We start from the raw sequence: 72,089 nt of genomic DNA on the forward strand, positions 1-72,089 counted from the left end.
CAAAAAACTCCTATACTCTCAATACAGTGTATGGGTGTTTTTTCTCAACTTTGACATGACCTATTGGGCAGAAAGTGTTGATAAAGAGGTTGTAAATGGGAGGAGCTGGAGAGTAAAGGCAAATTGGGAGCATGAATAAGGAGGCCTGGGCCAGATTCCAAGGCAAGGGTTTTAATCTGTCATAGAACATATGAAGTGTACTGGAGTAAGGGAACAAGAGCAATGTAGAGAGGAACAGGGAGCGAGGGAGAGCTGTCATGGGAGGATAAGAGAAGGGTGTGCAGAAAGAGATCTCAAGACTGAATTTTGTATGGAGTGAGTTCTGCTTGCTCTCCTTCTAGAGATTAAAACAGCTACCATTTCACTCTGCCAAATCAAATTTTACTTTTTTTGAACTCAAGCCACAAGCATCTGCTCATCCATTTACTCAACAAATATTTGTTGAGTGCTTACTATATGTCAGGTAATGTTCCATTGTGCTGGGCATATAGCAGTAAACCAAACAGGCAAAGTTCCCTGCCCCTCTGAGGCCTCCATTCCTATGATACGTCATGGCTCTGGGCTACCCATCACAGACAAATAAGCATCTAACTTCATTCTTCGGCTCATGACTACTGCTCTATTAAAAGCCAAAATTCTGAACAAACAAGACAATTCCTTCTCTGAAGAAGCTCATAGTCCAATAAAGTGATTTATGCATGCACAATTAGTGATAAAAGGACAACATAGAACCTGGGAGAAGATTTGAAAGAATGAGAATCACTCCCTCCTAATTTTGACCCCCTACTTTGAGCTCTTGCCCTTAAACCATATAATTATATAATGCCTGACAGATCACAAACTGCATTTGACATTTATTATCTGACTGCATTCCATGAACAATTACTTATCTTAGATAAAACAGGCATTATTGTTTGCAAATTTGAGGATATGAATGCTCAAATGTGAATGGTACTTTCAAAAAAAGGCAGAATTCTGTATTTCCCATTCCGTTTCATGTCAGACCACATGCCCTGACTTTCCTAACCTCTCCTCGATATTGGGAGCCTAAAGTATTGAGTGTAAGAGGCTGGGTAAGCCAGTGGCAGTGAGGTGGCTCTGAGATGTTACTAATCATGGCTAACCAAGTGAGTGCAAAGGGAAGTATAGTGTGGTGGGTGCTGGAGTGGCATTTTGTGCTGTAATTGGCCATGCATGCCCAATTTATGTGTAATACAATGTGGGGGAGGAGTGTTATAAGATATTAAACATTTCTAGTGAACATTTTTTCCCCTCCACCTACGGACAACCTTTAATGTGCACAGATGTATGACTTTTTCCTGTCAAGCAGATCCTACCAAAGGAAGGCTGAACAGTGAGAATGGAAGGCAGCCAGAAAGAAAGAGGGCAGGTTTCTTTGCAGTCCTCTTTTGGGAAGTTCTTTCTCCCTTTCCCAAAATGCAGAGGCAGGGGGACTAGTTCTCCTTGGATGCTCTCAGGACAGATGCAAGAAATCACTGCAGTCCAAAATCAGGAATCCTGCTGAACAAAGACAGGATTTCCCCAGCAACATGCATTTAGAAGTTTGGCAGTTCCTTTTATCCTTACCATCATCCTGAGAGTCAGGGATAGGGTGAAGTACTATTAGACCCACTTTATAGACAAGAAAACTGAAACCGAGATCTAAAAGAGTCTGTACAGATTACAAATGAGTTACAAGTAAAGTGGAGATCTGAATTCAACTGTCTGACATTTAAGCCACAGGTTTCTTTTTTTATGCTACAGTTTTCCCCCCATGAATAAAAAGTGAGGAGGCATTGGTGGTTAAATTAAACTTGGTAACTAGTTATATACATTTGTAAATGTAATTATTTGGAAGCTTCTCAACTAATTGTAGCTCTCAAAGTCTTAGGGTAATGGTTTTCAACCTTGCTGCACATTTGGAACTTCTCGAAAACATGGATATGTATATATGTATGTCTATGTACATGTGCATGTGCTTTTGTGTGTGTGTGTGTGTGTGTATGTATGTAGGAGGTTGCAATAGGTAACAAGGTTTGGAAACTACTATTAGGTTTGGTGCTTAAGCAGAGTTTAACTTTGATGTGTGGCTTGACCAGGTCTCCCCAAATGGTGTCCAAACAGTGATCTGGCTCTTAGCTTACCAAGGCCCATATTTGATTGGCATACATAGAAGAACCCACCTCTAGCAGGCAGAATTTTGTAATGACTCTCAATGACCCATGTCCTGTGTATTCCTCTCCCCTTTAATGTGGGTTAGATCTGTGAATATGATGGTGATATAATCTCTTGATTGGGTTACATGAATAACAAAGATCAGTGAATTTTGCAGATTCGACTAAAGCCTCCAATCAGTTGACTTCAATTTAATCAAAAGGAAAATCACTGTGAGTGGGTCTGACCTAGCTAAATGAGCCATTTAAAAGAGGATCTACAAGTCAGAGTCAGAAGAAGCAACAGAGATGTTGGCCTGTTAGCTGTGAATAAACAAACTACTATGTTGTGGATAGAGTCACACGGTTAGGAAGGGCAGCTGGCCTCTAGGAGCTAAGTCTTCAGTCCGACAACCTCAATAAATAGAACTTTACAGAATCAGTGAACTTGGAAAAAGACTCTGAGACCCAGATGAGAACAGATGACATCTTGATTTCAGCCTGTGAGACACTGAGCAGAGAACCCAAATAGCCAGTGCCTGGACTCCTGACCCATGGGAACTGTAAGATAATAAAGTTGTGTTTTTTCAGGTCTCGAAGTTTGTGATAATTTGTTACACAGCAGTTTAAGAAAACCCAAATACATTACCAAAATCAAAATAAAAATTTTCTAGAACAATGGCTAATAAACTGCAAACATCTTGGAACTATTTCAGTGCTTTTTAAAACAACTTCAAAATTCTAGGCAAAAAAGAACCACACGGTTAAAAAAGTCTCAAGGTTAGGCATACTTGCATTCAAATCTCCACTCACTTCTAACCCGTGTGTGTGTGTGTGTGTGTGTGTGTGTGTGTGTGTGTGTGTGTATGTAATATGGATAATCTAAATTTTATTAAAAAACAGATGTAATTTACATATCACTAAATTCATTCTTTTAAAGTGCACAGTCCACTAATTTTTAGTATATTCACAAGGCTGTGCACCTATCATCACTATCTAGTTCCAGAATATTTTAATTCCCCCAAAGGAATCTCTCAACCCCTTAGCAATCATTCTCCATTTCTCCTTCTTCCTAACCCTTGCAACCACTTATCTACTTTCTATCTCTATGATTTGCCTATTCTGGATAGTTAATATAAATGGAATCATAGAATATGTGGCTTTTCTTTGGTCTGCTTCTTTAATTTGGCCTAATGTTTTCAAGTTTCATTTACTATACAATAAACAAAATATGTTATATCTATTCTGCGAGTATTATTTAGCCATAAAAAGGAACGAAGTACGTTTTGCTTTATGGATTTTATCTTTTGGTTGTTAGGTACATATATGTTTATAATTATTATATCATCTTGATAGAATGACACTTTTATTATTCTAAAATGTCCTTTGTCTATAGTAACAACTTCTAACTTAAAGTCAATTTTGACTGATATTGGTATAAGCCACTCCAGCCCTCTTCTGTTTACTATTTGCATATTGTATTTTTTCCATGGTTTTACTTTCAATCTGTCTTCATCTTTGAATCTAAATACATCACTTCTAGACAGCATATAGTTGTCATTATAGTACTTTTGTTAAGATATGTATCAGCCTAGTGTACTGACAGAGAAGCCTGGCTCTCCTCAATATTTGTGCTTCTAGGGTATAGTGTTGTCGAAAGGGAGTTATTTTTCAGCATAGACTGTATCTTCAGCTTCATATCTCTTATATCTAAGGGATCATCTAATTGGTTTTCACCAATGTATTATAAACACTAAGTTGATGCTGAGTCAAAGAGGTTAAGAAATAAGTGTTCTTCTCCTTCTTCGTTTCTCAGTTTGATGCAAAAGAGCACATTGATTTTGGGAACCACGTGTTTAAAGATAGTGAAGGTACAAGATGGAAGGAGTCTGAGAACCTGGATGATACTTGGAAGAACATCTACTTTGGTGTTTTTGAGTGAGAAGTAGACATTTGTTGTATTTTATCTATTAAGACATTTTGTTAGAGCAGATAGGATTACCCTAATACAAAAGATGGTCTGATGACAGCGCTGGTATTACAGGATAAGACTAACATCTGCTCAATGCACGATCCTTTATGTAGTAGTGACACTTTTAGTAAAATTATTTCCCTGAATCATGTGTATTTGAGGATCTCAGAGTGAGGATCTCTACTGTACAGTCAACCAATCTGGGCATACATGGACCTGTCTATCTGGGCTGGTACAATATCTGGTAAAACTCTTTTTGGATGGGGGGAGAATTCAAGCTGTCAGGTTGGGGCTGATGACTTTTTCCCCGAGGAGAAGACCCTCCCAAGAACAAATGGCTAGTCTTTAACTTCCTAGCTAATACGTTAGACTGAGGAACAATGGATTCCTTTTATGTAGGTCCAGGAAAGCTTCTCTAGGCCAAGGTCAGACTCTTAAAAGAGACTATGTCAGGATGGAAATATCTGGCTAGAGGATTGATGTCAGTTTTCACATCTGGAGAGTCATTCTGGGAGTCAGGAATGTCAGAGAAAGTTGAGAAAATGCTATGAGGTGGGAGCAGAGGACACTTGCAGTGATTTGGGACACATGTGAGACACACCAGGGACCCCTTGAATCAGAGAGATATGGGCTAGGGATTCTCGAGATTTTTCCAGTGAGGGTTACATAAGGGGCACCTCTCTGTTGCTTTATTGTGACATACATTTCTGATTGAACTGTCAGGCTTTTGAAACCTGAGGAAATGTGGCCTATACATATGCTATGATGAGCTGGGTTATGCAGCTTATAATGGAGGCAGAAAAAGATGCTGTGATTCGCGTCTATTCTTTGCTCATTCTCTTTCATTGTCTGAAGTCCACTTTTTCCCTAATCGTATGACCACTGGGACTAGAGACCCCATGGATGGAGTTCTGAGTGATCCAGAGGAACACTGTAATAAGAAGCTGCTTCCTATTGATCTCCCCCTCCCAGTAAGCTCTGTATTTGGATTGCTTTGGATGTGGGGGGAGTGGGGTGAGGGCAAACATCCAGGAACTTACATTTCCAAGAGCTTTGTGGCTTATACTCAGAAACTCAGTGAACTGATAATGATGGCAAGCAGAGGTTAAATCCCCATCTCATCATCAAACTGGGAAGAATAAAGGATTTGTATTCAGTCACACAATGTGGAATGAGGGCAGCTCTTAAAATGATTGCTTAGGGTGCTTTTTTCTCATCGCCTCTATCTGTATGTGATAAAATCTGCTCAAAAAGAAAATTTTGACTAGATATATAATAAATGAGAAATGCCCTTGGGAAAAGGGAAACACCTGTTTTTCCCCACTCTGTTCAATTCCTACCAGTTAATTCCTCAGGAATATTTAGGTGGCAGACATCAACAGTACAGCACCCTGCCTCCCCTATCCCCTCCCCAACACAAGTCCCTCTGGCATTTCATATTAAGAGTTATTTTTTCTTCTTTGGCAGACCAGTTTGCCTTTATACTGCCTCCATGGGGCCATGGGAGTACCCTGTCCCTGAATGTACACAAACCCGTTTGAAAAACCTGATGTGGAAATGATCCATAGAAACAAGAGAATGCCTTTGCTTTTGACCATACATGGATCTTGGCACTGTGTGTGGGGAATTCTCCTGGGCTGTTACACAGCCTCTGCCCTGTGCCCTTGGTGGGGAGGCGGCTGTGCTTTCTTTAGCATGGGTGCTTTTAGAGGGTGACCGCTCAAAAACCTCAGATACTTTCCCCTCCCAACAGAAGGGCCCTGCCCCGGGATTTTAGCCAGAGCAGAAACAACCCAAAGGGAGAAGTTTCTGAACATTCTCTTACTTGAAATCCATTTCTATTCCTCACCATAGCTTTGCAAGAACTTCTTTTATGACAGCCTCCCGCAGAAGTTTAAAAAATTTTCTCTTCCACTTAATTTACTTTCCAATGTCTTACTCATACTTGGCCTCTGTCTTTATTTTACTTCTGTGAGAGTTGAAGGTAATAATATTATTTAACAGCCGTATATACACCTTCCCACACAGGGGCTACATCCTTGTTATATTACAAGCCCGCAGCTCCTCATTTTATTCCTCGAAATCAAGAGGAAAACCCCCAACAGAACGTGCTAGATAATTAGCTTGGCTACCGTTTGCTGCAGAACACATTTTTGGTTGGCTTTGGCCTTCAGGCCCCAGCGGAGGGGGCAGTCAGAATGACGGCAGCCTGCTGCAGCCAGATCCCAGCTACCTCACCACAGCCCGTAATTGTTTATGAATTAAGCTTTTGCCAAACAAATCTACACGTTGTCTAAACCTTCCATCCCCAGGGTGCATTCCAGCCCACCCACGAAAGTGCAGCGTGGGGCTGCACTTTGAAAAGTCTTATTCCATCCTTGGCAGAGTTGGTTGGGATTCAGACTTTTTGGTTTTTATCTTTATTGGCAGCATCAGCTAAATCTGGGATTGTTTCTGATCCCCTTTAAATGGTGGCACAGGTGGCACATGTCAAAACTGAGTTCACATCTCTTTACCCCATAACCTATCCCCTGAGAATGGTGTCCCTTTCTGCTCCACAGCTAGTCCCCAGCCCTGCAAGACGGGAAAGCCCTAGTGGAAAGTCCTCCCACACACACAGTGGATAGAGTAATCCAGCAGCTATAAGCCAACAGTTGCTGCTCGGTATTTGAACATCATTTAATGAGTGCCTAGAATTCATCTGTAAATGCACATTGTTAATTTAGGGCTTGCTATTCATTAATTAGGGGTTTAGTGGCAAGTGCCATTGAGCTATCTGCAATGTTTAAGGTTACATCAAGCCCTAGTAAACGGCTTGCTGATAACAAGATGCATCCATCTTCATTACTCGGCCACTCCTGTCTGACTTTGCTCAGCATCTTCGAAGGGCTATGCCTCTTGGAACTGAAGAATTAAACTTTTATCCAAACCAGATTCTGCTCTTTCACCTCTTCTGATTCCCTGAGTACTTCCCATTTATTCTGCCAAATGACATCTGATTACCTAACATGGAGTGGAGCAGGGTCTTAACCTAAAGCAGTCTGCAGATCTCAGTTCTCAGTTGGAAAGTTCCAGTGGGTTAACGCTAAGGAAGCCCTCACATTTCCATTTCATCTGATACTGGGCTCAGTGTAAAAGAAATAGTTTCAAATTTTTCTTCTCATAAGGTTGCAGTTCCAGTACAATTTTTTCTTAAGCCAGAGAAATACAGGAAATTAATTTTAAACCTGAAGAATAAATGTCCCTATTGGTTCAAGTTTACTTTTGCTGTGTTTCTCTCTCTGAAAAAATGTATTATTTGAGGCAATCATGGTGCCAAATGAAATAATTCCAACCACCTAAAGAGCCTTACATGTTGAGTCTCAGCTGTACAAACGTAGTCATGTTGGAGGTGCATGCTCAGTCACCAGAGGGGCTCCAAACCTGGACTCCTTTTCCATTTCTAGGCCCGCAGTTGAAGCAGGCAGTGAGAGCGAATATTTAGAGGGAACTGCTCTTAAAGAAAATTATATAATTGCAAGTTTGTTTATCCTTCAAATGCTGGGTTAGAGGACTTGCATAAAAACTAACTTCCATTGACAAAGGATCTCTGTAAGTAGTTGATTCCAAGAAAGGAGACAGCTACCTGGCATGACTGTTTAACACATTAGGGTGCTTGCAGGGAGAGCCTACTGCTCCCCTGAACCATGGTTCAATTTTAAGCATCACTGACCAGGATGGGTTATTGTAACTATGTTGAGAACTGAGCTTGGAGAGCCTGATGCTCAGTGTGTGTGAGGGAGAGGGGAGGAGGAGGAGGAGGAGCTGCCTACTGGAATAATAGCCCAAGGGAGGGTATTTGAAAACCTTTGCACCACTGGGCTGGCACACTTATCACAGGGTGACAGTCTATACCGGGGGCCTGCAGTGCGTTGCTGTTTGTGGTGCATGCTGCCAACTGGCTTAGAAAATTCAGATTCCCTTCTCAGATAGAGAGAGTAGGAGGCAAAATGTCAGCTGACTGACATTCTCAACAACAGGTCTTTCTCTGCTCAGGATGCTGGAGTGTGGATCTGTGGATCCCAGCCTGGTCTGCCGGGTTGGAGTAGGAGGTAGCTCTTCCCAGAGAAGGCTCCCCTCTCTATTGTTACCATGAGCCCACCGGGGGCTAGCATTCAGCTGGCGGGCCTCCTTCACTTCTCACAGACTAGCAGCAATGCCATCTTGTTTTCTCTCCTTTCAGTTTTTGTAATTAAATTCCACAAACACTAAGGTTAAAAAAAAAAAAAAAAGATGAGTTGTATCTGCAGATCTTCTTCCTGTTCTACATCTTACTAAACACAAAATAGAAAATGCCTCAGAGACTATGGTGAGAAAAAAAACAAAGCAAACAAAAGGCTTGGTTTATAATATTTAGTCATGAAGTTACCTACATTATATGTGATTGAAAGAGACAATCTTAAGCTGAGGATTTCTTAATTTACCAGAATGATGCACTGGACACTTGAAGTAAGAGCCCTTTGAAGCTGACGTGCTGCAGGATAAAACACACTCTTTCTCTGGAAAAGAGAAAGCCAAGATACTGTGGGAGCACAAGGAACAATGAAGCCAATGAAACGGAGGTCAGAGCTGAAGGTTTCTGCTAGAAGCAAGCTATATACAGGTATTTTAATTTTTTTCATTCAGCCAGAAATTCTGCTCTAGGACCCAGAGCACTGCATGCAGACTGAGAGTCAGAAAAGCGCTCAATTGTTCAATCTTTATCATTCAATATTATATTAAAAATTTTTAGGCTCTTCGGGTCAAGGCGACTTTTAAAAGGTTAAAAGCTATTCAAAAGGGTTACCATATCCATAAAAGCAAATGAGATTAAGCCTAAAGACTGATGGAGGAAAAACAATAATTTAGATAAACTGCCACCGCCTCAAAAATGTTTTGACTTTTACCAGGGAAAGAGAATTCAAAGATTCTTAGATTGGTTGTCATATCAAAGAAAGATTCATTAAATGTGAAGCAATTATTTTAGTGCTTTTTATTGTTTGGTGTGTTTTAGACTGGGTTCCACCTTTTTTCTGTTACATTCTTTATAATGGTTTGGGAGGTGTAATTGCATGGCTTCAATGTCCATCTGTCAACTATTGACCTCACTGGTTGTGCATCTGTAACATCAGACACTGTTGTCATGGAAAGAATTAAGATGTTTCAATCCAATGTATTGCAAAGTTAGCAAACCCATAACATGGTCTGGATCATATGGAAGGGTTTAGAAAATCTGTTTCAGAGGCCTCAGAGAAAAAGTGAATAGGATATTCCCATTAACACTTATCTCCACTACTTACCATTAATTGAGAAAGTTATTGCATGAAAACGGAAGACCTTAATTTGAACCTTGAACTCTTCTGAAGAGAGTACTCCAAACCAAAATGTTGGGGTTCAGTAACTGAGACAAAAACCATTACATGCTTTCAATATGAAGTTATATTCGTATCATTGGTTGACTTGGTGGCAACTATGGAGTTTCTGTCCTTATGGGGCCTCTTTAATTTTTGCTCAAAGTACTTAAAAGTGTGCTTTAGTCTGGCTTTTGTCCTGATCTCAAAAAACTGAACCTGCTAGAAAGCAGGTCTCTTAGAGCTGGTAAACCTGCCAGAGGGGATTACAGCAATCAGAGCTAGGTGTTATTTGCTCAAAAGTCTATGGATATAGAATAGCAAATTTTCTTGACATGAAAGTAAAAAGTTGATATAAAAATTTAATTTCATCTGCTGAGGAAAGTTGGTCTGGCCTGATAAAATTAAATCGATGGAAATAATATTTTGGACACCTAAATTTTATTTTCATTGTCTTGTGAGTGAACAAATAAGTACTCCAGGTAAGAAGAAGGGCTACAATTCCCATTTCATGAGAAATATTCTCTAACAAAGAGTTTTTGGGCTACATATTTTTCACTTTCATAAATTCTGAAAGGAGAATGGTTGATGTGGACATTAAAAGAATTGGCTTTCTTGGATCACAAAATGACAAAGCAAAGCTGATATATCCGAGAAGAGTTTAAAAAGCAATGTGGTTGGCCCTGCCTGAAGAAAATCTACTATGTGAAACCAAAAATTTACAGATGAATAAACGAAGGGATGATTACTCATATTGTAAAAGAGTCTTTAAAGAATTCCCCTAGGATTCTTTTAAAGGCTGAGCTCCACTAGTTCATGAAAGTGTTTGTATGCAGATCATTAACTATTTGACAGGCAGGCTGGAAGGGGCAGAGGAATAACTGACACCTGAGGATCATCAAATCTCTAAATAAACATTGATAAAACAATCGTGAAAATCAAAGCAAAAAAATAGGATATTTACTTATAAGACATGCTTTATATACTAGAGCTGTTGGAGGCACACTATTTGGGTTCAAATGCTAGCACTGCCACCTGTTTAGCTGTGTGACCTTGGATAGGTTATACAACCTCTCTGGATACCAACCTTCTAGGTATAAGGATTACATGAGTCAATATATATAAAGCATTTAAACAGTGGTCTGCCACATAGTAATTGCTACACACTTTTCTAAGGTGAATCTGGACGAGCTATTACAAAATATCCGTTCTTTACCAAAGCAGAGCTTATTAGCACAATCATGAGACTGGATATAATTTCACAAAAGCAAAATACTTTCTTGCCCCCAAAAGAAAAAACAAACGAAAAGCACTGAGAAATAAATTCTACTTTCTCATTGAGTTTCTAAGGAAGTCAATCTGAAGTTTAACTTTCTTTAAAATTATTGTTCTAACTTTAGTTTTCTAGGAGTTTAACAGAAGTTTTAAGTTTGAGAAATACATACAGGCAGTCAGCAATCTAGTATCTGTTGACTTTTCTATGTTAAAAGGCTTTGATTCACCTATTATTACATTTGTCATCTTAAGAACAATAGTGCATAGGTTGAAATAAAACATTCTTATTTGTGGGAAAGAAAATCTTTTGCTTGGTTAATTTCACTTGGTTCATACAAGAATGGTCGCCTTCTGTGTATTCTACTCACTGTCTCTACTTATATAAAGCTTTCAGCTTGAAATGGACATTAATTGATGTTTTCGAAAGGAACAACCAGTTACAAGGTGTCTACATTTGCTCTCTTAGTCTGATGAAATGGTTGTGTAAAACAGGTTGCCAAACCAAAAATATCAAAAATGGGCATGAAGGTCATGGCACTAGAAAGCTGAGTTGGGTGAACAGGGGGAGGCTCACAGGCTCGCTGTGGCTGAGGGAGCCTGCTCTGGGATCCTGCAGTCCACAGTTGGCTATATCATGTCAGTCCTGACATGGCACACGAGAAGGCCCAGACTGTTGTAAGGGCCAGAAATGACACTTTTTAAAGATTATAAACGGTCTCCTAATTATTCAATGGATTCTTCCTTTGTGTTCCCTGAAACTCCTCTTCCACTCAGAATAGGTTTCCTTATCTGACCAGCCCTCATCTTGTGTCATAAGACTCTCAACTATGGCACACGCTAGCCCGTATCTTGGTTGGATACAGGTTAAATGAAAATATGCTTTCTGCTTCTCACACTTAGTTTATGTGAGTGAAAACTGATGGAAATGCGTAAGTAAATAGTTTTTAAGTGCAGGAGATCAAATTACCTCCTTCACAACTTGAAGTTCTTGACAGCTTTGGAAATACTATGCTTTTTTTCAAATGTTAAAGTGGGATGATCTTTACCTACTCTCACAGCAGATTGCCAAATTGTCAGCTTTCAGTGTATTATTTTTTGAAAAAAGTTAAGTGATTTGATTCATTTTGGGGGAACATTTCTCAAGTTCAGAAAACTTAAAACCATGACATTCTATAAATGTTTTTATTTCTGACTTGAGTTATATAGAATAAGGGACAGAACTTAGTTTAAGTGGGAGCTAATTTAGTTGCCTTTAGTTAAACAACTGTCTCTTACTGCAGTGGTCCCCAACCCCAGGCCATGGACGGGTACCTATCAGAAACCAGGCTGCACAGCAGGAGATGAGTGGCGGGCAAGCCAGCGAAGCTTCATTTGTGGTTACAGCCACTGCCCATCACTCACATTACTGCCTGAGCATGAGCACCGCCTCCTGTCAGACCAGCCACAGCATTACATTCTCATAGGAGCACAAACCCTATTGTGAACTGCACAGGTAAGGGATCTAGCTTGTGTGCTCCTTATGAGAATCTAATGCCTGATGATCTGTCATTGTCTCCCATCACCCTCAGAAGGGACTGTTTAGTTGCAGGAAAACAAGCTCAGGGCTCCCACTGATTCTACTTTATGATGAGTTGTATAATCATTTCATTATATATTACAATGTAATAATAATAGAAATAAAGTGCACAATAAATGTAATGTGCTTAAATCATCTGAAAACCATCCTCCACTTGCAGTGAGCTGAGATCCAGCCACTGTACTCCAGCCCGGGCGACAGAGTGAGACTCCGTCTCAAAAAAAAAAAAAGAAAACCATCCTCCCTGCCCCTGGGTCTGAGGAAAAATTGTCTTCCATGAAACCGGTCCCTGGTGTCAAAAAGGACAGGGACCACTTTCTTACTGTGTATTCCCTTTTTGTCCAATTGCTGTTATATGTTAGTACCAAGAAATCAAATTTTGTTACACTTGCATACAAATCTCCCAAAGCAAACTCCCAGGCTTATGTTCCTGTTATATTTTCTCATTATACATTTAACCTTTGCAACACTTGACACAAGTATAACTGAACAATTTATTTGTGTAATTATTTGTTTAACGTCTGTCTTTATGGATCGACATTAAGCTCTCTCATGATAGGAGCATGTCTGTCTGATTCAGTATAGACCAAGGATCATACAAATAGCAGGTGCTCAGAAAATTTCTTTAATAAAAAACAGACACTAGTAAATATTTTGTGCTTATTCCACTTCATGGTAATTGAGTATCTATATCATACAAGTCCCACTGAAATCCTTTTTTATTTAAAAATTTTAACTTTTTTTCAATTTTATTTTGTATTGCTACATATTATACATATATATTTTTAGAGTGCATGTCATAACTTGATCCATTCAAAAATCAAATTAGGGTAACTGGGATACCCATCACCTTAAACATTTATCTTTTCTTTAAGCTAGGTACATTCAAATTATTTGTTTCTAGCTATTTTGGAATGTACAATTGATTAAGTCAACTGTAGTCACACTACCAATTTATTGAACACTAGGTCTTATTTCTTTTATCTAAATGTATATTTATACCCATTAATCAACCTCTCTTCATCCCCCTCTGTCCCCTACCGTTCCCAGTCTCTAACCAACATATATTGGTTAAAATATTCAAACTTGTATAGAAGGGGAATGAATGAAAAGTAAAATTTGTCTTTACTACCTCCTACTGATCTGTAAAGATTTCCAAAGACAATGATTTTAACTGCTTCTTTCTTGTAGCATTCTGACATTTCCCATTTTATCTCTAAATCATATATTATTTTCTTGATTTTCTTAAGACTTGAGATCATATCTATTGATTTCCAAACGAAAGATTAAGTTTTATGTACTTATACTCTTTCCCTTCTTCTTATTTCCCTTCCAAGTTCTGATATTTTTGTTGGTTATTTTCGGAGGTAGTGTGTTAGTTTTTATATTGGCTCTCTTTATCACTTAGTATTATCCTTAACCTATGTTTTTCAGTCACCAGTTTTAGACTGCCTCTATTTTCCCCATACTAGGTGAGATGAGAAAATCAGCTCACCAACTTTCTTTCTTTTTTTCTTTCCCCCTGCTGACTTTTGTCAGTGGAATCGTTACATTTTACATGTTTTAAAGTTTAAAGCAACTTACATGTAAACAGATTTATAATAATTTACACTTACATGTTGATATTTTTATATTTGTGTCACTTATAGTTTGGTTTTGAAAGTATAAAAAGTCTTTTACATATTGTCTATAGTTTGATTTAAAAACATAAAAATCTGAAATATATAAAAATTATAATGATACAAATATTACTCTCTGTAAAACCATGTCATATGATTAGGCACACAGAGAAAGCAGTATAATTTCATATCATTCCAAACACCAACTAAAAAGGATTTTTTATATATATATGTTTACATAATATGCTATCTGTATATGTATGTATATATACATCAACAATTGCTCAAAATGTCTTTTTTTACTTTCCTTTATATTTCACCGTGAATTCATCTTACATCCATTTTCTCATGTACATTACCATTCTCAATATCCTTAACTCACCTCCAATTAATATAAAATTATTTTTTTATAAAGTCCTCTAATTTCCTTCTAATGATGTACTGTTCATTCTGACATTTCTTTCATTGTACCTCTGGGTCAGGTTACACTGTCCTTGTATTCCTTTTCTTCTTCTTGGTTATTTTTTCATATTGCTGGAGTACATCTTCAAAATATTTTCTTTAGAAAAGGGATGAGAAGTAAACTTTCTAAGTTCTTTCATGTCTACAAATGCCTTTATTTTTTCACTTAAATTTTGTCTACAACTGCACTTCATCTATAATTATATGTTTAACATTGCTTTATAGTCTTTTAGTATGTTGTGTTGTGTATACTAAAAGGACATTTGTGTTAATCTGATGCTCATTTCTTTTTGGTTAATCACTTTTTTTCCCCTCTCTGAAACGTGTTTTTTTGTTTGTTTGTTTGTTTGTTTTTTGAGATGCAGTCTTGCTTTTTCGCCCAGGCTGGAGTGCAGTGGTGCAATCTCGGCTCACTGCAAGCTCTGCCTCCTGGGTTCACGCCATTCTCCTGCCTCAGCCTCCTGAGTAGCTGGGACTACAGGTGACTGCCACCATGCCTAGCTAATTTTTTTGTATTTTTAGAAGAGATGGAGTTTCACCATGTTAGCTAGGATGGTCTCAATCTCCTAATCTCATGATCGGCCCACCTCAGCCTCCCAAAGTGCTGGGATTACAGGTGTGAGCCATTGCACCCAACCCCCCTCTGAAAGTTTTTACAATTTTTCTCTTCATGCATGCTGTTCTGAAATTTTACAATGATGTATTTAGTGCAAATATTTTCCACTGAACATTTGATGGGATTTGTCAGTGACTGAATTTATATTTTTTCTGGCTGATGGAAATTTTAATTTATTTTCTTTTGTTATTTCTTTGATTATTTCAACTCCTTTATTGTTTATATTGTCTCCTTCTAAAACACCTCTACAGATAGGTATAGGATATTCTGGATCGGTGCTCTAGATCATTGCTTTTCAAATTTTAATGTATTAAAAAATAGAAACTTATCTCTTATTTCTAAGAACTCATAGCAGCCTCTTTTTAAATTATAAATACAATATATTCTTGAATTTCTGAGGATACTAACTAGGATTTTTAATGTTTTATTTTATTCCTTGCATTATTACTGATTCTTCTGGGGTCAGTTTTTCTATTTATTCACTTTTGTCTTTCTTTTTCTTCTACTTGATTCCCCTTAAACATCTGGTCTTGGCTGACTACTAATTTTTGTGCATAAAGGACTATATTCATCAATGTAGAGAGCTGGCATGGGTAATTTTTGAAGTTAAACAGACCCTTTCACCCAAAAGGCCACTGTCCTGAATGGGAGGACTGCCAAGCCCTGTGTCAAAGGGTGAACCTTATTGTTAAGTGGCTATTTTATTTTGTTTATTTATTTTGAGACAGAGTCTCACCCTGTCGCCCAGGCTGGAGTGCAGTGGCGTGATCTCGGTTCACTGCAAGCTCCACCTTCCAGGTTCATGCCATTCTCCTGCCTCAGCCTCCCAAGTAGCTGGGACTACAGGTGCCTGCCACCACGCTCAGCTATTTTTTTTTTTTTTTTTTTGTATTTTTAGTAGAGACAAGGTTTCACCATGTTAGCCAGGATGGTCTTGACCTCCTGACCTCATGATCCACCTGCCTTGGCCTCCCAAAGTGCAGGGATTATAGGCATGAGCCATTGCGCCTGGCCAATAAGTGGCTTTTTTATTTTTAGTATATGAACAGGCCTGGGGCACCACAAGTGTCAAATAAGTCAAATGCTTCATATATGAAGGAAAAAGATGAGCTACCTAAGTCCAGATTTCTGAGGATGATCTTCCAGTTATAAACCCTTATGGCTGCCCCTTAGCCACTTCTGTCTGTATGTGGTTGGAGACTCATCAGAGATCTTTTAAGGAAAATGATTCCCAATTCCACTATATCTTTTTTGGGTTGTAATTTACTCTACTAGAGTTTATTTAGCAATATAATCCAATCTGTCTCCTGCCTTCCAAGACTTCATCAAACTTTCTGGCCTGCTAATGTCACCTTCTTTCCCCTCCCTTTTTTTGGGTTTGTTTCAAGTCCTGCTAAGGATTTATTTATTTATTTTTATATAGATATTGTCATTTTGATGAGTATTTAGAATGAAGAAGAGGCAACTGCAGGTCTGTCCACCATCTCAAACTAGGAAACTATATAGCTATCTTAGAATTGCTCTACATGGTTATCCGAACTTGGCTAAAACTCTTCTGGCTGCTCACAAATAGACCTAACTGTAAATAGGTAAATTCCCATACAGTTTCCCCCAGACCATGATAATTATTCTTCACGGATCAAGTAGGATTTAATAGTGTTAAGGGCTTTAGATAATTCTAAATTGTTCCCTGAGCCTCTTGGCAGTTTCATATGTGTATAGAAGAGTGGGATAACAAAACAAAGTAACTATAGAGATGTACGTAAATGAAGAAGGCTAAAACAAAAACTAAAGTTAAAGCAGAATTTGAACCAACTTGGAATTTACTTTGGGGTGTTACATATTTTTATGCTAGTTGGGCTTGACCAACTCTATCTTGGATTTGCCAAGAAAATAATTGATGTGGTCATGGAGCCAAGAATGATAACATGTGAAGATCTGTGGAGGATTGGCAGGACCCCAGATCACTGGGAAAAAGCCAAAGGAGTACCTATTTTTAAAAGGCAATAAAAAGTTGTTTGAGAATAAATGACCTTTTACATAGACAAAAAGCAGTGCATACTGATTAACTCAAATAAGTTTTAGACAGTCTTACAGAGTAACGGCCATTACGAGTAGAGGAACAATGTGTTCATATATTGTATCAACATAACGTTAAATATCCAAAACTTAATACAAGTTTTTAAATGAAAAAATATTTATTTATTATCACCATTTTATTAGGATTTTAATCTGTATCTTGTTAAGCATCTGGATAATTTAAGACATCTGGATTTTGGCCACATTTCTTGATTTTTGTTCAAATTGTATGTTGTCATTTAGATGCTTCTAATAACACAGAAATATGATGTTAAATTGAAAATCTTGAGTCATTGTTGAGATGCCAATTTCTTTCTTGATATGTATGCAGGATATATGTTAAAAATTTGCATATATGACTGAAACCTGGTGGTGGCTGTCTTACACTAGAATTTAAAATTAAATTTAAAATAAATTCAATAGACTAAGTAATTGTCCTAAAATCAAATCAAATAAAATGGAACACATGCTGATATAAGATGTTTTAATTAAGAAGGAAAAAAGTATGTCCATAAATTGGAAGTTGGGAAGAACTATTAGGTAATCAGAAGTCCCTTAGAGTCCCCAAGTATTATTATCCACTGACTTTATAATTTGATAGGATCTTTCACACCTCTGATCTTTATATATAGCTTTCACTTCTGGGATCTACTTTTTTTTTTTTTTGAAGTGGAGTCTTCCTTTGTCGTCCAGGCTAGAGTGCAGTGGTGTAATCTCGGCTCACTGCAGCCTCTGCCTCCCAGATTCAACAGATTCTCCTGCCTCAGCCTCCCAAGTAGCTGGGATTACAGGTGTCTGCCACCACGCTGAGCTAATTTTTGGATTTTTAGTAGAGATGGGGTTTCACCATCTTGGCCAGGCTGGTCTCGAACTCCTGACATTGTGATCCACCTATCTCGGCCTCCCAAAGTGCTGGTATTACAGGCATGAGCCACCATGCCCGGTCAGGATCTACCTTTTCCTTCCTTATCTTGAAAATCATCTACTCATCCTTCAAGTCTGAACCCTGTGAAGACTTCCGTGCCTCATATTTTGAGTTAATTTCTCTGTGTTCTTGTTCCTTTGGTATTTTGTACACTCAGATGCAACCCACATTTGTTGTATGCCTGTTACTTACCAGATACTACACCATGAAATAACTATATCGTAGGGGCACAACCTCACTGTGATGACCCTTATTTAACCAGTTGAGGAAGCCCAAGTCCCAAGAAGGTAAATGAATTGCCCAAAGTTACACAACTAGCAAGTAGCAAATACAGATACAGATTTACATTGCATAATTATTTATAGTTCTTTCTCCATCACTGGTCTTTAAACTCTCCAAAGACAGAAAAATATCTCATTCATCCCTTGGTCCTAGTAGCTGCACAGTGCCTGGCACATGGTCAAAACATATTTGCTGAACAAATAAATTAATGAATAAACAATGTAGTGAACTTGCATTAAAGGCAAGCTGCACTCCAGTAAAGTGTAAATAATTTACTTGTCTCATTTCTTAAAAAGCTGGCATTCAGTAGATATTCATTAACATTCCCATTTCTATGCTTTACCAGATTTTGATTTAGGTAGAAGCATAATGAGTGGTTATGAAAATATGGACTATAAAAACAGTTAAAACAACTAAGTATGCTTAAGGTAGAAGCACCATGCTGATGGTTTGGTTCAAGACCCAGACAATGCTGAAGAAAAATCAGTTCACTTTTTATTAGAGATGTATTTATATTTAATGTGTATAAGGCACTTCATCAGTCATCATGGGAGTAGTAAAGTGTATAGACACAGCCCCTACGTCAAGTTCCTAACTTCTGCATAAGACAGCATGTAAGAGATATATGTTCATAATGACAAGATAAGGTACACTGTTTTACGACTCCTTTGCAACTGGAAACTGAGGAAAGATTCTATAAAGTGTTTAGACATAAGATAAGCCTTAGACAGAGCCTATTAAGTAGTAGGTGCATAATGTTTGTTAAATGTTGAATGGCATTTTGAATGTTGAAACTTAGGGAATGCTGTGGTTTGAAAGTTTCCCAAATTTTATGTGCTGGAAATTTAATCCTCAAATTCATGTGTTGTTGGCATTTGGAAGTGGGGTCTTTCGGAGATATTTAAGATTAGATAAGGTCATCAGGATGGGGTCCCTGTAGTGAGACTAGTGACTTTGTAAGAAGAGGATGAGAGACCTGAGCTGGTACACTCTTGCTCTCGCCAAATGATGTCTTCTACTATGTTATAGTTCAGCAAGAAGGCTGTCAGCAGATACCAATGCTGTGGTCTTGGACTTCTCAGCCTCCAGAACCATGGGTGAAATAAACTTCTATTTTTTATAGATTACCTAGTCTCAGGTATTCTTAGATAGCAACAGAAAATAGACTAAAATAGTAAATTGGTACTAAGAGGTAGGTCTGTGGATAATAATGAATATATGAGCTTTAGAACTGGATAATGGATAGAAACTGGAACAGGTTTGTTGAATGCTAGAAAAAAAAGCCTTTATTGCCATAAATGGAGAATTAATGGCAATTCCTATGGAGGGCTTAGAAGAAGACTGAGGAAAAGTGTGGAGCTTTTCAGAGATTACCTAAGTGGTCATGACCAGTAGCTTAATAGAAATATAAATAGTAAAGGCCATTCTGATGATGTCTCAAATGGAACTGAGGCACAAGATACCAGAAAATGAAATAAAGACCACCTTTGTTGTAAAGTTGCAAAACATTGCTACATTGTGTCCATGCCCTAGAATTTTGTGGAATGCAGAATTTAAGAGCAATGAACTAGAATATCTGCTGGAAAAAATTTCTAAGTAGCAAAGCATTCAGGTTTCTGCATGGCTGCTTCTCACTGTTTACAGTGAAATAAGAGAGCAAAGAGATGACTGAAAGATAGAATATATAATTAAAAGGGAAACAAAGTGGAAAGACTTGGAAAATTATCAGCCTGGCTCTGTGGCAGAGAATGAAAGGGCATTTTCACAACAGGAAACCAAAGGTGTGCTCCAGTGACCATTTGCTAAGGAGATTAGATAGAAAGGATAATCAAGACAATGGGAGAAAAACACTGATGGTATTTCAGAGATCTTTGAGACTGCCCCTTCCATCACAGGCCCAGAGCCCTAGGAAGGGAGAATGATTTTGGAGAACAGGCTGCTTCCCAGGGCCACATCAGGCCTATGCTCCCCACACACATTTGGGCACAGTACTTTTAGCTGCCCCGGTTGTGGCTCAATGGCTCTAGGTGTGGCTCAACCTGCTGCTCCAGGAGATACAAGCCATAAGCCTTGGTGGCACCCATATGGTGCCAATTCTGTAGGTTCACAGAAAATAAGAGCTGTGGAGACATGGCAACCTTCACCTAGTTTTCAAAGGATGTATCAGACAGCCTGAAGGCCCAAGTAGAACTTTGTCATAGGGATGGAGCCAGTGCTGAGAGTCCCTATTAGGGCAATGTCAAAGAAAATATGAGATTGAAGCTGCCACAGAAAGTCCCCACCAGGGCAAGGCCTATTCAAGCCATGGGAATAGGACCACCACTGAGACCCCAGAGCTGTAGAGCTACCAACATGCAACACCAGCCTGGAAGAACTGAAGCATAGGCTAAACCCAGCAAAGCTATACAGGCAAGGCTGCCTGAAGACTTGTGGCCCCACTGCCAACAGCAGTGTGCCCAGGAGGTAAAAGATTACTCTGCAGTCTTAAGATTTAATGTCTTCTCTATTGGGTTTTGGACTTGCTTGGGGACATGTTTTTGCTTACTTCCTGCCTATTTCTCCCTTTTTGGAATGAGAAGGTCTGTCTTATGCCTGTCCCAGCATTGTATTTTGGAAGTAGATGACTTGTTGATTTTATCGACTTACACCTGGAAGGAATTTGCCTCAGGATGAAGCATGCCTTGAATCTCTTTTTTTTTTTTTTTTTTTTTTTTTTTTTGAGACAGAGTCTTGCTCTGTCCCCCATGCTGGAGTGCAGTGGCACTATCTCGGCTCACTGCAAGCTCCGCCTCTCAGGTTCACACCATTCTCCTGCCTCAGCCTCCTGAGTAGCTGGGACTACAGGCTCCCGCCACCACGCCTGGTTAATTTTTTTGTATTTTTAGTAGAGATGGGGTTTCACCATGTTAGCTAGGATGGTCTCGATCTCCTGACCTCATGATCCACCTGTCTCGGCCTCCCAAAGTGCTGGGATTACAAGCATAAGCCACCATGCCCGGCCAAATCTCATTCTTAACTAATTTAGATAAGAATATGCTGGAATGAGTTAAACTTTCAGGGCTGTTGGGATGGATTAAATGTATTTTGCATGTGAGAAGGACATGAATTTTGGGGGTCAGGGATAGAATGCTACCATTTGAATGTTTCCCCTAATTTCATGTGTTGGAATATTAATCATCAAATTCATATATCGATGGCATTTGGAGGTGGAACTTTTGGGAAGTAATTAGGATTAGATAAGATCATCAGGATGGGGCCCTTATGAGAGGACTGGTGGCTTTATAAGAAGAGGAAGAGAAACCTGAGCTTGCGTGCTCTTGCACTCTTGCCAGGTGATGTCCTTCACCATGTTATGATGCAGTAAAAATGCCCTTACCGGATGTGGCCCCTCAACTTTGGACTTCTCAAACTCCAATTATAAAAAATAAATGTTTTAATTGTTTTTAAAATAAATTAGCCAACCTCAGGTATTTTGTTATAATATTCCCACTGCTACTTCCCAGCCTCTGGTAGCCATCATTTTATTCTCTTACTGCATGAGTTCAATTGTTTTAATTTTTAGCCCCCACTAATAAGTGAGAACATGCAAAGTTTGTCTTTCTGTTCCTGGCTTATTTCACTTAATGCCATGTCCTCCAGTTTCATCCAAGTTTTTGCAAATAACAGGATCTCATTATATTTTTATGTCTGAATAGTACTCTACTGTATACATATATCACATTTTCTTTATCCATTTGTCTGTTGATGGTTGTTTAAGTTGCTTCTAAATCTTGGCTATTGTGAATAATAATGCAATAAACATGGGAGTGCAGATATCTCTTTGATATATTGATTTTCTTTCTTTGGGGTATATAACTAGCAGTGGCATTGCTGAATCACATGGTAGCTCTATTTTCAGTTTTTTGAGGAACTTCCAAACTGCTCTTTATAGTGGTTGTAAATTAGTACAACCACTAATGTACTTATTTACATTCCCACCAATGGCATGCAAGGGTTCCCTTTTCTCCACATTCTCACCAGCATTTCTTATTCCCTGTCTTTTTGATAAAAGCAATTTTACTGGGGTGAGATGATATTTCATTGTGGTTTTGATTTGCATTTTCTGATTATCACTGATGTTTAGCACTTTTTCATATACCTGTTTGCCACTTGTATATCTTCTTTTAAGAAATATCTATTCAGATCTTCTGCTCAGTTTTTAATCAGATGAGTAGAATTTTTTTTCCTATTGCTTCAGCTACTTATATATTCTGATTATTAATCCCCTGTCAGATGGATAGTTTACAAATATTTTCTCCCAGTCTATGGGTTGTCTCTTCATTTTGTTGATTTTTTCTGTTGCTGTGCAGAAGCTATTTAACTTGATATGATCCTGTTTGTCCATTTTTGCTTTGGTTATCTGTGCTTGTAGGGTATTACCTGAGAGATCTCTGCCCAGACCAATGTCCTGGAGAGTTTCCCTAAAGTTTTCTTTCAGTGGTTTCATAGCTTCAGGTGTTAGATTTAAGTTTTTAATCCATTTGTTTTCATTTTTGCATGTAGTGAGAGATAGGGATCTAGTTTTATTCTTTTGCATATGGTTATCCAGTGTTTTCCAGTACCATTTATTGAAGAAACTGTCCTTTCCCCAATGTATGTTCTTGACACCTTTGTCAAAAATAAGTTCACTGTAGATGTATGGATTTGTTTCTGGGTTCTCTATCCTGTTCCATTGGTCTATGTGTCTGTCTTTATGTCAGGCCCATGCTGTTTCAGTTACTATAGCTCTGTAGTATACCTGAAGTCAGGTAATGTGATTTCTCCAGTTTTGTTCTTTTTGTTCAGGATAGTTTTGGTTATTCTGGATCTTTTGTGGTTCTGTATACACCTTAGGATTTTTTTTTTTCTTCATATTTTTGTGAAGAATGTCATCGGTATTTTGATAGGGAATGCACTGAATCTGTAGATTGTTTTGGGTAGTATGGACTGTTTAACAATATTGATTCTTTCAACCCATGAACATGAAATAACTTTCCATTTTTTATGCCCTCTTCAGTTTCTTTCGTCAATGTTTTATAGCTTCCATTGTAGAGATCTTTAATTTCTTTGATTAATTCCCATGTATTCTATTTTATTCGTAGCTATTGTAAATAGAATTACTTTCTTGATTTCTTTTTCAAATTGTTCACTGTTGGCATATAGAAATATTACTGATTTTTGCATGTTGATTTTGTACCCTGAACCTTTACTGAATTTGTTTATAATTTCTAATAGTTTTTTTTTTTTTGGTGGAGTCTTTAGGTTTTTCTAAATATAAGATCATATCATCTGCAAACAAAGATAATTTGACTTATGCCTTTCCAATTTTGGTGCCATTTATTTCTTTCTCTTGTCTAATTGCTCTAGCTAGGACTTCGAGTGCTATATTGAATTAAAAGTGGTGAAAGTGGGCATCCCTCTCTTGTTCCACATTTTAGAGGAAAGTTTTCAGTTATTTCCCATCCAGTACAATACTAATCATGTGTCTGTCATATATGGCTTTTATTGTGTTGAAGTATATTCCTTCTATATGGTTTTTTGAGTGTGTTTTAATCATGAAAGGATGTTGAATTTTATCAAATGCATTTTCAGTCTCAGTTGAAATGTTCATATGGTTTTTGTCCTTCATTCTATTGATATGCTGTATCACATTGATGGATTTGCGTATGTTGAACCATCCTTGCATTCTTGGGATAAATCCCACTTGGCCATGATGAATGATCTTTCTAATATATTGCTGAATTTGGTTTGCTAGTATTTTGTTAAGGATGTTTATATCAATATTCTTCAGAGATATTGGCCTGTAGTTTTCTTTTTTTGATGTGTCTTTTTTTGGTTTAGTATCAGGGTAATGGCCTTACAGAATGAGTTTGGAAGTATTCTCTCCTCTATTTGTTGAAGTAGTTTGAGTGGGATTGGTATTAGTTCTTCAAATGTTTGGTCAAATTCAGCATTGAAACCATCAGGTCCTGGGTTTTCTTTGCTGGGAGATTTTTTTATTACTGCTTCAATCTCATTACTTGTTATTAGTCTGTTCAGATTTTGGAGTTCTTCAGGTTTCAATCTTGGGAGGTTGTATGTGTCTAGCAATTGATCCATTTCTTTTAGGTTTTCTAATTTATTGGCACATAGTTACTCATAGTAGCCACTAATGATCCTTTGAATTTCTGTGATATCAGTTGTAATGTCTCCTTTTTTATGTCTGATATTATGTATTTGGGTCTTCTCTCTTTTTTTCTTAGTCTGGCTAAAGGTTTGTCAATTTTGTTTATCTTTTCAAAAAGAAAACACCCTTTCATTTCCTTGATCTTTTGCATTTTTAAAATTTCAATTTCATTTATTTCTGCTCTGATCTTCATACTTTTCTTCTACTAATTTTGGGTTTGGTTGGCTCTTGCTTTTCTAGTTCACTAAGATTCATTGTCAGGTTATTTGATTTTTTTGTACTTTTTTGTTATAGGCCATTGTAGCTAAAAACTTTCCTTTTATTACTGCTTTTGCTGTATCCCATAGGTCTTGGTATGTTGTGTTTCCAGTATCATTTGTTTCAAGAAAATTTTCAATTTCCTTCTTAATTTCTTCATTGACCCACTGGTCGTTCAAGAGCATATTGCTTAATTCTCATGTATTTGTATGGTTTCCAAAATTCCTCATGTTATCAATTTCTAGTTTTATTCCATTGTGGTGAGAGAAGATATTTGATACAATTTCAATTTTATTGAATTTTTTAGGACTTGTTTTGTGGCCTAATGTAGGGTCTATCCTTGAGAATGATCCATGTGCTGAGAAAAATATGTATTCTGCAGCCATTGGATAAAATGTTCTGTAAATACCTATTAGGTCCATTTGATCTATAGTTCAGACAAAGGCCAGTGTTTCTTTGTTGGTTTTCTGTCTGGATGATCTTTCCAATGCTGAAAGTGGGGTGTTGAAGTATACAGTTATTACTGCATTGGGCTCAGTCTTTCTCTTCTGCTCTAATAGTATTTACTTTTTGTATCTGAGTGCTTCCATGTTGGGCGCATATATATTTACAATCATTATAGCCTCTTGCTGAATTGACACCTTTTTCATTATGTAATGACCTTCTTCATCTGTTTTCATAGTTTTTGTCTTAAAATCTACTTTGTCTGTTGTAAGTACAGCTACTCTTGCTCTTTTTGGTTTCCATTTGCATGGAATATTTTTCCATGCTGTTATTTTCAGTCAATGTGTGTCTTTAGAGGTAAAGTGGTATTTCTTGTAGGCAATAGATCATTGAGTCTTGTTTTTTTTTTTTTTTAATCTATTTAGCCATTCCATCTTTTAATTGGTGAGTTTAATCCACCACTTACATTCAATGTTATTATTGTAAGTAAGGACTTACTCCTGCCATTTTGTTATTTGTTTTCTGGTTGTTTTGCAGTCTTCTCTTCCTTCTTTCCTTCCTTTCTGTCTTCCTTTTAGTGAAGATTATTTTTTTTCTGGTGGCATGTTTTAATTTCTTGCTTTTTACTTTTTGTGTATCTCTTGTATTTTTTTTATTTGAGATGAACAAGAGGCTTTCAAATAATATCTTATAGCCCATTATTTTAAACTGATGACAATTTAACACTGATTGCATAAACAAACAAATAAACAATGAGAAACCTAACAGAAACTTTACACTTTAACTTTGTCCCCCTGCTTTTTTACTTTTTGTTTTTTTCTGTTTATATCTTATTGTACTATGTCTTGAAAAGTAGTTGTTGTTATTTTTGATTGACTCATCATTTAGTCTTTCTACTTAGAATAAGAATAGTTTACACACCACAGTTATAACACTATAATATTCTGTGTTTTTCTGTGTAGTTACTCTTACCAGTAACCTTTGTACTTTCAGATGATTTTTATTGCTCATTAATCTCCTTTTCTTTCAGATTGAAGAAATGCCTTTACTATTTTCTTGTAAAACAGGTCTGGTGTTGATGAAATCCCTCAACTTTTGTTTGTCTGGGAAAGTCTTTATTTCTCCTCTGTTTGATGGGTATTTTCACTGGATATACTAATCTAGGTTAAAAGTTTTTTCCCTTCAGTACCTTAAATATGTTATGCCACTCTTTCCTTGCCTGTAAGGTTTCCACGGAGATGTCTGCTGCCAGACATATTGGAGCCTCTTTGTATATTATTTGTTTCTTTTCTCTTGCTGTTTTTAGAATTCTTTCTTGGCCGGGCGTGGTGGCTCATGCCTGTAATCCCAGCACTTTGGGAGGCTGAGGCGGGCGGATCACAAAGTCAGGAGATTGAGACCATCCTGGCTAACACGGTGAAACCCCGTCTCTACTAAAAATACAAAAAATTAGCCGGTTGTGGTGGCGGGCACCTGTGGTCCCAGCTACTCGGGAGGCTGAGGCAGGAGAATGGCATGGGCCCAGGAGGTGGAGCTTGAGTGAGCCGAGATCATGCCACTGCACTCCAGCCTGGGCGACAGAGCGAGACTCCGTCTCAAAAAAAAAAAAAAGAATTCTTTCTTTATCCTTTATCTGTGGGAGTTTGATTACTGAATATCTTGAGGTGGTCTTATTTGGGTTAAATCTCCTTGGCATTTAATAACCTTCTTGTATTTGAATATTTATATCTTTCTCTAGGCTTGGGAAGTTCTCTGTTATTATCCCTTTGAATAAACTTTCTACCCTGAGCTCTCTCTACTTCCTCTTTAAGGACAATAAATCTTAGGTTTGCCCTTTGGAGGCTGTTTTCTAGGTCTTGAAGGCAGGCTTCATTCTTTTTTTATTCTTTTTTCCTTTGTCTCCTCTGTCTGCATATTTTCAAATACCCTGTCTTCAAGCTCACAAAGTCTTTCTTCTGCATGATCAATTCTGCTCTTAAAAGACTCTGATGCATTCTTCAGTATGTCAATTGCATTTTTCAACTCCAGAATTTCTGCTTGATTCCTTTTAATTATTTCAGCATCCTTGTTAGATTTATCTGATAGGATTCTGAATTTCTTTTCTTGAATTTTGTTATCTTGAATTTTGTTGAGTTTCCCCCAAACAGCTATTTTGAATTCTTTGTCTGAAGAGTCACATGTCTCTGTCTCTCCAGGATTGGTCCCTGGTGTCTTATTTATTTCATTTGGTGAAGTTATGTTTTCCTGGATGGTCTTGATGCTTGTGGATGTTCTTTGGTGTCTGAGAATTGAAGAGTTAGGTATTTATTATAGTCTTCATTGTTTGGGCTTGTGTGTACCTGTTCTTGGGAAGGCTTTCCAGATATTCAAAAGGACTTGGGTGTTGTGATCTAAGTTTTTAGTCACTGCCGCTGTATCTGCATTAGGGGGCACTCCAAGCCCAGTAATGCTGTGGCTCTTGTAGATTTGTAGAGGTATCATCTTGGTGGTCTTAGATAAGATTTGGAAGAGTTATCTGGGTTGCCAGGCAGAGAGTCTTGTTCTTTTCCCTTTCTCCCAGGCAAATGGAGTGTCTCTCTCTCTCTGTGCTGAGTTGCCTGGAGCTGGGGGAGGGGTGACACAGGCACCCCTGTGGCCACTACCACTGAGGCTATGCTGGGTCAGACTTGAAGTCAGCACAGCACTGGGTCTTTCCCAAGGCCTGTAGTAATCACTGTCTAGCTACTGTCTAACTTTGCTCAAGGGCCTAACACTCTACAATCATCAGGTGGTAAAGCCAGCCAGGCTTTGTCCTTCCCTTTAGGGAGGTAGGTTACCCCCACTCCTGGGAAGGTCCAGGGATGCCATCTGGGAGCTGGAGCCTATAGTTGAAAATCTTAGGATTCCATCTGGTGCTCTATTCTACTGTGGCAGAGCTGGCACCCAAATCACAAGACAAAATCTTTCCCACTCTTCCCTATCTTTTCCACAAGCAGAGGAGTCTCTTCCCATAGCCAGCACTGCCCCAGACCTGTGACGAGTGCTTCCTGACTACCTCCAATGTTCATTCAAGGCCCAAGGGCTCTTCAATAGCTTGTGGTGAATGCTGCCAGGCCTGGGACTCTCCCTTCAGGACACTGGGCTCCCTTCTTGCCCAAGGCTAGTCCAGAAATGACATCTACAAGCCAACACCTGGACTCAGGGACCCCAAGAATCAGCACAGTGCTCTACCCAACTGTGTCTCAATTAATACCTAAGCTACAGGACAAAGTTCCCTGTATTCTTCCATCCCCTTTCCTCAAGCAAGAGTCTCTCTCCATAGCCACCACAGCTGGGAATGCACCTGGCCACACCTGAAGCCAGCATGGTCTTGCATCTCACCCAAGGCCCATGTCAAGTACTCCCTGGATACCACTGCTGATTATTCAGGGCCCAAGGGTTCTTTAGTCAATAAGTGATGAATCCTGCCAGGACTGGGTCCTTCCCTTCAAGACAGCTGGTTCTTTTCTGGGCCAGGGTGTCTAGTAATGTCATCTGGGAGCTAGGGTCTGGAATGGTGCCCTTTCTTGCTATAGCTGAGCTTGTATCCAAGTTGCAAGACAAAGTTCTCTCTGCTTTCCCATCTCCTCTCCTCAAATGGAGGGAAGGCGTCTCACCTACAGCTGCAAGTTGTGTTGTCTGGACTTTGGGGAGGGGTCGTGCAAGCACTCTCGGTCACCCTGCCTGGTGTCTCACTAGCTTGTGTGTCTATCAAGTAAACTGGCTCTGAGCATAGCCGAGCACCAGGAGATGCCCCAGAATTGCAGTCTTTGTGGCCTAGGCTGCCTTTCAAGTTTTTATAGGGCCCCAGAAAACTTTAGCCCTCAGTGACGAGGTTTGCCGCAACTCAGACTCCAACTACTGGGATAAGTGATTACCCTCTGGCTAGGATGGCTGTAAATGCTCCCTCCATGGTCACTGGCTGAGTTCTGCCTGGTGTTGCTTTCTGCTGTGACAGGCAGCACTGGGTTCCAATGCAAAGTCCCACAGTCACTGTCCTCTGCCTCCTCCAGGCACACACATTCTGTCTCCATGCCACACAACTGCTGCTGGGGGATGGGGGAAGGGTGGGGGTCAGCAATTCAAGACTGTCTTTCCTACTCTCTTCAGTACCTCTTTCAGTGATATGAAGTTAAAACCAGCTACTATGATCACTCAGCTGAGAGTGGATAGTTGTTCAACTTGGTGTTTTTGTAGGGAGGATGATTGGTGGAGGCTTCTATTTGGCCATCTTTCTTTGCATCCTCTTCCCTAAGTTTTAAATTTTTTATAGAGAAAAGATCTTGCTATATTGCCCAAGCTGATTTCAAACTCCTAGCCTCAAACGATGCTCTTACCTTGGCCTTCCAACATGCTGAGATTACAAGCATGAGCCACCATGTATGGCTGCATTATATTCTTTTGTTTGTTTGTTTTCTTTTTCATTTTTCTTTTTCTTTTTTTCTTTCTTTTTTTTTTTTTTTGAGATGGAGTCTCGCTCTGTCGCTAGGCTGGAGTGCAGTGGCAGGATCTTGGCTCACTGCAACCTCTGCCTCCCGGGTTCAAGCGATTCCCCTGCCTCAGCCCCCCGAGTAGCTGGGATTATAGGCGCCCGCCACTACGCCCGGCTAATTTTTTGTATATTTAGTAGAGACAGGGTTTCACCATGTTGACCAAGCTGGTCTTGAACTTCTGACCTCAGATGATCCACCTGTCTTGACCCCCCAAAGTGCTGGGATTACAGGTGTGAGGCACTGTGCCCGCCAGCTGCATTATATTCTTAAAGAAGAATAAAATCTCAGAGTTGGAAAGGAATTTTAAAGGTCTTAAGAACCACCTAGTCTTCAGTTCTAATGTCTGTAATAGTGGTAACTACTAGAAGTTTAATATAAACGCTAGATTTTAAGCATATATTCTTCACTTTATTTTTAGAAAAGTTACCAAAACAGCAATAAAAGAAAAACACAAATATAACCTAGGTGCTTTCATGGTTCCAACTCCTGACAAATCACCCTAAGTGAGGAATTAAAGCTGTAACAAATGATTGAACAGCTGTATAGTAAGAAATAAATTGACGTGGGGCGTGGTGGCTCACGCCTGTAATCCCAGCACTCTGGGAGGTCGAGGCAGGCAGATCACGAGGTCAGGAGATTGAGACCATCCTGGCTAACACGGTGAAACCCCATCTCTACTAAAAATATAAAAAATTAGCCTGGCATGGTGGTGGGCGCCTGTAATCCCAGCTACTCGGGAGGCTGAGGCAGGAGAATGGTGTGAACCCAGGAGGCGGAGCTTGCAGTGAGCCAAGATTGTGCCACTGCACTCCCCAGCCTGGGCAACAGAGCAAGACTCCATCTCAAAAAAGAAAAAAATGAAAGAAAGAAATTGACAATTAGTTAAGAGAAATTTTTGTTATTGGTATTAGATCTTAGCTACTCACGTGTCAGGATTTGGTAAATAATTTTAAAAAGACTGATCATATTGAGATAATTTGAAAAATGTTACAAAGTACCTACTAGGTAGCCCAAGATAGTGTTAAGATAATCACAATCATAGCATTCGTCAACTCTAGGCATTCCCTGACTGGATATGAGAATGACTGACTGAATATGAGAAGGTGCCACTCCATGTGCCAAGATGACTTTCTCAAACACTATTTCAAAATAGAAAACCTGGGAGAGGGTTAGTGGCTCTGGAAGAAATGGGATAGAAAGTTCCAACAGGTTCTGAAACTCTCACCAAGAGCTCTTGCAAAATTTGGCAAGAATCAAAATTTACATTTACTTAACCATTCTCTGCCAATAGAGCTGTAGTCTCTGATGCTGATGTTGGAAATAAACACTCTAAAGTAGTTTCTTTTCACCATCAACATTTGTAAAAGAGAGAGAGACTCAAATGCCTCAAAACAATGCTTATCTAACAAAAATTATTTTGTAGAATAAATGTTTGCTTCTAGACTGAAAACCTGCCACATTTCACGTTAGCCTAATATGTCTTCAAAGTGACAAAATACTTGACAATTGACAAATGATTAACAAGAAGAAAAAAGTGTGCTGACACACTAATCTGTGGAGATTTTAAAATGGGAGAAGTGGATAAAGACCTAGGTTGAACTGTTTGTCTTACCTTTCAGAATAATTGTATTAATTATTTTGGGGACAATTGAGGAAAAACACTGAAAGGCAGAGTCTAGTTGGCTTCATTTCTCATTTAATTCTTTAAAAACCTGCACAATGAATCTTCCAGTTGCTCTCTTCATTCTGAGTACATTTCTTCTCTCCTTTCACCAGGAAAGCTGGTTCTGAGTGCTACCCTAGCTTAGGCCTCCCCTTCCCACCAGCACATCTAGGAGGCTGTGCCTTTTTCTTACTCCAATATCCAGAAAAGAGAAGCTCATTGCTTATGCTGCAATTTTGATAACCTAACTGGCAGAACAGTTATTCAAATTTTAAACTTCTGAATGCAGCAAGATCAACCTGGCCTATCCACATAAATAATTTTGACATGATAAGTATGCGAGAGCGATGATAACCGATAAGTGAAGCAATTACCTTGCTTTTTTGGATTATATTAAATGAAGATTCGGATAGAGTAATGAAAAGAGACAAAGCAGACAAAAAGTCGGCTGCAGAGCTTTTGGGTACTGTGTTATCTCTATTATACCATATTGAAATAGAGAAGCTATCACCAATCATGCATTTCTATGTAACTTCTGGCTTCTAACAGTGAACAATGAATAAACTGTCACAAGACAGTAATTGATCAATTGGGATTGGCAGTGCTTTTTAAAAAGCATAAATAAATTTACTAGTCCCCCTTTTCTTTTTCAAAGCAGTTTTTAAGGGGCTGTTGGAGGTGGGTGGGTGGGCAGAATCTATTACAACTTATGCCTATTTCCTACCCTTATCCTAGCCCCTTCTCTCACACTGCTCTTTGTTTAGTAATCAATTTTAAGGAATCAAGAATGTATCCTGGCATTATTAACACATTTCACCAATCTATGGCCCTCTTAATTGGGTATGTGGCTTGAGTGTCTGGAATTCACAACATTAAATTAGTGTAAAAAGTTTGTTTTTGGGAAAGCAAGCCTTTCAAATAAAGGTAAGTGTAAAATATGGACACTTAGTTCCATGAGCCTTGGGTTCCAGCAGAATGAAAGTTGTTTAACAGCCTACAAATGCTTTCATGATGGCCCAGTCCTGTATCTGTACATAGTTTGGAAACAATATTCCCCCTGTTGGAGAAGGTAGCAATAGCCACTTCTATCATCATAAACCTCTTAAATTACAGAGACCCTTATATATGAGTAAATGAAGTTTTCCAATTCAAATAATTCCAACTCAATATCCTGGCAAAGTCTGTTCACCCAGCAAGTTTGCAGGTTTAATGGTGACTTGTTTATTTATTTATGTTTTCTTTTTCAGATGGTCTGTGGTATGAGAGGGCTGGGTTTAAGAATGAATAGGATTCAGTTGTTTTCGCAATTACAACCTGGACTGCCTAAGCTAGTTATATTAACACACTATCCACCATGGTGTGGAGGAGGGAGCTTGAATATGGAGGTGGAAGGGCAGTGTTCAAGTCTCAATGCTACCACTTACTTTTGGGAACTGAGTTTTACTCTAAGTGTCTCATCTGTGAAATGGGACTAATATACTTTGAAGGAAAGTATGGTGGTAACAGTGTATTCTAAACAATTAGGTACTATTCAAATGTTAGTATTTATCTGGCTGGTGAATACTCTCTTCGTTTGTTTTATGTTGTTATAAAAGAATACCTGAGGCTGGGTAATTTATAAAGAAAAGAGGTTTATTTAGCTCATCATTCTGCAGGCTGGCAAGTGCAAGAAACATGGTGCCAGCATCTGCTCAGTTTCTGGTGAGGGCCATGTGCTAGGTCAAAACATGGTGGAGAAGGTCAAAGGGGTGGTGGACCTGTGCAAAGAAAGAAAACCCAAGGGGTTCTGGCTTTTTAACAACCTACTCTCAAGGAAACTAACCCATTATTGAGGGAACTAATTCAGTCTCACCAGGACGAGAACTCTTACTACCTGGAGAAGGGCACAAAACCATTCATGAGGGAGCCACTCCTGTGACCCAAACACCTCCCACAAATCTCACCTCCCAACAGTGCCATATGGGGGATCAAATTCAACCTGAGTTTTGGCGGGAACAAACAAAGCATTTACGAACCATAGCAAATGCCACATCTCAAAGTATAAAGGAAAGACCAGGTCCAATGCTGCCACTGGCTTTATCCAGAAGGTTGGAGTTTCAGGCCACTCAGTTGTAATGGCAGGGTGGGCAGTCAGTTCCATGAAACAAAGAGAATGGGAATAAGCATCATTAGTCTTCTGCTCCTACAAGTAAGATCATTTATCTCTTCTCTCATTAAAAACAGAAGGGAAAAAAAAAAACAAAAAACAAAAAACCATGCCCATGGCCACTTTTCAAAATGAAAGGGCCAATAAAGAATTTATTTAAAGCAAATCACACTTGATTAAATTATTATCATTATGGTGTTTAAAATAACATTTGTTCTGTTTATCAGTCTCCAGTCTTACTGCATCAGCAAAGTATTTGCCTTTAAAGACCAGGAAAACAACAACATGAAAATGAAGCCCAGTGCCTGCACCAGACTGGGTCGTTGATTGTTTTTCACAAGGTCTTTACTACATGCCTGCACTTCTAGAGCTCAAACTTCCAGACCTCAAGTCATGCAAGTTAATGAGAGCTGGGCTGAGAGAATCAGAGGATATAGGGGAGAAATGGAAGGATAAGAAAAGGAAATATTGACATTGTTAACCCCAATGCAAAGTCTGGTTTTACATTTGCTTGGCAGTTGTTTCATTTTAAGAACACATTTAGAAAGCTGACTTCATATAACTATTTGTTACCCATCCTGGCCTTGAATGTATAATTTCTTCCCTGCAATAAAAAAGATTGGCTGTTGGTGTTACTTGAAATAAAGGCAAATAATTTTTTTGTCAATCTGGACACAACTACCACTAGCCTTATCCCCAAATTTGAGAAATCAGCAATCTTAAAGTATAATTTGACTATGATTGGTCACAACCAGAGAGGTAGGTATTCATCAGAGGGGCACAGGTAACCAAAGAGGTAGGTATTCATTAGAGGGGCACAGGTGTATGCCCCTATGGCACAATGCCTATTGTGATGCTTTTTCAAGAGCAGAATCCAAGAGTCCCCAAAGGTCTCCCCATACCCAAACCATCCTGGCCACTGGAGAACCCCATGCCTCCTCCAGAGCTCCCTGCCACCCAACAACTAAGGGTTAATGATGGGCACGCCTGGGGTCTCCATGTGTCCATTCTGATTGGTCTTTCCCTGTTTCCTACTTGTTATTAATTATATAAACATCATGGATATCTATTCAGTATTACAAAGTCAAGTACAAAGAACAGACATCTATATTTCAGCCTACAGAAATGAACTTTTGTCTGTTGCCTTTAAAAGAAGTCGAGATAAGCCTAATAGAATTCACAAAGGCAAACTTAGGGACATTTAATACTTTGAGTCCGTGTATTTTATGGGCTATTCTGGGTATGTTTGATAAGGATTCAGAAGCTTACCACTTGAATGGGTATTATACACATGGAGAAAACTCTAATCATAGGATTTTTGCACCCACTGACAAAGATCCTTTAATCAGCAAAATATCCTGCAACCCTTTTTATGGTATTATGCCTTTGACAACTAACCTTAAAAATATGCAGTAGATTCCAAAGAATTAAGGTTGAACCTGTCCACACCATTTACAAGAGCATTGATGTACTTACAAGATCTGAAAAAACGTATATCAGGCTTGTACATGTCCCAGGACATAAGTAGGGTTTCCATAAAACCTAGACAGTATTCCAAGACAGTCTTGGATCCCAACCAGTAAGAGTACTTACAGATTATGTACTTTGTGAGTATTTTATATTGAAAGAGGAATATAAATAAGAACTTCTGATGAGGTAACTAGGGATCAACCTGGCTCTATTGAATCAGTGTATCCTGAAGTCTGAAGATGTGTCCCCATGCAGCCCAGCAGATACAGCTGGCTCACACCTTCACTGAGTTCGTCCACACTGATGTGGTCACATGGAAGGTGATAGCTGTGGTGTGGGTAGGACACAAGAAGTTAGGAAGAGGTAAGGATATTTTTTCCAATCAGGGAGAGTATAAATATAAGGACACCATCTTTCCTACTCCCTCAAGGATCCTTATTCCTTATTCCCATTGTCTAGCCCACAGCAAACATTCAACATTTGTTGAAAACATAAGTATTCTTGGAGATGAAATGTTAAGTCTTTTTTTCATAGTGCATGCTGTTTCTACTTCTTGAGATGGTCTTTTTCTCATTCCCTTTATGCCAACTCCTTCTTCTTCTTCATTATTTATTCATCAAATATTTATTGAGTGCTTAGTGTAAGCCAGGAACTGTGTAAGGAACTGGGACAGTGCTCTGAATTAGACCTGGCTCAAATGTCACCACCTTTGGGAAGCTTTCTCTGAGTTTCTTGGGCAGGAGTTGCCCCATGATACTTTGTTATAATATTTATTACATTCCACTTTAATTCGTGGTGTCTGGTTCTTCCCCCAACTTTAAACTGTGGTTTTCTTGAAGGTGAAGAGTGGATCTTGATTATCACTGTATCCTCATAGCTGAAAACAAGTCTACTTATAGCAACCCATCAAAACATTACTGGTGATTGTGGTAGGTTGATTGCAAAAATGACCAAGATTCATTTTTTTTGTTTGTTTCCAACTTTCATTTTAGCTTCAAGGGGTACATGTGCAGGTTTGTTACATGGGTAAATTGCATGCCATAGGGGTTTGATGTACAGATAATTTTGTACCCCAGGTAATCAGCATAATACCCAATAGGTAGTTTTTTCAATGTTTACCCTCCTTTTTGTCCTTCACCCTCAAGTAGGCCGTGGTGTCTATTGTTCCCTTCTTTGTGTCCATATGTACTCAATGTTTAGCTCCCACTTATAAGTGAGAATATGTGGTATTTGGTTTTCTGTTCCTGCGTTAATTTGCTTAGGATAATGGCCTCCAGCTCCATCCATGTTGCTGAAAGGAACATGATTTCATTCTTTCTTGTGGCTGTGCAGTGGTGTATATGTACCACATTTTCTTTATCCATTCCACCACTGATGGGCATTTAGGTTGATTCCATGAAAAATGACCATGATTCTTCACCTCTCCCTGCAGCTGTGGCCTTGTCATATGACCCTGGTAGGTCCTTCCTACAGGAGTAGAGCTTTATTTCCCACTTCTGGCATCTGGAAGCTAATATGTATACCTAGAATATGGCAACAATGATAGTGTGCCAATTCTGAGCCTACACCTCAAGAAGGAGCAAGTCTGATCTAGCCTAGTGACTGATGAGACATCCACGGCTGAGTTACCTTTGTTTCCCCAGTTAACAGCCAGCCAAATGCCATACATGAGTAAGGCTATTCTAAGCTAGCAGCCCTCAGTCAACTCACTAGCTGGACACAAACAAATAAGAATGCACCACTAAGATATGCTGAGCCGGGCACAGATTAGCCAACTATCTGGTTGATCTGTAAACTCATAAAAATAATAAATGCTTATTGTTTGAAGTCAGTTTTGGTGTGATTTATTATGCAGCAACAGCTAACTAGTACAGTGCTTTTTCTTCTTCTAATTTTTTTTTCTTCCTTCTACTTAAGAAAGAAAAAGATTGTGCATACTCTTGACTAGAAAGCTTAACATTTCATATGGGGAAAAGCATTCAAGTCTTTGTCTTTCTTAGCTTAGCCACTGTAAATCTTGGCCCTTATAAAATCATGAACCTACTAAATATTACAGCTGCCAATAAGCTATTTGTTATCTTAACAAGACAATTCTTGAAAAGGAAACTGAGTCAAAAGAATTGGTGTAAGTTACTAAAGGTTGCCCAGCCAATTAAGAAGTGTAGACTCTATCACAGTTTATTTTGATAGGGTACCAGAGAAGAACCACTGGCCTCCACAGCTATGGCACATTTCTCACTTCCCTGCCAAGCTTTGATCACTAAAGTCTTTCATTTATCCTCTTTTTTTTTAAAAGGTGCAGTTGGCACAAACTGTTCATAAACATAGTCCTAGATGCTATAAACATCCAAGAATGAGGTTACCAAATTACTCCATTACTAAAGAAAGACAGCATGTATATTTTCTTCTGCCCCATTTATGGTGTTTTTGGATCCTCACTGCAGACTACTCTGACGCCAAGACTTCCCCAGCAGACAGATATGTGCATATGTATGCCTCCTCATCTCCAAGCTTATCAGTGTAACAAAACATCAATTCCTCAATTGGCCGAATGATGACTAAACTCTGACTTGGAGGTCATGATCACTCCTCTGTTTTGCTTGCCAGAGGAATTTCATTTGCTGCTGGATCATGTGATTCTTGGGTGACCAAAATCAAACAGAACTCAAGCCCAAGACCTCTTCAAGGATTGTTGTTTTTCTTAATAAGAAAGCTAAGACCTTGATTCAAAAGATATTCTGGGACCTAACACTTTTGTGTATGACTTAGTAGAATATAACGGAAATAACCTTTGCTGAGTAGGTAGAAGAGCCATGGGCTGGAGGTTGGCAGGAAAGAGCTGAGAGTTGTAGGTGAAGCATGTGAATGTTGATACATTTTTTTCCCAATGCAAGTCAATGGTGAGGAAGCTAATATGTATACCTAGTCAAAATTTATAATTGACAACAGCTATGAAGGAAAAGCATTTGGTATTGATCTTCTCTTAATCAGAAATCAGAATGAATTTTGTCTCATGACAAAGTAAAATTAACTATTTTGTTAATTACTATAATTATCTTTCCCACATTTATTTTGACAGCAGTGTCAGGGATAGAAAACTATCTCCTTAAATTGCCTCTTGCCTATTATGAATTACAAAGTCTTACAATTTTGATAAATGATTTTATTCTCTCCTTAACACTTGCTTTGGGGCCTTTTGCAATACATGATTTTTCAGAGAAATGCCTTGGTGATTAAAAAGTAAAGAAATTCAAAGAAAAGTCATATCAAAAAGACTAGCTACATGGAGAGGCCTTGGAACTGCCTGCCAATGACAAGAAGCCTCAGTTTTCCTTGCCTTTTCACTCTAAGGGTGTTCCAGAACTCAGGAATGTTGGAAGCAAAAATTAAGAGATCATTGTGATTGGTTAAGGAGTTTTCCACCCAGGATTACTGTAAATGTGACTTTTGGCTAAGGCTTAAGTTTTTCTTGATGATACGTGACAGTTAAGACCCATTCTTAAGTAAGTAGGAGAAAATTTTCAGGTCACCATGAACAATCAAACCTAGGAATAAATCTTGGTACTTTGTTGTTCAGGCAAATCTCTACCAGTTTTCATAGGGACCTCAGACCTCCCTGACTCTACCATTGTTCCTCTCTTGGGCATTACAGACCATCCTTCACTTCCCACTTCTGGTATCTTCAGAAGGCAAAGAGTTTGGATAAGAGAAAGAACCATGAACTCTGTCAGGATCAAAAGGAAAGATACTGTTTGTTAATGTAAACACTTTATTATCCAGGTAGGCATGACTTCTCTGAGGGTCATGCTGGCAGCATTTTGCCAAAGAACAAATTCTTCACTAAAATGCTAATTCTCTGGAATGGGCTTGTTCCACCCAGCTTGTGAAGCAGGTAAAGGTAGATGTTAAGCTAACTTCTATTTTTATCGTGATGGTCAGAATATAATGAAACGTGTTCATGCATGCATTTATTCACTTATCAAACAGTTATTAGGCACCTACTATATGTTGGATATGATGGTAGGTATTAGGGGGATCCACATTTTGCCTTGCAATACTCTCAAGTATAGATACTTGAGTGAAAAAAATTTTTTTTTCTTTCCTCCCTAATGGCTCAAGACAAAACAGAATTTTACAAACCAATAAAATAACTTCAAATTGCCCAACACACAGAAAATGTAGAAAGGCCTGTTCCCTGCTAAACACATTGGCATTTTCATCTGGAAGGTTCTTGCTTTCTAAAGAAGGGCTTTCTTGTTGTTCCCAAGTAGTTCTACAGTACTTTACAATATCACACAAAAGACTGAAAAGATAGGTAATTTTCTCAGTTAAAATGAGACTTTAAAATTTTCTTGGACTTTTTAGTGATTTTTCTTGCACATTTTGCACATTTTATACATTTTACATTTAATATACTCACGAAGGCAGTTCTGGCTTATCTATGAGTAACTAGGCTCTACCTTGGCTCAGACATTCCTAAATCTATCTATTTTAAGAATTTTAAAGTACCTCTTATCATTTCAGAATTCAGATTTAAAGTCAGAGAAAGGAAGAGAGATATTTGTTCTTGGCTTCAGTCCCATTCTGAACAATATGAGGTTGATATGGAAGCTTAGAGAATGAATTTGGGATGTGTATAGATTTTATTTTAAAACGACTTACATTTACTTACATTTCCTTTTTCATGAACAAGCAAATGGTGGTTTTGCAACAATCCTCAACTAAGAACACATCTATCGTGAAAGAAACACTCTGTTAGCCCTTACTGGTCTCTTTTAATAAAATAAAACTGTGTCTTGCTTGTTTGTGGGAAGATTAAGATACCTTGCTTAGAAATCTTCTTGTATAGAGAGACACTCAGTAAAACACATGAGGCCATTTGTCTCATGACTACTTGGAAAGTTGGGTACCTGGAGAAGCGAAGCACAGCATCAAGTCCTGTTTCCAGGTCAGAACTAAAATACGCTGGGCACAGTAAGGCTGCCAGGCTCCTTCGTCTCTGAAAAATCTAACAGGAATCCTTAAAATTACCAATTTGGCTCTCTATTTTGGAGTTTTACCATTTCTAGAAATAACTAAAATGATTCTGCAGAAAGATTATACTTCTGGGGGCTGAGCTTGGTGGCTTACGCCCGTAATCCCAGTACTTTGGGAGGCCAAGCGGGTGGATCACAAGGTCAGGAGATCGAGACCATCCTGGCTAACACGGTAAAACCCTGTCTCTACTAAAAATACAAAAAGCCAGCCGCGGGTGGTGGCAGGCACCTGTAGTTCCAGCTACACGGCAGGCTGAGGCAGGAGAACTGCTTGAACCTGGGAAGTGGAGGTTGCAGTGAGCTGAGAATGCACCACTGCACTACAGTCTGGGCGACACAGCAAGACTCCGTCTCAAAAGAAAAAACAAAAAAACAAAAAAACTTCTTATTCTTAGACCACATTGACCGCTGCAGCTCGTGTCTTCCTCTGCATAGTAAGAGGTAGTAAGGTAAAGTGCTTGTGGCGTTTCCTTGCTTCATGCCTAATGTTAACCTGAGAGTATGTCTTAAAAGTTAGTCCTACCGAGGAAGTGTCGGTAAGTGTTTCTCAAGTCTGCCTTTGTGTGTCCTGTGGCTGAATCCTGTTGGATCTCACAGTGCCTGTGGACCCCTCTTCCCAGCAAAGCTGTACTTGCTAACATCCTAATAATTTCTTTCATGGTCAGGCTTTTCTATTTCATTAAGGTTCTTCCTTCACAGGCTCTTGTTTTCAATAAAGTTTTTCTTCAGTGAGACGTGAGAAAGTGTCCTTTCGTTTTCTCTGTTGTTTGTACTTCTCTTCACCATCACCATGGGGCCATTTCAAACTATCATTTTTAAAGGTCACTTGTTTTGTTCCATATGCAGTTGAGCCTGGCAATGGGTTAATGACACCCTAATAAGCCATATTAAAATTATATCCTGTATGATCATAAACAACTATTGAGTCAAAGGAGAAGAAAGCAAACAAGCTCCTTCCAAGAAATCAACACTGAAGATATTAGTTAGAATGTTAAAGTATATTAGCCAATTACATAAAATCCTTTTATATTGCCTTGCTTCATTTCAAACATGGCACGGGCTATTTTGTCTGTGAACTCAAGTGGAACAAAAAGCTACAGAATGCAATTTGTGTCAGGAGCTGGACTACAGAAGGACAACTAATTCTAATTAGTACGAATTCCCCATAGGCCAGAGGGAGGCCAAGTGCAGGAACCAACTGCCTAATGCTGTTTCTATCTTGCAACAGGTGGGCCAAGGCCTTCTAAAGGTTGTCATGGCAATAGCTAATGGTAGACCTTTAGCCGGACACCAGTAATTAATTGCAGGCATGTCCAGCCTTTGAATGTGATATCTTTTAATACATTGCTGAAATAAAAGAAGATTGGCTCTTCTAATTGGTTAAAATTAAAACAGCAGAAGCCTTTGCCAAGAAGGACTGCAAAATAATGCAAGTCTGATTTCAGCCTCTCAAACTTAGATTCTTTGCCTATCGCTACATGAAGGAGTAAAGAGAAAGGTATTTACTTCTGATAACACTAATATTCTGTCAAATGCAGGCTCACAAGCAAAATATTTATGCAATGCACTGTTAGATGATGCTTGAGACTTTTAAGAAGCATGTCTTCAAAATTCTGACAAATTATCAGAAATGTTTATTTGATTTCCCAGTCCTGGGTGTTTATAGCCTATGGAGAAGCTATCACACACTTGGTAGTGATTCTATATGATGGTCCTATGCTTGAGGGGTGACCTCCTGAGCACTGTTTAGTTTGGAGATGTGGCCAAGGACTGGGGAGTAAGGGAGCTTCTTGTAGGGTGAGGGATCTGAAAGAAGGCACTGCACTGCGTGCAACACAGGAGTCTGCTCATGCCCAGCCGCAGGCACTGAGTCCCTACTCCAGCACCAGCACACAGCCTTAAACACCACTCATGGCTTGCATTGGCTAGCCATTTGAGAAATAGGGCTTGGTGCAGTTTTAACAAAGTGCCTAAGAATAGAATGAAAAGAAAGAATGTTCTTTTCCATTTGGGTTGTGAATTGTGCTGTTCCATATTCTGGAATTATAAAATAAAAATAACCATAGCAGGAATAATAGCTAACATGTACTGAGTCTTACTGTGTGCCAGGCATTGTGCTAAGTACTTTGCATGCATTATGTTATCTGATTCTCATAACGACATTAGAAAGTAAGTACTATTATTATTCCAGCTTTAAAGGTTAAGAGACTGGGATTAGAGAAGCTGACTTGCCCATTGTCTCCCAGATATTAAGGAACAGAATTAGGATTTGAATCCAGGCCCGACTCAAGTCTTGAGCTGTTAACAAAAGAGAAGGTCATTGAAAAATGAGTTGAGTTGTGTTATTTATTGTAGAAAATAACCAAACTCCCTTTTAAATCATTCAAACTAAAACACATTATGTAATCTTTGAACTCCTAGTTCTGAATCCTGAACCTGAGTTCCTGAACTATAGTCTAACTTATTGAAATTATTTTTTCAAGAGACCTTTCCTTAAATACTTGTATTTCTAATTACAGATCCATTCCTCCTTCTTCCCTTTCTGTTGAACATAATGGGAACTGCAATTATTCTTTTCCCTTGTTCTAATGGTAAAGAGGTAAATAATGAGGAAGGCTCTGTCCCCCTCTTCATTATCAGCAAAAACACACATTTGAAAATTTCCAGCCACTTTCTTTTATGTCTGATATTTCAAAAAATAACGTTTTAGTGAAAACAAAGTCAAATTTAATCCATTTTAAGAAATTGATATTTTTAAAGTATGAGGTTCTAAGCAAAATGACGCTGAATTATATATTTATGGGGATTAACTTGTTTTCGTGTATAGTATAGCTTTCCTGAGCAAACAATTTCCTTTTGGCTCCATTGGATGACAAAAATATACATAGTAGTATTTTTTTTAGAGATCTCACTTCTTTAGGTGAGCACTTGAGTTGGAAATATTTATTCTTACTACTCTCCAAATACAAGTGAATACAGAACATAAGTGGAAAAGTAAAATTAAGGCATCTTTGGTAGTTCAATTCCCTGAAAAAATGTCTTAGCACAGTTCTTTGGCCACCTTATTATGACATGTTAAGTGGGCAATAGCTTCCACACTGTGTAGGACATGTCCTCTATATTGGTATATGTATGCGTTCATGCGTATCACCTTTACTTGCACATGTTCAAAACACAACAGTTTTTTGTTCATTGTAGCAGATGGAAAATTTCTGGGCTGTGGACTTCAAAAGGAGAAAGACTTTAAAGTGTTACTGCTTTAATACTGTTCCTTCATTAGCCCCTCCTGCTTGGTAAATAAGGCAGCCATTGGGTTATCAATGGGTTTACTTTTACCAAACAATTGGACTGAAAATACTCCAGAGAGTGATGGCCTCCCTTACCCTGTTACTAGAATCATTGTGTTAATAAAATGCTTCTAACATGACCTCCCAAGATTTTTTGACTCTTATTGCTTGGGTGGCACTAGAGGCTAAAATGGGGCTCCTTTTAATAACACATTTGCATACGTTGATCTGAAAGATCCCCATGCGATTACATGACTCCAGGGTTGGCCTGTCATCTTAGAAAAGCCTGAGGTACTCGTCCCAAAGAGATCAAAACTCAAGAATTAACTAGTCTTCATAAAATGAGAACATCTCTAGGAGCAGTAAAACAAATGATTATCATTTCTTTTTGGCGTTGGACTATGCCAAGCTAGAGAAAAACAGAGCTTTCAAACGTTGACAATCTGGTATATTGAAGTATGACCATTATTTTTTATTTTCCACATTTTTGGTCCAAAGACAGTTCTGAGTAATTGATTCCCATAATGAGCTATGGTTCGTTAGTCAATTTAATTTATAATTGAATTGGATGGATGTAACTCTGTGTAAAATTGTCTCTGAAGAATCTGTTTTGTTCGTCTGTTCAACTTCTGACAGGGATGGAAGAAAATCTAAATTATTCCCTCCTGCAAGGGGGAAAAATTCAGAGTCTCAGCCTCCCTGGTGAAATTAAGAGGAAAAATATTTTTAATAGTTGCCATGCAAAAATATTATGGCTTTACTAAAATTTATACAAGCATGTCAATTAACACATTCATGGCAAGGATGGTGGATTCAGGAATCTGAGTAAATGCCTTGAGGCAAAGACCTTTTCTGAGTACTGGGAAGGATTTCTCATTATTAGAATGAACCCCAGGTCTCTCTGCATTTATTTTTATCAGTTATTGACAAAGATTGTCTTATTGCTACATAAATATGCCCAGGAAACAATAGCTCTAATTCTCCAGGTGTTTTGCAATCATCACAACTTGTATTTTCTATACATTTCCAATAATGGCATAATTTGGGGAACAATTATTAAAATAATCACGTAGAGCTTTTTTTAAGGTTTGAAAGACTGTCAGAAAATTTTTTAACTTTAATTGTTAACAACAGGCTTTCATTTTTGCTCAAAGATTTTCTCTTATTCCCGAAGCCCTTCACATTTAAAACTTTTACAACCATCTTAGCACACACTCAAAACAAAGCCATAATTATGTAAAAAGAAATGTTTTACAGTTAATGCCATCTAAGACACTCACCAAGTGCCAAAATGCATAGGATTTTGGTAAAAGGCAATCTGTTCTTTGAGGATAATGCATGCAAACTACTCTTGTGCAAAACCTGAGGCAGGAATAGTATACTGCCTTAGATCACACCTATGGAGCTGACTTTGATACTATGCCCAGAAGTGGGTTACAGGCTGTGATTTGAATGAAGTTTAATCATTTTTAGAAGCGAAGGGCCTTTAGGGTACTCTTGTTCCATAAGACTTATTATATCTAAGAAAGACAAAGGCGTAGGCTTTATTCTTCCTTGTTAACAATGGTAATACAGTAATGATCTTTAATGATGGACTGTTGTGTGAAATAGACTGACTGGGAAGAAAAGCTAGATGAAAACAGCTGTCATTTTATATCACCAAACCCTGTTCTTATGTGGACAAAGAGATCATGAATTCATGTCCCATAATGTGATGGAGAGGCATTATATCACTGTATGTCCACTGCCATTTCTGTACGCTTTCATCTAATCCCCTGCAAATGTTAAAAATATATATTTTAGTTAGTTACAATGAAATGAATAAATGAGGTCGAATTAAGGCGGGTCAGGATATAAAGTTCAAATGTTACAGTTCTCAAGGGACAAATCTTTTACAGTTTCCCTCTGCTCACATACATCTGGCTGTTTCCATTTCCTGACCTTCGCAAGATTTTAATCAGTTTTTTTTTTCTTTTTTAAAATTTTATGACATGGAAAACAAAGATATTTCATTTGGAAAAATACTCCCTAAATGAGCCAGGCTAAACAAAGCAGGAAGTAGCTTTATCAGGTGAACAAAATCACCACAGATCACCTGCATTCATAATTGTTACATTTCTCCTGAAGAATTTTGAGTAGCACTCATCTTTTATGTAAGTCAGCTATGTAAAGTAGATTGAAAGGTGAATCTAACAAAATATTCAAACCCACATCAATCATTCATACATAACGCACAGTTCAATGAAGGCCGGCTCTGGCACCCAGATAAGCAGTGTCACAGTAAGTTATGTTCTATGGCAGCAAAATCAGTTGTGATCAATCACATAGTAACCAGTGTGAGTTACATTTTTGCTTTAGTCCTTAAACTCTTTGGAGTGTACTTTGAAAAGTATTGTTTTTATCTAAAGTAGTAGATCAATACCTGTGATCAATAAGCATTCATTTCCAAGTAACAAGGACAATGGTGAGTGAATTCCTTTAAACATTTTCATAGCAGGGAATGTTGGGTTGAATAGTAGATCATTAATACGTCAAATTTTAGGGGGAGCTCTTAAAAATCTCTTGGAGGACAACTCTCAAAGAATGCCTCTATTCTTTGACAACTGTTCCATTTCTAAGATTTCCAGTAAAATCATCAAAACCTTATAGATTGATAGCTCTGGCAGTTTCAATCCAGATCCAACAAAATGTAATGCATTAATTAATGATAGTTTTGGCTTTTGTGTAATTTGATGACACCTTTTGTATGAAGAAGTGAAAGCCCTTGAAATGGCACTAATGACTATCACAAAATTAGAGACTTAAATGTTAGACCTAATACCATAAAAACCCTAGAGGAAAACCTAGGTAGTACCATTCAGGACATAGGCATGGGCAAAGACTTCTTGTCTGAAACACCAAAAGCAATGGCAGCAAAAGCCAAAATTGACAAATGGGATCTAATTAAACTAAAGAGCTTCTGCACAGCAAAAGAAACTACCATCAGAGTGAACAGGCAACCTACAGAATGGGAGAAAATTTTTGCAATCTACTCATCTGACAAAGGGCTAATATCCAGAACCTACAAAGAACTCAAACAAATTTACAAGAAAAAAACAAACAACCCCATCAAAAAGTGGGCAAAGGATATGAACAGACATTTCTCAAAAGAAGACATTCATACAGCCAACAGACACATGAAAAAATGCTCATCATCACTGGCCATCAGAGAAATGCAAATCAAAACCACAATGAGATATCATCTCACACCAGTTAGAATGGCGATCATTAAAAAGTCAGGAAACAACAGGTGCTGGAGAGGATGTGGAGAAATAGGAACACTTTTACACTGTTGGTGGGATTGTAAACTAGTTCAACCATTATGGAAAACAGTATGGTGATTCCTCAAGGATCTAGAACTAGATGTACCATATGACCCAGCCATCCCATTACTGGGTATATACCCAAAGGATTATAAATCATGCTGCTATAAAGACACATGCACACGTATGTTTATTGCGGCACTATTCACAATAGCAAAGACTTGGAATCAACCCAGATGTCCATCAGTGACAGACTGGATTAAGAAAATGTGGCACATATACACCATGGAATACTATGCAGCCATAAAAAAGGATGAGTTTGTGTCCTTTGTAGGGACATGGATGCAGCTGGAAACCATCATTCTTAGCAAACTATCACAAGAACAGAAAACCAAACACCGCATGTTTTCACTCATAGGTGGGAACTGAACAATGAGATAACTTGGACTCGGGAAGGGGAACATCACACACTGGGGCCTATCATGGGGAGGGGGAGGGGGGAGGGTGGAGGGATTGCATTGGGAGTTATACCTGATGTAAATGACGAGTTGATGTGTGCTGATGAGTTGATGGGTGCAGCACAGCAACATGGCACAAGTATACATATGTAACAAACCTGCACATTATGCACATGTACCCTAGAACTTAAAGTGTAATAATAATAAAAATAATAATAATAATAAAAAAAAAGAAAAATATGGGGTGATGTTCCTGAGCCCACACTCACCTCCAGTCACCAGACCATTGAAGGGGCCCTGTTTACTTGTCTGGAAGACAGGAAAAAGAAGGAAGATTTGGACACTAGTGACCTGAGTTAATCTTTTACAATTCACATTGGTTTACACACTATCTTTTTAAACCAGTTCCTAGAGAGCAGGATTAGAGCTTATATTTTATTGTATTCAGGAATTGCTAGTGTATTTTTTCCACTAACAAAGATATTAAGGGAATAACCAATGGAGATATTTCTCCAATGTCTTAAAGTTTTTACTTAAAAGCTGATTTCCATTAATTCAGCTTGACTTCTGCAACAGGGTTGCAAAGAGCAGAGGGCTGGCCTGGATGGGATGCATAAAACTGACAGGCATCACAGAATCGGATGAACCATAAAGCAGTATTGAAAGCAGTAGCAAGCTTCAGGCTTTGAGAGCGTTGGCAGGGATGGGGTGGAAAGTGGAATGGGGAAGAATGAAGATATTTGTTCCTTCTCCATCAGTGTTCTTTAAAGCTCTTTTGACTGAACACCCCTCAATTAAAAAACAAATTCTTCAAGCATACACCTATACATTTTTGTTTGCAAATTATATACATGTGTTACTATCATCAGTTGACAAATCAAGGTGCAACACCCACACAAAATTTATCATTCATAATAAATGAAGTAGTTAAAAAATGATTTTGATTACTTTTGGCTGACTTATTGTCACATAAAATTATATTGTCCTTAATTTGGTTAGAAATGTGGCCATTGAAGAGCTCTGCTAGGAAGAGTAACTAGCTTATACATTACTGGTATCATCATGGATCTGTGACGTTTCTGCAATCTGCATTAATTTCAATCTGTAGTTTTTGCAGCAATTTAAAAACATTAAATTATTGTACAGGATATACACATTGTGAAGTTAGTATCACTCAAGTTATGTAACAGGCTCTATAAATCCATTATATTCATCCATGTAACCTGTGGTAATTGTGTGCTGTATGTGTTATCACTTCCTGTCCAGGATCCAGTGCTTACCACACCACTCAAGGCTACCTGACACATTGGGATGGGCACGAGCATCAGTCCCTACAGCAAGTGCTTGTATGACTTCTTTTTATAGAAATATAACTATAAATGAACACTGAAATACTTCTTCCTGCAAAACTAAAGGTTATCCCATATAGCCTATTTTGGAGACCACTGTGCTAGACTAGGAGAGAACACCCAGCTGTTCTCTAGGATGATTTCACCTGACATGAACACCACTGAGACTGAATTCTATACTCCCAACTAGGGGAAGGTAACCTCCAAACAGACAAAGAGAGTCACCTCTGCTTCCTTTCCCTCTATGTAATATATAGAAATAAGAATGTATTTATCCATTTATTAATTCCATAAATATTTACTGGGAACAATCTGTAAGCATGGCATTCAGTGTCTCTGTCCATATGGAATTTATGGCCTAATGGAGAATATGTAAGCAGGGAATTACATGTTGGAATGAGTGCACTGATGGCAGCAAGCACAGGTGCTCTGGCACAGCAGGGACAACTCACCAGGATGTGCAGGAACAGGAAAAGTTCCTTACAGAAAGTGATATTGGAGTTGAGACCTTCAAAATAGTAAGATTGGTCCTAAGATGAGAAGGAGCAAAAATGCCCTTGATGGCTGATGTTTGGAATGTAGAGAGTGGGAAATTAGACTGAAAAGTTTAAAAGAGAGGTTAGATTAAGTAAAGTCTTATACGATCTCTTAAAGCAATGGCAATGGAAAGCCAATGAAGACATGTCAACACAGGGCAGATATGATTAGAAAAAGTCCAGTACAGGTAGTATTTATGATGATGCCTGGCACATGCTGAGCACTCAATAAGTGTAAGCTCTGATTAGCATTCTTATCAATATCAATATCATTATCCAGTTTGATTTGTTATCACTATTATCAGATTTGATTTGTGGAGTGATCCTTTTAGTTGCAATTTGGCAAATAGACTGAAGGGATAAGACATTTTATCTGAGCCCTTTGTTCTTAAAAATGTATTCTCTTCCTGAGATTTGTCCAGCCTATTTCATTCTATGCTTTCTCTTTTAAAGACTTTTATACACACAAGCTCCTTGACTTAGATGGTGTTATGTCCTAAAAAACTCTTTGTAAGTTGAAAATACCGTAAGTTGAAAGTGCCGTTTTCAACTTATGACAGGTTTATCAGGATGTAACCCCTGATGTAACAACCCCATTGTAAGTCAAGGAGTGAACTGAATGAGTGTTGCTTTTGTACCATGGTAAAGTTGAAAAATCCTAAATTGAATCATTGTAAGTTGGGGACTGTCCGTAATTTTAATTTTTTAAATGTATTTATTTATTATTGAAGTGGATTAAGTGGGAATTGGCAAGAGGGAACCCTGGGGGAAATAGCAATGGGTAAGTTGGAGAAGTGTTATTGAAGAGCTTTCTTTGCAGAGAACCACACATTTCATGTGGAAAACATTTCACACTGGGCCGATTAGGTACACATACTTAATAAATACTTGTTAACTGACATAGTTTTTATTTTAACTTGAGGGACCTTCTCACTGTTGAATGACTTAGGTTTCAAGCACGGATGATTGACTTTTTTCTTATATGAAAATGCCTGTTTCATTCCCCCTCTCTTTTGCGGCATGTAGGGTGTGTGTGTGTGTGTGTGTGTGTGTGTGTGTGTGTTTGGTAAGTTCATACAATTGCATGGTCAGTTTCTTTGGCCTGCCTTCCTGGAGCAATTAAAAGTAATTACCTTCTCTTTTAAAATTTGTGTGGAGCATATTAGACTGTTATTGCATTAACTTTATAAGTTATATCCCATTGAGCTAAATTCTTCATTGAACACTGAGGATCAAACATTTCATTAGATTATGTAAATATTAGCAAAGGTATTGTTAATGGTGTTGCTGATTATTTTGAAGATAATTTCTCTTTGTGTCATCAACATCTGTGCAGGAAAATGTAAAGAGATTGTTTTTCTTTCACGTCTTTAGGCTGCCATTTTGTTAAAGGCAAGCAGCCCCAAATCTTTCTTTTGTGTGTTAGTCTCAGTCCAAAAACTGTCCAAATGAACACAGATGTGGAGTTTCACATTCTTAGTGGAGAAGATGGGCTATAGAAAATTATCTTAGAAACGGTCAGGGGAATTGATAAAAAGTAGCATTTTTTTAAGATGCTGTTAAGGGGATAAAGGACTAGGCACAGTAAAAACCTAGCTGTGTTTTAGGCATTTCATCACACAAGGAAACAGGCAGCTTATTCCCATTTTTGGATACACTAATACCTGCTGTGCTGAAATTAAACATCGCATGAAACAGGTATTTAGAATGCCCATCAGAAAAAAGATTAAAAACAGTAAATCTCAGGCCCATGAGGCCTAGACTAAATCTGGCAAGCAGCCTATTCTACAACAGACTTCCTACTTTTGAAGACAGCAAACTTCAGCCTGGCCAGGCAAAGATCGAGCAAAAATACTGCAAAGGAATATTTTATTTATTTTTCTTTCTTGCATGAAGGATACTGATGCCTCAGTCCTTGTCTTCACTAAAATAAGATGTAGTCCCAAAGGAAAGAACTTAATTTCCCGAGACAAGAGTGTGAAAAACCTACCGAAGGAAATAACGTGCAGGCAAGACGAGCACCTCTTCAGATGATGTGGGGGGAAGTCCACGAGGAGACTATGAAGGCTCTAATCTGTATGTGCGGACATCGTCTCCATCTGTCCAAGTGTGCGGTTGTGTGATTCTACCACCTTCACTGACTTAACCACAGTGAGAGATGATTTTCCACCAAATAAATAGCAAAACAAATATCAGATTGTAATTCTGCTTAACAAGTCTGAAAATGCACAAGAAAGGCAAACATAATTTAAAGTTGGCATTAGAAAGCTAAGGGTATATAATTTGGAATAGATGATTTTTTTGTGCACATTGTCAAGTTATAGTTTATCTCTGGCTTTTATGCGTGCTTTCCCTTTTGGGTGCATTTTCATCCAATACTGTTCCAGATTTATATATGTAATATAACCTAGAGAATGATGTACAGTATGCAATACTAGGATTGTTGGCACTATCCATTTATAATAATAAAACCTTAAAAAGACAAAATGTGATGATAATAGTAAACAAAAAAAATCAGGGCTTTTCTAAAAGCTGTTTATTTCTAACTTTTCATTCTGTAACAGTTCTTCCAGTGGATAACAGTTGATTGTTTGAAATCCTTTCTCTTTTTGCCATCACTTCTATTTTTTCTTTCTTCTCATTGGGACTTTTAGGTCTCTAACTCCTCAAACATTTCTTTTTGTTTTCATATTTATGATAAGCTTTAAAATTATTACTTTCTCATTGTTAAATCCTCAATTTTTCATATTTTTTGCAATTACCTTTAGTTTTGCTCTCCACATTTGCCGAATGCCTTCAAAGCTCACAGTTCATTATGTCTTTTCCTCTCTACTTCTTTCATGAGCTTCCTATTCATTTCCCACCTTTCTCCTTCCCTGACTCTCTTCCTTCTTTCCTTCCTTTTTTCCCCCCTTCTTTCTACCAGTGTATCTCTACTACTTCCTTTTCTATTTATTTTCCTTAAAATGTACTCTATTGTAGAGATTAACCTGGAAATGCTACAAACATAACTTGTGTTTTTTTCTTTGAATAATGGGAACTTGAGAAAAGTACAAGGTGGTTATAATGAAAATGAAAATAATATTATCCCAGCAAGAAGTATATTATGTGATATTAGAACAAAGCTTTGAATTGCAGTGATCAGCATCTTCTAAAAATGCATAGATACTGGACCATGAAACTGTACTTCTTCCAAGAACTCTTAGCTTGTAAACATGTCATTTTGTCTCAATCTATAAATATCTAAGAATGCTATTAGAATCTGCCAACTATTACAAATTTATTAAATTTACTTACATTCACAAAATGTTGTGCTGTCTGAAGGTTTTCTACTTGGGCCGCTGATGGCCTACTGGTCTTCAGACACCATAGGCACATATTGAAGGCAGCTATATGTTAGAGCTGTGAAGTTAGTTCAGTTGTAGAGTGGACATTGGGAATACTTGATGTCAACCCTGAAGTCTAAAATCAGACCCACTCAAGGCATTAACAGAGGAATCGAGCAAATGGTTTTTTTTTTTTTTTTTTTTTTGGGGGGAGTGCAGAGATGAGGGCAATCAAGAAGCCACTACTCCTAATTGCTAAATTTTATCATTAAAATAATGTAGTTGGGGAACAGAGATCGCAAAATCGAGGATAGACTATTAGATTTCTTGTCTCTTTTTCCTAAGGTTGGGTTGGTAGATCTACTGTATTGACTCTTTTTATACTTTATTTTAGGGAAAAAGAACTTGGGAAGTGTGTCTTAGCATGTAGAATATGTGTGTGTGTGTGTGTGTGTGTGTATGAAGTTTACTTTTATTAGTATTATTTTTTCTTTTCAGAGTCAGAGTCTTGCTCTGTTACTCAGGCTGGAGTGCAGTGGTACAGTCATAGCTCACGGTAACCTTGAACTCCTGGATTCAAACGATCCTCCCACCTCGCCTCCTGAGGAGCTGGGACTACAATCACTCACCACCACGCCTGGCTAATTTTTAAAATTTTTGTAGAGATGGTATTTCATCATGTTGCCTGGGCTCAAGCGATCCTCCCGCCTCAGTGTCTCAAAGTGCTGGAATTACGGGCAAGAGCTACTGCTTCGGCCTGTGAAGTTTACTCAAACTCACGGTGGCCTCTGACACTTCCTTGGTTTATAAACCCTTATGCAAAAACTAATGAGAGGTCTAGATTGTGGATGCTTTGGGGGCATGGGTCATAGTCCCTCTCCTAGTTCTTAGTTTGGAGGCGGGTGTGTCCCTTTGGTAGTTGGCACGTCAGTCAGCTTTTACCAGAGGAGGTTCTCACCACAGAAGCTTCTTTCTCACTCTGCTCTGGCTTTAAGACACATGACGGCTCCATAAGACTTCCTCACTTCAGAATCCAGAATCAGAAGTAGCAGCCCCCATCTGGGATATTGCGTCCTTCTGATGGAGAAAAAAGAACAATAGAAAGATGAGAAAACACACGTGTCGGCCCCTAAAGCTTTTAGTCAGGTCGGGTATACCTGACATTTGCTTTCACTTCATTGGCCAAAGCAAGACACATGACCAAGCCTGATCCTGGAGGGGCGAGTACACTTCTCCCAATGGAAGCACTATACATCACAGGGTAACAGGTTGGACGTGGATATTCTTAAGGGAAAGGGAGTGCATTACTGGGAAAAATAGTATTATTTTCATATACAATAAATGCTATTGAATTGAATTATAATCAGAAGCAGTTAAATGACCAGTATATTCTATTGAGAACGTGTAGTGGTAAGATCAGTTTTTTTCTTTGTTTACCTTCTTCGGCGAGATTCTCTGTATTAATCTGTTTTTACACTGCTATGAAGAAATACCTGAGACTGGGTAATCTATAAAGAAAAGAGGTTTGGCCAGGCGGGGGCTCACGCCTATAATTCCAGCACTTCGGGAAGCTGAGGCTGGCAGATCACCTGAGGTCGGGAGTTCGAGACCACTCCAACCAACATGGAGAAACCCCGTATCTACTAAAAAATACAAAATTAGCCCGGCATGGTGGCACATGCCTGTAATCCCAACTACTCGGGAGGCGGAAGCAGAAGAATCGCTTGAACCCAGGAGGTGGAAGTTGTGGTGAGCTGAGATTGCTCTATTTCCCTCCAGCCTGGGCAATAAGAGCGAAACTCCGTCTCAAAAAAAAAAAAAAAAAAAAAAAAGAGGTTTAATTGACTCACAGTTCTGCACAGCTGGGGAGGCCCCTCAGTAAACTTCCAATCGTGGTGGAAGGCACCTCTTCACAGGGCAGCAGGAAAGAGAATGAGCGCCAGCAAAGGAAATGCCAGATGCTTATAAAACCATCAGGTGTCATGAGAACTCACTCATTATCATCACAAGAACAGCAAGGAGGAAACCACCCCCATGATCCAATTAACTCCACCTGTTCCCTCCCATGACACATGGGGATTGTGGGGATTACAATTCAAGATGAGATTTGGGTTGGGACACAAAGCCACACCATATAATCTTCGATTAACAGGAAAAGTTTAGTGATATTATCTGATTGAGTACTTAGCACTAATTCCACGAATAGATCAGTGATCATGAAATGGTTAAAGAACAAAGATAATATGACATGGGGAAATTACAGAGTGGTGCTTTTTTTTTTTTTTTTTTTTAGAATCAAAAAAATATTTGGTGGAGGCCTCAGGCTAGATATTGCTCTACTCTAAATTCTGAGGAGTGTTTTGGAATCCTATTCACTGCAATTGCCACAGAGGGAAGATAACATGACTTTGTATATTGTCTTTCCAAGGAACATGCACCAGGTTTTGCAAAGATATGTGTGGCAGCTGAAAAAGACTCAGGACCTGAAAGTTTGGACCTTCTCTTTTCCTGACAAGGACACTTTCTAGCCTAAGTGCCTGTCTTTCCCAGCACTGAGCAGTTTACCCATGTGTTCTTGAATTAATCTTTCTCCTCTACCACACTCCATGAGGACGGATGTCCTGACACAGGGTAGATGCTCAATAAATATTTGCTAAGTGACTCAATAAATGTTGAGCAGTTGCTGACATGGAAGCTGAGAATTCTCTATGTTGGCCTATCAGTCTTAATAAAGGAAGTGACCAGCCTGGTCTAAATGCTTATGGACTATAGACTAGCATGTGCAATATTGCAAACGATCAGAAGTCAGGTACCAGGAGAATGAACATAGATTTAATTCAGCTTCCAAGTGCAAATCAATTTTAGTTTATCCCAGATGCCATATTGTACTTAGATTTGTATATTAATTGCAGCCCATTGTCTATGGCCATATGTATATTTAAATTATTTTGCTTACTCAGTATATTTCATTACACAACATGCTATTAGACATTCTAAATTGTTTTCCCTTTTTAGAAAAAAGTATCTAAATTGTAAAGATTGTTTCTAGTATGGCTTATAAGTTCTAAAATGGATGGAGCTGAACTGACATTCACCATGTGTCCAGGTAATCAGAGAGGGAAGATTCCAAGGTAAATAACATCCCTCCTAGAGTCTACCTGAGCAGTATCTGAGCCCAGTTGGTTGGTCTTCACCTACACAAACACCTTGCACACAGTAAGCACTCAATAAATATTTGCTGAATTGAATGGGAAAGTTCTATATAGGTGGTGGCCATGGAACAGAAAGGCTAATTCACACCGGGCCCAGAAATCCAGACTGATCACCAGCTGAATATATCTGAACAACTCATTAAAAACCAGGGGAAATGCAGAAGAGTATTTCTTCCCTACCCCATTACTCTGTGGGAAATATAAATGAAATAGATCATTTACATAACGGCATAATGTGCCTAGATATAACAGATTATTTGCATAACTGCATAATGCCACTAATCAGGGAAAAGCCTTAAATATTTCTGGGATATGAACATACAGAATTATAGAAGGTATGCATATCAACCAATAATCAGAGCCTTCTCTTTTTTGTAACTTGTATCCCAATAGGGAGAAATAAATCTTCTACAGAAGTGAATGAACCACCCCAGCACCAAGAAGTGAAGCTGGGCATGCTAGGAAGACATAAAATGACATAATCTGGGTTAAATTTTCCCAAACCACCGTTCTTTCCTGCATAACGAGCAACTAATAGGGACCTGATTAGCAGAATACAAGAGCAGAGCAAGGCCTTTTGAAAATAATTTTAGGGCGAGTAATAAGGAAGGAAGGACAAGACTGTTCCCTTAGGTATCAATGCCTTACCTTTCTTGTTAATCATAATAGCACTTTGAGGCAATAGCAGGACAAGGGAAGGGGAAAAAAAGCACGGTTTAGTGGGCTTTAATATTCCCCCCCCCCGCCATAACTAGAGTACCTATGCTCTGCTTTATATTTACTTTAGTGCAAAAGTTCTTTACCATGCACAATTCCACTGAGTTCATTATATTTTTTAATGTATCTCAGACTCATTTCAGATCCTGATTTCCCAGTACAAACTAGACTAGCAAATATATAATTATTCTCATAAATAACTCAGCACCTTATATTTCAAACAAGTTTTCCCACAAGGCACAAGTGCCCTATATTAAATTCTTTTAAGTGTAAGTTGATTAAGGTAAAAATTAGTTGTTATTACCTTATGGACATTTTAGTTTTAGCAGCAATTCAAAGCCAGGTCTATCACAAGTAGATTTGTTGCCGCCCACAGGTATAATCATCAGGAAAATTAATAATCATGTTCAGTATGACTATAAATCATTGTGGTTTAGGCAATTAATTTCTGCAGAAAAATGAAAGATCTATAAGTATTATTACTGTGCAAACTACATGTTGTGAAAACCCAGATCCAACATAGTCAAATTGCAAATGCAGGGTTTCTAATTTCAGAGTGTGATAATATGGGGTCATCAGAGGCAGGAAAGCTGACGATTCTGAATAAATAATGTGGTAATTTTTGGTGGTTTATGAATGTAGCTTTTAGTGCATACAGTATTCAGAACCTCTAACCCAGATGCAGTGGAAATAGTTGCTAATTTCTAGAAAAGGCAGAGAAGCCACTAGAAGAAAATGAACACGGGGATGTTTGAATGAGTCTACCCTCATGGCTGGGCAAATATCCCGAGAATCATAATACAAGGCACGCTCCTTGCAGAATTGCTTCCAGAAGACTTCTTTTATTCTGATCTGTCTGTTTAGTGTGCAAAGTTAAAGAACCCTAGTAAAAATAGTAACATCCATTCATTTGTGAATACTAACGGTATATCAGACACTCTCCTAGGCACTTACTTTTAAATTTAATTATCTCAACAGCAAGTATGTATAATTATCTATATTAATATATGAGGAAATAGGCTCAGATTGGTGAAGCAATTTGTGAAAGTCAAAAAGCTGGGAGATGGTAGAGTCCCAATTCCAAACCCCATTGAGCGCCCAAAGTTTATGGCTTCCTTCTCTAATCTCTTTGTGTTTTTTTCCTGACTCTTCCTCTCTTCTTCTCTTTTCCCCTACCTTTTATGTGTCTGTTTTATAACTTTCTTGTTCAGATTCTTTCCTTAATCTTTATGCTTTTCCCTTTTCATGTCTGAGGTCTCCTACCATGACCATGAGCATTTTGTAGCCAATTAATGGCCCTTAGGCTCAAAAGACTGCAGACCTTTTGTGCAATTACGGCATTGGCAGATGTGATGATTTCAGGAACAATTTCTTTTCCTTTTTAGTTTTAGGTGTTCTCTCTTTTTCCAAGCCTGTCTCAGTCTGCATATTCTTTGTCCCATCGCATCCCACTTTACTACAGTTTTCACTATAAGAAGGCATCAAATCAAGTCTTTGCTTTATTTGTGTATTACATATTCTAAGGTAGACTCTGTCTTAATTTATGGATTAAAGACATCATGCAGGTAAAAATGAAGAAGAAAACAGAGAAAAGAAGGAAGAAAGAAAAGAACAGTAAAGAGGAAGAAAGAAAGAAATAAAAAATTGTAGAATGACCCTTAACATTAAAAAATGTTAGTCACTTTCTAAAAGATTCACCATAGGTTTCTTTCTTTCTTTCTTTCTTTTTTTTTTTTTTTTGAGATGGAGTCTTGCACTGTTGCCCAGGCTGGAGTGCAATGGTACCATCTCGCTTCACTGCAAGCTCCGCCTCCTGGGTTCACGCCATTTTCCTGCCTCAGCCTCCAGAGTAGCTGGGACTACAGGTGCCCGCCACCAGGCTCGACTAATTTTTTGTATTTTTAGTAGAGACAAGGTTTCACCGTGTTAGCCAGGATGGTCTTAATCTCCTGACCTCATGATCCGCCCACCTCATCCTCCAAAAGTGCTGAGATTGCAGGCGTGAGCCACCGCGCCCGGCCCACGATAGATTTCTTAAACTAGCAAACTAATATTAAGCATTGGGTACTATTTGATTTGTGCAACTTTTCAGGAAATCACTCACTGCATAAAGTGAGCCACCTCTATTATTAGTTCAGTAATACCTTACCTTATTCAATACAACTTAGAGCTAACAATATATTTACCTATTTAACTTATTTGACTCTCAAAACAACTGCATGGGGTGGGTGGAAAAAAGGACTTATTTCGATTTTTCATTTGAGAAAAGAATTTAGACTCTGAGAGATTAAGTGACTTGCTTAAGCCACACACACAGAGGAGAGGCAGGAAAGGAATTCAAACCCAGTTCCTCTGACTCCACAGCTGTGGCTGGTTTGTTCAATTATAGGCACACACTTCTTTGAGATTCTTGTCCTTTAGGTTAAAAATTAACCCAGCTTCTTTCTCCATATTTCTGTTGAAATTTATCTGATTAATTAAATCTGAAATTTATCTGATTAATTTCAACAGAATTATTATTAATTATTAATTCTGTTGAAATTAATGATTAGATTTATCATAACCCTCCCAATTATTCAATCCAATGGACACTGTTTAATCTTTACCTTGCCTGATGTTTAGACAGCTTTAGCGTCCAGGACTACATCTGAAATTTCTTCTGTGTTTCTAGAGACTCTTCTCTGTCCTTTCACTCCTCCTACATCTCAGATCATTCTTTCTCACTCTCTTTTACTGGTTTATCTTTCTTCTTTATACATTTAAATGTTAATGTATTTTGGTCATTTCTCATTTAAGCACACTTCCTGTACAATCATCTCTCCTCCTAAAGAGTCAGCTAATGCTTATTTACCGAAGGCGAATGTATATTCATTCTTTAGTCCAGATTTCTCCCCTTAGCTTCATGTCTACAGTTTCAACTGCTAAATGGATATACTCATTTGAATATCAAACAAGCAACTCAAACTCAGTTATATCCCAAACTAAACTTGTCATCCTCCCCACCAAATCCACTTTTCCATCTGCTTCTTACCTTAGTTAACAGTGCCACCATCCAGCAATACTCAGCCAGAAATCAACCTTTAACAAAGGTGAATCTCCAAGCTCTATTGGATCTATATTCTAAATATATCTGGCGTTTGTCACTTCCTCTTCATCCCTGCTAAATTTCCTTTAGTTCAGGACCTCGTTGCTTCTGCCTGAATTACTGCAATAGCCATTTAATCAGTTACCCTGCAATATATGTCCATCCAGTCAATCTAATTGATGCACAGAAAAAAGAGGCCACAGGTTATGCCTGAGTCCTCAAGCACTAGCTACATTTTGATTTTCTACTCCCAATGAAGAAAGCATATCAGGAGAGTGGAGATGCCTAACATGAGTGGGAAAGACATCATCACCTTGACTAAGTCTCTATGCAGAGAGACTTTTTTAAATCCAAAACATGACCCCAAGCCAGCCCCTAAACCCAACTGCTGTGGTTCATAACTGCTTATCCTTTTTTACCTTGCTTTTTGGAACACAATACCTCTAAGCATTATGTTATATGTATGTGTTCATTCTTTATTGTATGTCTCCTCTACATTAAGCTTCAAGACCTGAGGGATCCTGTCATCTTCAGTACTATTTCTTCGGGGCTGAGAAAAGTTCCTGGCTCATAGCAAGTGTAAGAAATGTTTATCAGTTGACATCCCTTCAGAAACAGAAAGCACACTGAAATTGGCCAATTAAAGAAGATTTCATAGGAGGCCATCTTCGAAGGTGTGCACAGAGTTTAGGCAAAGTAACAAGAGGTCAGGTGGTCCTGTAGGCTGGTAATAGCCAGGAGCACTTCCACCTCTTGGCGAAGGGATGAGGGAGGGAATCATGGAGAAGGCCGGAGCAGTGCTGGAACTGGGAGGAAAAGCTGATAAGAGAAGCACATGACTGGAACTGTGGCCTGCAGTAGAGGGAAAAAGCCAACCTGCACTGGGAGCCAATCCAGCAGGGAAAGTGAGAAGAAAATGTCCTGACCTTATGGTCACCTTGCCTTCCAATTTCCTGCCCTCCCCTCATTGCCCTAACCTAGTTGGAAGCCAAGATAGCAAAAGAGCATATGAATTTGTTCTACAGTCCATGAAGATTGCCTTAGAGGGGACAGGGCAATGTGGAGAAGGATGGAAACAGATGTGGGGAGGCATGTGGAATATTTTGGCATCTGTGGAATAAAGTAAGGCCTAAGCAAAGACAATAAAACAGACTGGAATAAGGTGTCATAGAAAGCATCAGATATGTTATATGCAAGCAATCCTTGAAGAAAGGCAGGAATTTTAGCCAAGAGAAGGAAGATGAAAGGAAGATTCAAGTAAACAAATTATAGGCAAAAGAAGGAGCGTGAGCAAAGGCATGGCAGAACGAAAGGACTGAAGCGAGTCTTTTTTCCAAAGCACTGGGCAGGCAGGGGCAGAGTGCTCAGGGCAAGAGGGAGTAAGCCTGGAAAAGGAGTGGGGTCCAGTCATGATTCCCTTAGTGTGCCAGGCTAAAGAGCCCAAAAGTTATTCTGCATCTAAGAAGAGCTGCTGCCAGTGCAAGCAGGACACTGATGCAATAGTGCTCAGCCACAGTGTATATGCATTAGGTGGGAGTTGCATATAAAGCAATTTTTTAATAATAGCAGTTAAATGGATGCAGTTTTGAGTGACGTGCTCTTTTTACATGTATTAGAATAGACTTAAGATGATTACTTGTTCCTGCCCGCCATGGCCTCCCAAAGTGCTGGGATTACAGGCATGAGCCACCGTGCCTGGCCATTTTTACTTTTTATAAAGTTGAATGTATCATTTTAATTTTATGATTAGCACTTTTTGTATCCTCTCTAAAATATCATTTTCTGGGCATAAAAATCATGAAGATATTCTCCCACATTTTAATTTAGAAAAGTTATAGTTTCAGCTTTCATGGTTATGTTTATGATCCATCTCAAATGACTATTTGTGCATTGTGTAAGGTAGCGGTCAATGTTCATTTTACTTTCTCATATGGATATTTAGGTGTTTCAACACCAATTTTTGAAAAGACTTTCCTTTTCCCATTGACTTGCCTTGGCATCTTTGTCAAAAAACAATGGAGCAGGTTTGTGTGGGTCTCCTTTTGGAACTCTTCATTCTGTTGCATTGACCTATTTGTCTGTCCTTTCATCATTATCACACAGTCTTGATTCCTGTAGCTTTAGAGTAAATCTTCAAATCAGCAGACAAGTCAAATCCTTGATTTTTTTTTTCAAGATTGTTTTGTGTCTTTAAGGTTCTATTCTCATATACATTTTAGAATCAAATGTCAACTTCTGAAAAAAAAAAGGCTTTATCTTGCCAATGAAGACATATTTGACTGTGATTTTATGGAATCTCTAGATCAGTTTGAGGGAGAATTAACATCTTAATAATATTAATATTCAATATAGTAATATTGATAGTACTGGTCAGGCACGATGGCTCATGTCTTTAATCCCAGCACCCTGGGCGGGCCCAGACGGGAAGATTGCTTGAGCCCAGGAATTCTAGACCAGCGAGAGCAACATAGGGAGACCTGGTGTCTACATACAATTAAAAAATTAGCTGGGCAGGGCATGTGTGTAGGATCACCTGAGCCAGGGTGGTCGCGGTCGCAAAGGAGTGACCACAGCTCACTGCAACCTTGACCTTTCTGGCTCAAGTGATCCTCGACCCAGCCTGGGCAACAGAGCAAGACTCTGTCTAAAAATACTAATAACATTTATAGTAGTGATAATAATATTGAGTTTTTAAATACAAGATTATGCGCTACGTCTTCATTTGTCTTCTTTAGTTTCTCTGAGAAATATGTTTTAATTAGCAATATAGTGGTCTTACACATCTTTTGTTAAATTTATTCATATATATATAAGTTTTAATGTTATTTTAAAAGTAACTTTAAAATATGATTTTCTAGTTTTTTTGCTTCTAGTACATATAGATATTTATTTAGTATTTCTCCTCTTAAGGGGCATTTTTGAAAGTGGACTTGCTTGTGAAAATTTGACTTAGAAGAACTTGGTGTCATCTAGCAAATGAGAAAAAAATCCATTTGATTTTACAACCTAGAAGTAGGCTCAAATAGCAACATGATTCTTAACATTATAAATCCTGAACACAAGGAATGGAGATGACTTTTTTTTTAGGTGAATCCAGCATCCTCCACTTTCCCCACAGCAGCCAGTGTCATCTCTGACATCTACTTTCAGGAGCCTCCTGTTCGAGTTTCTGTTTCTCATATACATGTAGGACAAAAAGAAGGTTGTATTTTCATTAATCACATGTAACTGTCCATATGTGTGACCGTGCAGTTCAGTGGTCTAATTCCTTAACCAAAGATGCCACTGTGGTATTGCATGTTTTTGTGACAGATTTAATTTTTAAGCATTGGGAAGCACACTGCGCATAATCATCTGAAACTATTCAGCACACATCCGTGGATATAAAGTTTCTGGGAAGCCAGAGTATGCAGCTATGCTTTTTAATTTCTTGAATAGATTAAATGCAGATTCGATAACAAATAAACAACATTAAAGAGGAAATTCTTTTAAAAAAAGCCCCAAAACACTTTATGAAATATTTAACTCTGTGGTCATGGTATTTATGATAATCTCACCTTGTACAACTTTGGAACTTCCTTTTAGAAGAAAACATATTGTTTATAGGATGTGTATGCCTCAAAGACACCTGGATTTTCAAAAGTCTTCTTTCTTTTGGAATATAATCTCTGGGTGAGAAAGTGAAATTATCAATTCCAAACAAGTTTGAATTTTTCGACACATTCTCCTATGAAGTGTAATCGTGAACTTATACTGCAAAATACCAAAGTCAGGAGCCATCAGGGTTTTCCTAAATAAATTCCTACAACTTCCTTGGAGATATTGAACGGAATCACTGAAAATCCAATCCTTAAGATTCTCATCCATTTGACACACTCTCCTGTTTAGGTGAACTGACCTTATATCCTCAAATAAAGTGTCCCACTAAATACTAAAGAAGACTTTCATTCTTTACAGTGTAATTGTATAACGTGATTCTTCCCATCATAAAATATCTACATGAACACACCACAGAGAATTTATTATCCTATTCTATGAAGTAATATTCAGTGATTCACTTTTCATTCTCAGAGCTTGTGTTGTTACTAGATACCTCAGTAAAGGCAGAATTGCAATAAGCCATCCATTCAGTCTGGTGATGTTTATTTAGCTTATTTTAGTTTATCCTCTAGAGAAGCTTTTGATTCCTAAGAGACAGGAGACATAATTTCATCAGCAGGGATTTAGAGCAAATTAGGTTTAATAAACATAGAGTTGAAATTTTGCCATTGTACTTTCTAAATAGCCATTCCAATTTGCCAATACAGCATAGATTAGTTTGAGGATGATTTCAGACTCCCCTGTCGAGAGTTTTACATATGTAAAATCTCTTTAAGGTCAGAAGTTAAGTGTGCATAGTTACAAAAGGCTTTTGGCCTCATAGGGTAATAATACAATTTTATGGTCTAGGTTAAGAATGCTCTTCCCAGTTATTAAGACTGAAGAATGCACCTTGGACCCAGAGAAAACCTGCCCAAAGAGTGAGAAACGTGGCTACTGTTCATATCCCAACAGCAGAGCTGCCACAGGGAAGGCAGAAGATAAAAGTAAGAAAAAGAAAACAAAAAAGCTTCCAACAGACAATTCACACATGTCACAAAAATCCACCCTCCTGTGTCTGAAGTCACACATATGTCTCTGTATTTCTATATTTAGGCTTATCTTTGCAATATCTTTGATTGTAGAAGCTATAGAGCTTTTTATTCAAATGGGCATTTGCAAATGATATGTTTTCATTTGTAATATACATCATTTCAAATCGTCCAGATAATATGAGCCCTCAGTCCACAAATGTATGTGATTTTGGAATTGTCAGATTAAAGCCTAATTTGATGACCAAAGTTCCTTGTAAATGTAATTAGAAATACAAGGCATGAGGCAACCATACGGCAGCTCTAGCTGAGTTAAAACTATCTACACATCCTAAAACTTTTACTCCTTTTCATTTGAATCATCCATGTCTTATATTTAAATATGTATTTCATGGCCATCAACAATAGACTTATTCTCAAGTTGTGCTGAGCTTTCTTTAAAAATGTCACATCTTCATAATTTTTATCAAGGTTTTTATGAAGAATGTCACATGTCCACTGCTGATGGAAGAAAGCCACACGAACATTTGAAAAACTGAGTAAATATATTGTGCTTGAGCTTGTGCATTGGTGAAGGTACCATCAGTTGACATAATGCATAAGCCCCCATATCACGGTGGGTTGGTCATAAAGGGAGTTTATTTCTCTCCTGCATGAGGTCTAAACTGAGTGTTCATGTCAAGTGGGGCAGCTCTCCTCTAAGGTGGAATTTGAGGACCCAGACTCCTTTCATCTTGCAGCTCTACTGTCTTCAACTTGTGATTATTAAAGTTGCCGTGCTAATTTGCATCAAGCTGGTGAATGTGGAAATAATATGATGAGTACTACACGTTAAGTTTTTACAGGCCTGGCTGAGAGCTGGCATGTATCACTTTTGCTCACATCTCATTGGCTGCCATCAGTCACATGGGCACATGTAACTGCAAGGGGGTGGGAAATGTCATCCATCTTGTGTCCAGAACAGGGACATGCTTATCATTAAAGATAGTTGTGTTAATTTCTTGTTATATCAAGTTTAAGAGCTTAATTGGAACTCTTTAATAGAAACAACTTTAATAGAAAACAGGAGGGTGAACATTTCTCTGTCTCTGGTTACACTAGACTTTCAAAGCTAAGCCTATTTAGTTATATTTTCTGACATTCTTTGAAGAAATGCTCCTTTAAAGGTGGCATGGTATGGTTAAAAAAAAAAAAAAAGAAAAGGACCCAGATTCATAAGATCTGAATTGTTTATCCCCCTCTGCTACAAACTGCTTGAGTGACCTTGGACAAGTCACTCTCTGGGCTTTGCTTTTTTCTCATCAGTAAAATTGGAACATTCGATTAGTTGATTGCTAGGGTTTCATCTAAAGAACATTCTGTTATTCACTGACTTTTTTTTTGTTTCCCTGTTTTTATGATATATCTACAATTAGAAGAAGACTAAATGAGTATTTGGTATGTTACTTATATTCTATGATAGAGTTATTATTTCTTTCAGATTATAAGGTTTTTGTGAGTGTTTGATAAAAGTTATTGCCTTTTATTTTCACTGTAAATCAGGGCTTTTAAAGATTTACTCTCTTTCCAAAGTTCCTCACTGCCTATTTTTTGTGGCACAAAGGTTAACAAGCATACCACTTTTGCCGATATCTACTCATTAAATCGTTACAATCTTAGGTTTGCAGGATAAACTGGGTCATGAAGCTTACTGGCTGTCATCCGTGAGGACAGTGAGTGAGGAATTGAACTTGGATCTTTTCAACTCCCTGCTGTCAAATTGCCTCTAGACAATAGATGGGATATTGTTTAACATTAAAATGTTTCCTGAAGGTCCTTGCCTTCTCTATATCCAAAAACATCATAGAAAACAGATTTTCACAGTGAGAGTTCTTCCTTTTTCTCTAATTTATTTCCTCTTACATGGGTATAAATATGTGTGTATATATATTTAAAATAACCTACATGCTCTCCAATTTCCTTCTCCCTTGAGCATATTTTTGAAGCTCTGATATTCTCAATAGGGGAATGGATAGGATATTTTTTCCAACTTGATTCCTCCAGACTTTTTTTATTCTGCCTAATTCTTTCAAGAGCCTGTGTTCCCACGTTTAAAAATTTACGTAGGACCAGACCTGGAAGTTCTCCCACAGAGTGGCAGAAGATGACATGCTGGCATGCTTCATTTTCTTGATCAGAGATTATATGATCAAGGCTTATCCACCTTAAAACATTTTCCTTTTGGTTAGTGGGGAAACACCAAAATCAACACATCACAACACAAAGACTTAAGGGCCTGTTTCCTTTTGCAGGATAAGTATCATAGTAAGAGGCCAGGGCCTTTCCCTTCAAAATTTCCTGAGAATAGATATTTCTTTAATTCCCACTTGGCTCAAGGGAATGTAGATCTGGCCAAATACCTGGTTCCATGTTGTCTGTTTTTATCTAAGAACTTCAAAACCCTTTGCCAATGCCGATTCATTCCCATCACACTTATAAGAAGTGATATTGTCCTCATTTTGCTAATGGGAAAACTGGGGCACGGAGAATATAAGTGACAAATTCAGAGCGTGTGTTGAAGCACAGAATTGTACCTAGGGCTCTAGAGAACCAGACTCCTGCTCTAACAACTAGATAAGACTTCCTCTGAGGCTGTGGATAGGGCTGACATTTTTTAAAATGACGGTTTATTTTACTTTTAAGGCACAGAGAGACTGCTGAAGAGACAGGGGAATGAAAAAAATTTAATAAGAAGTCTTACTTAGAAGGTGGAATGATGCATATTGTTAGAACTTGAAAATATCTCCCACCTGTAACAATTCAAGACGCTGAAAAGCTATGAAACTATTAACCAACAACAAAATAGGAAATGAAAAATATTCATAGGGATTTTTAAAAATAGAAATATCTTGGTCTAAATGCTAAATTTGAAAATGAAAACATCCCAGGTTCTTTTAAATACATGTCTTCATTACTGATTCTCTCCAATGAAAACATATTTGGATGCTTTCAACTAGACACGTTCTCTGCATCTATCTCTCCATCAGTATATTCCCAGTGTGATCTTTGTCATTTGATACTTTTATTTGGACAAGCTAGGCTTGTATACTAAATAAAAACCAAAATATGCCAAATGTGATGAACTGTTTCAGTTTTGAAAACATCAGCTTAGGTAAGCTTTTTCAACAATAAGACATTAATAATCTTCTGTGCATGATATAAAGCAACTTTTAATGATTGATTAATAGCTCTCTGATGCAAACAATGATAACAATGAATGTACATGTTCGTTGTTGTGTAGGCAGATAGAGCGATCGTGATCCAAATAAAAATTACTCTATAATTAATAAACAAGCACATGCAAAATGCAAATGTGCCTCTAGCCCTTAGAGTCAGTGAAAGTATAAAGTTTGGTAAGTACTTTTAATTTTACTGAGAGCAATCACTTATAAGATGAGAAATGAGAGACAAAAGAGTGGCTTTGTCAGAAAGAATGTACTTTTAAAAATTTGCCCAACAAAATCATGCAAGGAGGCAGATTTTCATGGACCCCAGGCTGAAAAAATTATTCTGAGCTTCAAGAGAATTAGGCAGTCTACCCGAAAGACATGTTATGCTTTGTTTCTCTTAGTTTTCTTTTCATTAGAAAACCTGTATTAACTGAGAAGTTCTGAGTTAGTCTCTTGAAAAGCTGATACTTGTGCCCTTTGATTGTGAAAGCAGTTAGAGGAAGTGATAGCTTAGGCCTGGGTGACCATGAGAGGCATGGGGTGGTGAGGTCCATACAAAGAGTGGGGACCAGTAAGACTTGACGAATGTTTATGGGACTTTTCAAATCCATCGGGAAGAAAGAGGATACAAAACACAGCTGTTGGAATGATGCATATAATTGTAAACCTTTTAGTAATTGTGTCATTGCCAAACTGTATTTTCTCTTTGCTTTACTCAGTAAAGTTCTACACAGTCCAGAGGAGCTCAATATGTAACAATGATAAAAATTATGGGAATTGCAAATTGACAGTGAGTTATATTGTGATTTTTGTAAAGCAGTGTTTCTCAAAGTGTGGTCCCTGAACCAAGAGTAACAGCATCTGGGGATGTGTTAGAAACGCAGTTTCTTGGGCCCCAACCCAGACCTACTGAATCAGGAACTCTGTGAATGAGGCCCAGCAATTTTCATTTTCGCAAAACTTACAGGTGATTCTGACCCACGTTAAAGTTTGGGAAGCACTGTTGTAAGAATCAAGCAGGACTCATGAGAACCAAACCAAATGGGATCTTCGTTAGGTTTAAGTCTTGGGATAACGGCTGGGATAAAAGTTCTTTATATGTAGATACAGGCAGGGTCTAAGGACCAGCTACACTGATTTTGAAAGGTCTTTAAATCAAATGCAAATTTGCATTAATTATCCCTCCTTGACCATTTTCCTGAGGTACACTCAGGGGTTAAGTGGTGGTGAGCCAGGAGCAGCCCAAACCAACTTCCCAGGGTGCCCAGCGAAAAGACAACAAGCAGGGTCTTTGGCACCTTTTTTCTTGTTAAGGCAACCATGCCCCGACAAGAACGCCTCTCAGTTTCCTTTCTAGAATTTCACATGTGAAATGGACGAAGTATGTCTGGGTTAGACAAAGGCAGGTTTAGCAAGTCACATTTTATACACTGTGTGGAGATTACCAATCCTTCAAATATTAGAATATCACATCCAGTGTGAAATCTCTGTCTTGTAGAAAGAATCTGTGCTATAAATTTAAAATTACTCTAAAATTAATAAGCCATTTTTGCATCTTTCTTCATTGGTGTTTTTTTCAGTGTTATCTTTGTCACTGCTGCAGAAAAATGCAGAAAAGAGCGATAACTATGACAGCACAAAGGTGCTGTTGAACCACCAACATGGGAGAGGGGCTGGAGTCTACACTGTGACAGGTATTGGCTTATGGAGCAAAGGATTGGTGATGCCTTAGGAAGGGGCCAGTGTAGTCTGGGCAGGAGAGGCCTTGGGGAATCAGGGAGGAGGTGATTTGTCAATGGGTGTGATGATTTGGTGTCTATGTGCTTGGTGACAGCCCTTCCACAAGAGAAAGACAATTGGCACTAGTTTTTAAAAAGTGCCATGGGATTAAAAGACTATCAATATTGACATTTCAACCCCACAGGTCTCTGTGTGGTATTTCTTTGATAGGAGTCTGAGTGTGGCCTGGATGGTCTTCACCTTTGTTTGGCAAGCTGTTTTCTCTTATCACAACAATAATTACATTGTATTATAGGTATTTGTTTATTTGTCTTAGTCCTCCACTGGACTATAACCATCCAGAGCACAAGAGCTCACTATTTCTCTCTCCTTTCCTTTCTTTCTTCTTATATTGTCCTGGCATAGAGAGTGTATGGTATTGGTAGGTAATCAATAAATGTTTTTGAATGAATAAATGAATAAACAATTGCAAACTGACTAGCTCTGGCTGCTAACAGCTGATAGACAAGAGATAAACAAGAGAGGCCTCTTGTTCCATCACAAGACTGGCTGGGTCTAGGTTCTGGATGACACCATAGAGAAAAGAAAGCAGATTCCCTGGGGTTTCTGTGGGATAAAGAGGCCAGTTACAGACACAAAAAGAATTACTTCTGTAGGAGCTGGGATCAGAAATGGCATCTTGTTTGGGGTGTCAGGACACTTCAGAAAGGAGTGGGGTTCAGTTGAAACAGAACATGGGACTTGTGGGAGGTGGCAGAGTGGTAGGCAGAAAAAAACATCCATGCCTCTCTTTTCCTTAGGTGCCTTGTAGAGTTCACAAGAAACCTGGGTTTGAGTAGGGAATAGTGTAGTGGAGTCACAAAGAAGCTTGAGGAAAGAAATATTTGGGCCAGGGACAAGCTAGACTCAGGGGGTACAGTCACAAATAATTTAGAACATAGTATCTTTAAAAATAACACTCAATTGAAGATATAAAGAGTCTGTGTATGCACTAGTCACCTGTTAGTCATTTACCTGTATAATACTGGTTCTCTTAGAAATCATCCTGTTTGTAATATATTTTGTTATATTACAAACAGCTGACTTAATAGAGAAGTATTCATCAACTTTGAGTAGGAGTGACTTGAATATCATAGTCAATTATTGAATGTTTGTTGAAAGAATGTATGAATCATGGCAAAGGTTGTATGTGTCTACTAAGACGAGACCAATAATCTTAGGGTGGTAGTGGGTTTTATCACCTATCAGCTAGCAGCCTTAAATGCCCCAGGTGACTAAGTCAGAGAAAACAAAACAGTAAAGCAGGAAACTTTTGACTAGTACCAGGAAGCAATCTTTGCCATTAGTCTGATAAAACATAGAAATTGGCTACTGAGAGAGCTGCTGCTCACTGTCTACGAATATATCGAAGAGGATAAAAGACGTCATTGATGCTGAAGAGTTTGTTGTATTGTTAGCCTGGAGGCACGACTCTGGTGCAGTCCATCTGGAATCGAGATGTTTTTCCAGACCTCTGGGATCACTCTCATTCATCCTATGGTTTCTTGTCCCTTGCCTCCTTCCTCTCAGCCTCACCTTTATTTCCTGCTCTTTCTCCTCCTTTCCTTCTCAATAACAGCTGGGTCTCTGATCTTCCGTTTCTTTCTCACTACCACCCTTAAGTGTTCTCAGACTTCTTTCTCTATGGTAGCTGTTTTGGGGAATGTGGCAACTGGTCTAGCTATGCCTCGACAGCAGCCACTGGTGATGGAGCTTGTGAAATACGCTTCAAAGAGCCTGCTCACCCAGGGGCTGGAGAACAACACTAGGTTGGGCTTTGGCAGGTGCTGCCCAGAGGGACCTGGCAAAGCAGAAGGCAGCCTACACCAACCAGTAGGGAGTGGCTCTGGGCCACTTGCCAGAAAGGGACTTCTACCAACTCAGACAATCAAGTCAATGGGCCTACCCACCAGATGCAAAATAGATTGCTTCCATTGTTCGCATGCAGAGTTGAGCAATGGGAATGGAGGGAGCACCTGGGCAACAGGAGATGCTGGTTTTCAGTGTTTGTTCATTCTTCCATTAGTGCCCCTGGGCCCTTCTGCTGTCACTCTCTACTCACAAGAATCCAATGCCTTCCTGCTTCCTTGGGCGCATCAGGCCCACTTTCCTCCCCATCAATTTGGGTTTTCCTCCCCATCACTTTGGGTTTTCCTCTTGGGACAGTACCTCATGCCCTGAACGCATTCACTCATCAACTCTCCCCTTCCTCTGTCATTCAAACTCATCAGTCGGTGTCCTCTTTCCATATTGCCTGCTCTTTCAGGTGAATTAGTTTGACCATTGCGTTCTGAATGTTTTGTCTTTGTGTTCCCTACACTACCCAGTCCCGGGAACATTGAAGGTACTCAGTACATGTGTTTGTTAATTTCGAGGTTATTGAAATTACATTGCTGTTAACACCTCACTTTTTCTTTCTGGTATATGCTAGAAACAGAACTGGCCAAGGAATTAGAATACTGCAGCTGCCGCGGTCATGGTTACGTCTTGACTACCTGTGAGTCCTTGGGCAAGTTGCTTAACGTTTCTGAATTCAGTTTTTGACTGCAAGGCAAGAATTATAGCAGTTTTCTGTTTTATGTCTCATAATATTGTTAAGATTAAATGACAGCATATGGGCAAAAGAGTTTTATGAACTAGCAAGAGATATATGTTTAGATTACTTCTTATGGTATAACCAATTTGAGTTAATGACTGACAATAGCTTAAAATATTCCTCTTCTCAGATAACTGGCATGCTTGGATTATGAGGACATCATTTAAAAAATCTAATTCTATTCTGTGAGAAATTATTAAATGTCTGTTATGTGTCTTGCAATTTTATACATATTGTGGAGGTTTTGAGACAGGTAGAAGAAATGGCTACTTTCTAAGAAATTATGACATAATTAGAAAGGATTATACCAGACTATAGTGAGCTGCCCACGTGGGATTTAATACATGTTTCCAAGACTTTGGAACTAGGTTTCTTAGGCCAGTAAAATTGAAAAATTAAAAAAAAAAAAAAAAAAAGAGACCAACATTGACTTGCCAGTTTTTAACTTTTCTCATCTATTCATCAGTTTGAAAATTGTATTTGGAATGTGTATATAACAGCATAGAGAACTATAACAACAATAGAAATCTATAAAAAGTTAAAACTTGACTCATGGGAACTT

Source organism: Theropithecus gelada, chromosome 1, assembly GCF_003255815.1.
Source record: "Theropithecus gelada isolate Dixy chromosome 1, Tgel_1.0, whole genome shotgun sequence".
NCBI lineage: Eukaryota > Metazoa > Chordata > Mammalia > Primates > Cercopithecidae > Theropithecus > Theropithecus gelada.